Source organism: Tachysurus vachellii, chromosome 6 (genome assembly GCF_030014155.1).
Source record: "Tachysurus vachellii isolate PV-2020 chromosome 6, HZAU_Pvac_v1, whole genome shotgun sequence".
Classification (NCBI taxonomy): domain Eukaryota; kingdom Metazoa; phylum Chordata; class Actinopteri; order Siluriformes; family Bagridae; genus Tachysurus; species Tachysurus vachellii.
The window spans coordinates 19,909,560-19,981,648 of NC_083465.1; the positions used below are offsets into that span (position 1 = coordinate 19,909,560).

The 72,089-nt window shown below is 37.5% G+C and overlaps 1 protein-coding gene across 2 annotated transcripts; it reads right to left on the reverse strand.

Moving 5' to 3' along the window:
* Window positions 1–924: 924 nt before the first annotated feature.
* Window positions 925–39,565, reverse strand: hs3st1l1 (heparan sulfate (glucosamine) 3-O-sulfotransferase 1-like1). 2 transcript variants are annotated; one of them, XM_060872765.1, is made up of 3 exons: window positions 39,196–39,565; window positions 22,689–22,737; window positions 925–2,430 (listed from the first exon to the last, which is right to left on the reverse strand). In XM_060872765.1, the coding sequence occupies exon 3, from the start codon at window positions 2,223–2,225 to the stop codon at window positions 1,296–1,298; it is 930 nt and encodes a 309-aa protein (XP_060728748.1). In that variant the 5' UTR covers window positions 2,226–2,430; window positions 22,689–22,737; window positions 39,196–39,565; the 3' UTR covers window positions 925–1,295. The 2 variants fall into 2 exon arrangements, with proteins under 2 accessions (XP_060728748.1, XP_060728747.1); XM_060872764.1 differs by lacking the exon at window positions 22,689–22,737.
* Between the last annotated feature and the right edge of the window lie 32,524 nt (window positions 39,566–72,089).

A 72,089-nucleotide genomic window follows, 5' to 3' on the forward strand; every position in this document is an offset into this window, starting at 1 on the left:
GAGCCAACACAAACCCTCTGCATCGGTGCTCTTAATGTGTGTTCTTGTCTAGGTGAGTGCTGACCACTGCAGAGGTCAAGAGCTCATCATCACAGTGTACTTAGCCACCAGTGAACAAAGGCCTCTATAAAAAGCAACACATGGTGAAATACACAATATGGTAGCACATTGCACTCAGTCAAAAATTTGTACACTATATTAGAACATTTAAGCGTCATATAGCATAACTGTGGTATATACATAGTGAGAAAATCTTCCTGGGATCCAAGATGTGAAAAACAAGGTGTTGTAGCAAATGCCTTTCATGTGACAGCCTGCTCACAAGCCCACAGAGCTCGAAATAGCTTGCACCATTTGCCATACTTTTATTCATACACTTTAATCATGATAGGTACATTTTATTAAAATCGTTTTCCCATTTATGACAGCAAGATTTTTTTTAAACCATCAGCATGACTAAAGAGTTGAAACGCAATCATAAATCCTCACATATTGAAGTTTCTCTGCTTTTGAGACAAAAATGACAGTCATGTTAGGACAAATCTGGTGTTGCTAATATAGCATTTTTACTTTAATGGTGCTCAGAAAGAGCTGTTTGATATCATATAGCAACAAGATTGCTTTGTTGCTTATCACATGTGCAGCAAGCACAGCTGTGCTGACTCTCATGATTCATATTTTGAGGCTGCAGGCACTGACTTTCACGTCTCAGACTATTAAAGGTTTCTTTTCCTCCAAAGCATTGCTCCAGGCTACCTGCTTTGCAAAATAATTTTCATCTCCTATCCCTGGTACTTCTCAAAGAATACCATAACTGTGACTCTTTCTGTCTTACACCCTTTGTCCCCCCCACCCCCACACATACAAATAACTGCAGGTAAAATAGGCAACTAAAGAACAAAATTAAAGAACACTGGATATCGGTTTTCCAGTTATGGAAACAGAACCATTTATTATCAAGTACAAGAATATCAAATGAAGGAAAAAAAGAGGCCCATGAGATCACAAATTTTTTTGTTTCAGTCCTCCTTCAGTAACTTGCTTATAGTATAGAGGATCAATGCTCTGGGGTGATCCCACAATATATATTTATTTATAAATTAATTGTTCAATAATTTTCTTAATGATTACAATTTTCTCATTGCAGAGTTAGTCTGCAGTCACAATATGAGTTCAAAGGCATCCATCTGCACCCTGGCTCAACATTACTGATAATAATCCAATAACTTTATAAGTTGGCAAGGAAACTTTACTACTGGCAACGAACCTAAAACAGGCCCAGTTATTCCCCTGAACTAGCCCCAGTTAAAAGAGCGTCCAACCAGCTGGTAGAAATTGTGATTGTGCTGGCGGAAGTAGGAGCGGAGCTGCTCCAGAACGGTGCTGTTCACGGGAGGGTGAGGTCGCCCTTTGGACTCGTGCAGGCATCTTTCTCTCCCATCGCTGCGGATGCAGTAGAAGCCCTTGGTCTGGTTGAAGTAGAAGTTGGAGGCCACTATCCGTGGTGGCAGCTCGAGGAAATGCTCCACCTTCTGCAGCTCTGACAAAGGGTTATGAATCAGCGTGTCCCCATCCACAATGTGGATCTGTTCCAGAGGGAAGTGAAGGAGCCAGTTCCTCATATACGTGTCGTAGAGACTGCGCTGAATGGCCTTGTAGCGTGTGTTAAGAGCCCCGTTTCTGACCAGCATGTCCTCTATGGCATGAACAGGCTTATGGTTCTCCAGCCGATTGAAGTACACCTGCGTGTAATCTGAGATCACTCGCTCAACCGGGTCTCTCAAGATGAGCAGGAGTTTCATTGAGGAGTTCATGGCATGGATACGGGGTGGAGCTGAAGGTGAGGTGAAGTAGCCTGGAGTCTTTTCAATCGTTATCTGGTTAGGATATGAATACGGCATAAGCTCACGGTACCACTCTAGGCCCTTGGCATAATTTTCATCCCAGTCAAAGAAGTGAACTTCAGTAGCTGCTGCTGCTACTTCAGGGTGAATGTCCAGCATCTCCAGAAGAGCACGCGTGCCACCTTTACGGACACCAATGATAATGCTGTGAGGGAGGTGCTTGCTGGTGCCAGGTGGGGGCACCAAGGATGGGGTGACTGTCTCATTATCCAGATATCCAGGGCCTGAGGTTGGTGCACTGGGCCACATCTGGATAAAATCTGGAGGTGCAGCATATGTCTGTAGGACCAGAAGGAACACAGATCCCAGCAGGGCAGCCATGGACAGAGAGAGCAGCAGGGAGAAGGGCAGCCAACAGATGGGAATGGTAATTGGCGGCGTTGTAGCAGTACACTGGGGAAAAGTCTCAGGGAGATCACAGAGCCAGGGCACAGTCAGGCTGGCAGTTGTGAGTGGCACTCATGGCAAGCCATCTTGGGTGGGCAGGAGAAAGTGGAGGATGAGTAACCTCTGGTCTGCAAGAAATCTGCCAAAGAAAAAAAAAAAAAAAAAAAATGAAAGAAGACATTAGAGATACATTTCAATCTAGTAGACAAGGACATCAGACCAGTGTTTTTTTTTTTTAAGAGTTATCAGCCAAATAACAGAAGCACAGGTTCCATGGGAAGCATACAAAAGCCTTCCTTCATGCTTTTACTGAAAGAAAATATTTGGCTCAAATTTCCTGGAGCAGTTACAATCAGTTCCTGATACAAAATGCCAGTGACAAAACATGGCATACTTCCAGAGTAACAAGGCCAAAACACCCCCATGACATTACAATATTGTGATTTTCTCTCAGATCGATAACCTTTTTTTCTTATTTTTATTTGTTCTGAACTACATCTTTACGCACAGTTTTCAATGAGAACTAAAACATGCAAGCCTCCAACTGGAGCAAGCCAGTATTTTTTCTTGTTCAGTTAAAAGAGGGTTTTTATACAAAAAACAGTTCAAAACAGGGCAGGATCAAAGCCTGAGCTGTGGCCAAGAGAAAAAAAAAGAAAGACAGAAGAATAAAAAAGGATGCAAGCTCAAACAAAATGCCTACTCACTGCTTTAACAATCTAGCATTTGCATGCAAATATATGGATTTACCACATCTGTTTTTAATGCTTCATCAATTCCTGGCCCGTGAAAAATGCAACAGTTATTCTGTTAGTCTAAACAGTCAGCACCTCCAAGTCAAAATATTCCCCTAGTTAAAGGTCACTTTCATGGTATTTTTACTCCACACTAAAAGCTGATTAAACCTCACAGCTCCAGTGCACACTAATAGTGAGCAGCTTTGTTTTCCCAGAGAAATGCCTTGATTTCAACTTTGAGTAAGAGCAGCAGGCTGCGTCAGTCATAGACGTACCAGATGTTCTGTCCTGACTTTCATCAGTTACTGCACGCTGGATCATTACACCCTGATTCAAATAAACCAACAATTAAGTTAATTATCTGTTCAATGGCACACACGGTTCTTTTGAAGAGGTTAAACTCTTGACTGCTTAACGCATGTCGTTCATGATCCACTATCGACACCTGCCCCCGCCTAGGTTACACTCTGCTGTGTCTGACTGGGAGGAAGAGGACTGAGAGAGATGTGCAAGGAGAAAAAGGCTGTGATGCTGGGGTGATGCACAGTGACATGACTGCTTGCCTGTCAGTGATACAATGGCAAAGGAGCCATCAGTGCCAATACTAACAGCCAGAAGTTGCTATGCATTTGTTGTCAAATTTTAAACAGTTCACCATGGATCTGCACACGTATCTGTGTCCAGATACTTATTTCAGGCTGTACAATTTGTCTCTCTAGAAATTATATGGTAAGAGTGCTTGAATAGGCACAGGAGCGAGAATCACGAGATTAATTGTATGGTTAGTCTTGCAGATATCAATGTGAACTACAGCAAACCACCGGTTAATATTCTCTCTTTTAAATCTATATTTATAATCACATCTGCTCCCATAGAACATAATTAGCTAATCATTCGCTCCATAAAGGGACCAGGCCAGCAAATTAAAAATATTAAGCTTAATAAATCCTGGTATCTGCTACTACAGATGGTCTAAGTGGTGTGTAATAGTGAGTAATGAATTAGCAAAGGTGTGTGTGTGTTAGATGAAAGTCCCTACACTGAGAAAAGGGGGAAAATCTAGCAGATTTTAATATTCACTGGTGCCAGTGGGGGGAAGGGGAAAAAAAAAAAGAAATGTCTCATATGTGGAGGCCCTTAGGTTGATACAGAAAGTCGTTTTTTTATTATTTTTCAACAATGCACAAAAGATCATAATTAGTCTATTATTTTTTATACTTTATTTTGATTAATGCATGTACCTTTATTTTAATATAAATTGTATAAAAAAATTTGTATTTAATCACGTAATCTAGAAATTTAAAAAAATATATTCTAAATTTTATGATACAAGAATGCCATATCAATTCTTTTTTATTTCTTTATCCAGTGCAATGCTTTCTTGTCATTGATATTTACCCACATTTTATATTTCTTTGGTGAACTAATGCACAGGACTAATTCAGTTGTTTAAAATTCCAAATAGCTTCCAAGTCACTATATGTGCTCTCTACATGGAGTATAACATAATGGTGTTGTACAGCCAATACAATAAAGGAATAGTCAGTATAAGTGCCTGTTGGATATGAATAATTGATTAAATGGAATAACACTTTAATCTTACACACTTTTATATTTACTCAAACCCATGATGCATGATAAAAAAAATACAGCTTTCTCTGAAAGTGTGGGAACAGCCATTAAGGCCAAATTATTTTGGCTATAGACTGACGACACACTGGTTGGAGGGAAAAAAAATGAATATGAGACGAAATATAATTGCAAAGCTTTCATTTTCCTGATATTTATATCTACTTCAATCTTTGTGACCCTGTGTAGGATATGGAGCCCATTCCCAAAGCCTAAACCATCACCCTACCACCAACACGCATGGCCGAGTTTATATGTTTATATGAGTTTATATGTGTTGATTCTTTCTTTCTCCACACTTTGCCCTTTCTGTCACTTTGTTAGAGGTTAATCTTGCTGTTGCTGCTGTTGTTCATACTGGTGAATGAAGTGAATTTCATCTTGTGATATGGCCTCTATATTTCTGCTATCAGTGCTGGATTATGAGATCTTCACCCCTGTGAAGGTCAAATATTACTGCTTTTTTTCTCCCACAGCCCTCACAGTGTTTGTCATCATCATTTTCCTTGGCTGACCTGTTCTATGTCTGGTTGTTAGTAACCAGTGTTTTCATTCTTTTTCAGGATATTTCACACTGTTGTTTTGGCTATATCCAATGCTTGTGCAATAGCTCTGATTGATTTTCTCCCATTTCACAGCTTCCAAATGGCTTGCTTTTCTGCCATAGACAGCTCTGTGATCTTCATGTTTAACAACAAATGCAGTCTTCACAGGTGAAACTCTGGGCTCAAAACAAAGGGCAGACATGCATGTTATTAATAGCTTAAACAATCGATCTACCAGGGAACAACACCTGTCAATCACATGTTTCAATAGTTTCGATCACTTGAAAAATGGGAGAGATCAAACAAAAGGTGTCATGTTCTTTAAAAGTTTTTTAAAACCTCTAGATATAAATATCAGTAAAAAGATATAACTGAAAGCTGGTATTCTGTCTTATATTCGTCTTTTGCTCTCTAACACAAATGTCATGCTATTGACCTTGCTTTTTCAATACCTTTGAGGCGAATTCTATATAAACAAATAATCAGCCAAAAAAAAAATATATACATTTTTCAGACTTACTTTTGGCAATTTAGGTATAACCTAAGACCTTTTGATGTATTCAAAGACAAAGAAAAGCCAGAGTAAATACATACATTTAATATACATTGTGCTCATTTTTTCTTTTTTTGAAATGAAAGATACAACAAAATTGTACAGAAATCAAACTGTCATATTGTAAATTCTAACATAGCTGTAAAAATAAATAAATAAATAAATAAATTCTTTAAAAAAAATCTTTTTGATTCTTAAAATTAAATTGTGAGACACAAAGATTTCTACCTCCAGTACAGAAGAGTCAAATTAGGCCTCATCTAGATGCTGTTGGCGTTAAACATTAACTGAGTGAGTATTACAGTGAACTTGCTCTAACCGTCAACTTTACAACAGAAGGCTTTATCAGAATATTAATGTCGGCACTACAGATTAGGGAACTAAATTTTAAGATTTAAGGAACTAAGATTAGTACTCGAAAAAAAAACATACAGGAAACGGAACGATTCACTGCTGAACAACGTACAGAAAAGTAAACAAGACATCATAAATAGCCCAGACTATGGAAAACATTATCCCAAGCAGAGCCATGTTCTTTTGTTTCTGTTGAGAACTCCAGTAATGACGAACTACAACAGGCCTCTGGGAGTTCACACCTCCCTGAACTTTCCTTGCCTCTCATCGCTAATGCTCATAACAATACGCTCTCTCTGCCCTCTTTGCTTTCTGTTGTTTTCCCTTCTTCAGTTTTCTTTAAATGATGGTTGTAGTTTATCCAAAAAACTAAACAGGGAGACAGCCACTTCCCACTTACTGAGGCTGCTGTAAAGAGTGTTCTCATAGAGCCATGACCGCAGATGGCTGAAAATCGCCTGAACTTATCTCTGAAGTCCACTCAGTGCCAACGTTCTACATTGCATACGTAATCTAGGCAGCACATATCATTTTTAATCCCTTCTTCAACCTTTCTTCCTCCATCTTAACACTTTATCTTTGTCCTTTCTGACATTTTCTGACACAGTCTCTCCCTGCCTCCCTCCACTCATCTCTGTTGTCTTGTTGTAGTCTGTCTCTCTCTCGCTCTCTCTCTTGACATGTGCCCTTCACTCCAGAGGCATCTCATGCACATTCAACTTCACTGCTGAGTTCGCTTTTTAAGTTGACTTTACCAGGGCACTCGCATGCTTAATACCATATTTTTTTCAAAATAACCCCACTACTTAAATCCTTAGCAGTCCTTATTCCGTAAGCTCTCGGTATCGAAACTTTTTTTATTTCTAGCTTTCAAACGCATCATGGAAAACACCCGAATCGCAACAGCATGCTATAACTGATTAAAGATAGACATGGGTACATTGTGCACATGCTGGTGTCAAACACAGAACGAAGAGCTGAGCCAAGGTCAGTCATTATCACAGGACTAATTTAAATGAAACAAATTATCACCACAGAAAAATAGCCCTATCCAGTCAGGATTATAGTCTCTGTGAGAAAGCTATAATAAAATTTTTACATGTCTCCTACATGATGAAAATGATTTGGCCCATTTTAACGAGGAGAGGAAGAAAAACTGGTGGCTGGTGAGGATGAGAATAAAATAAAAATTACAGCCTGTTAAAATCTAATCACAACTCAACAGGGCTCCAAAAACTTTTCTTTTATAGCAGTAAAAAAAAAAAAAAAAAAAAAAAAAAAAAAAAAAAAAAAATGCACTTTCGTGTCAAGTACATAGGTTTACTTCAGAGTACTGACTGGCTCGCACAGGGCACGAGTTTTACTGTTATGTCAAATTATAATTTTTTTTTTATACATGTAAATGAACTCACTGCATACACACACACACACACACACCTTTATGATGCAGTGCACACATGTATGCCTCACTCCATATCGCTTCACTGCTCCCTCTTGCTGGTCACATGAAGTTCAAGCCCTTGACAAAAGTTTACAATGGAACCAATGAAGCTTCACCGCCTACTCATGAGTGATAACACTCTTCCTTTCCCTCTTTCTCCCTTCCTCTCCTTGTTGTTTGCTCCACAACCGCTGGCATACGCCTGAAAATAAAGCTCTTCCTAAAGCACTTGAATATTAATGCAGAGACACCCTTAACACTTGTCCTCAATGTGTGTCTGTACTGTATCTAGATGAATTCTCTCTTTTTTTTATTACTTGTTTTCATCACAGTTCCTCATTTTAGCTCCATATTATTATTGCGTCATTACGTATCATTTGCATATTATTGGTAGCTTGGGTAGCCGCTTATGCCTGTGGCTCTACCAGTTTCTGTAATATCATCAGCTCACTGAACAGCTTTAAGCTCATGATTTACCATTATAGAAAATCAGGATGAACAGTTTAATCAGAAAGCATTCCGCTGTTTTCAGTACAGCCGGTTGTAATATTATTACTCTGTAATCTGTGTAGTCTATAAGAATAACAGAGTCCGATGATAGATTTTTTGAGGGGATTCTGCAGTAATACGCAGTACATTTTTAAATAATCCGTTTATAATCCATTTAAAAATCTTTTTTCCTCTTCATCATTTTGGTATGAAAGTCAAACGTAGACAGATAGATTTTATTTCACAATAATTTCCTAAAATCATTCTTCATTAATCTGAACAATAAGCTAGTCTAGCTGTGAACATTAGAGCATTCACCTGGAAAGTTAAAAACATTTGCACATTATCAATATTATCGGGGGTGTGGGAGCCCAACGGTGAAGACACTGAACATCTGATTAGAAAGTCATGATTTCAAAGCCACCGCTTCCAAGCTGCCACTGCTGGGCCCTTGAGCAAGGCACATAACTCTTAATTTATTAGTTATATCTAAAATAAGATAAATGTACAGATAAGAGCATCCTCCTACTGCCAAAAATATAAATCCAGACTCAGATCAATCGGCTGAGTTACACACTTAATATGCTTAGTTTGTATTGCAAGTTGCCAAGTAATGTAAATTAAATTAACTTTCATTCATTCATTCATTCATTCATATATATATATATATATATATATATATATATATATATATATATATATATATATATATATATATATATATATATATATCCAGCTTTCTCAGGGACATTCTACAGCTGCAGGGATCCAGAAAGTAAGGTTCTCATGTAGCAGGCTGAGATCCAAACCTTAGATGATTTATGTTTGATGAGCGTACGGAAAGAGGAAAAATATTTCTGGGAGTCATAAACAAAGAACACAAAAGAACCACTGTTCCCAAACAAATCTGCATTTCTGATTACGCTTTGCATGCAACTTCTTTACCTCAGGTAATTACTTTTTCCTACTTTAGGGAAAAAAGTAGCAAGTGCAAGCAGGGCTATAAAACACCACTCGAATTACACTCATCAACTCCGCCAGACAAAAGAAGCGCATGAGTGTGTTTGATTATGTATAAGGGCCTATGAGGCAGGTGTGAAAACATTCTGTATTTAAACACTACTTTTAATCACAGCTTTTTCTCTTGGGAGGAAGTTTATCGCAGTAGCACCACCTGGTGGGTGTTGTCTTAACCTTTCCCCATCCTAAACAGTTCTACAGTCCCTCTGCTTGCTGTGCTAGCAAAAATCAGCAGCTCATCCATGCTCATATAATCCTCTTCAAGCAATAATTCAGGTCTTTAAAGTTCATGTCAGTACTGGGTAATCCTAATGGAGGCAGTGATGGGTTTCTTCCAGGAAAAAACCCACCAGAGCACTGTAGGTGTGTAGAGCGTAGACTATTATAAGGATAATTACTGTCTGCTTCTAGTCCTGTGTTTGCACAGTAATCATTGTTAGCCTTGACAAAGACTGTTAAAAACTTTAAAATTGACGCTGAGGGCTGTTTAATGGCTTCTGAACAAAACACTATAGCTTTAGAAAGAAATGTTGAGCCATGCAGAAAAAAAAAACAAAAAGTCTACAAAAAGCATGGAACAGTTGGTTGCAATGAGAAGATGATTGAAATTAAGCTATTTCTGGAGTACGTGAATAAAAGGATATCCCACACAATACCAAAAATGAAGAGAGATAAAAGAGAAAGACACAAAATTCTAATACAAATATTATAATGACTAAAGGTCCCTTAAAAGCCTAGTAGAATCTGCAATTCTCACCTTTGCGTGTACAACATATGATCTTCATTATAATCACAACCATGGAAGCTAGCCTAGAGCAGTGCTAGGTGCTTCAAATGAATCATTTTAACATTCAAAATAATATTAAAGTTACAGGCACACAACAAAGGAAAATACAGGAAATTCGCCAGTCCTGGCTGTGGTTGCCATGGACACCATCTGAAATGACTTCAGTAATTTGGCCGATTCCAAAAACAAAGAGGTTCTGGAAGAAGATCTTGACACTAAATGTTACTCTGCATCTGTGGGAGTAAGAAAGCAAGGGAAAAAGTGTCTGGACACCTGTGATTTTATCTGCCCTGATTCACACCCGCTCTGCACGACATGTTCATGCCCCCTATTGTTCTCAGCAATGTTCAGAATCCAGTGACCCAGATATCAGAGAAAAAAAAAAGCAAGACTAGAAATTTCTATTAGTTATTTAGAGAATGTGATAAATAAAAAATGCTTGTGTGTGTTTGTCTGTGTGTACGCTGGGGGGAGGGGGTGTTTATTGGTTGGGTTTGGTGGCTATTTAGCATCAATGTAAAAACATCAGCGAACACACCTAGCGGATATGAAGTGACTGCTCGCAATTCATCACTGTCAGTACCAATGCTAACATAGCTAACAGCACCAGTGAGTCTTTTGAGGTGCTATTGATGCCAGGGACGTGTGTGTCGTAGATAATGAAGGTTTCCAATATAGAACGTGTCCTCTTATAAAACCTGGCTCAAAGATTTAGCGGAGTTAAACTTTATGCAAATGAATCTTTCCACTGCATCATTTGACTAAGAACATTTGCATGGTGATCGAAAAGACTTGCTTTTATAAATACATACACACAAAGTTAAACATTGTTGTCCACTGCATTATTTGACTTGATTACTTCCAACGTGTTCTTAAAAACAGAAAGTCATTATTAAAACGCTCGGATACTTTATGTGGCTTTAAGGAGACTGAGTCAACCGTTGAGTCACATTATGAATAACAGACTTAGACATGTCTACAGTGTATTCTGTATTGTTAATGCAAGCTTTGATAGAACATTAAATATAAATGCTAAATAGCAAACACCACAGTAAATTATTTACCTCCTTACTTGTTTTCCACAACAAAGCCCATAATGACGCAGGGAGATTCTGCATCTAAACTTGTACTAATAGCACACATTACTTCTTCATAGCAGTTGTTTTTTTTTCCATTTTCCAGAACACTTAAATGCATGCTGCACACAATCTTTGCCTTTTTATTTTTGTTATTATTTCAAAATTTTGGTATTGAAATATGCATTGGTTGGGTTTATTTAACAGTGAAATGATGGAAGCTTTGTGATGTTACCTTTATTTTAAATTATATTAAATTAAAATGACACCATGGAATGGACTTACCCTAGATGGTCAGTCGCTGGCTGTGTTCAAACAACATTTAAAGACTTGCATCTTCCTGCAATACTTACACTAGCACTTTAAAAATGCATAAATAAATAAATTTTTACCTCCCAACAGTTTTTAGACTGATGGTATTTTTAGTCCATGACCTAGTGAACCATCACAGATGTTTTCATTGATAAAGACTTCAAAGCTATTCTGTAGGTCTCTCTGAAAAAGAGCATCTGACAAATTCCATGAATGTAAATGTAAAAATAAACTCATATTAACGGATGTAACGCTAAGGCAGAAATATAGCATATACGCAACCCTCCATTCCAACTCACACAACGTGGCTCTTAAAGAACGCACACAATTAGTCAGGAAGTGTTTTTAATTGAGATAAACAACAGGCCTTTTCCACACCTGGCACAGAAATGTGCGTAGCATATGAAATTTTCAAGATTCCTGTGGGATCAGGCTGAAAAAAAAAAAATGGACGTGAACGGGAACATCTGTGTTTGCTTAGCTTTTAGCATCCTTTCACTTGGTGGACAAGCTGGCAATAGAATTCGATCTCTCTGTAGAATAAACACAGCCCTAATGTATGCAGAAGATATATCATCCTTCAGAAAGAAATCTCAAAAGAGAATTCTGATGTTGTAGCTGCATTAAAATGAGCACACAAATATCTTTGATTAGATGGTGTGCCGAGCACGGTAATCAGATCAAAGGGATCAAGCGCTAACCGCGATCACGCGTTCAACTGCATCAGAAGCTGTAGAACTGACAGCAACATATAAAGAGCTCTACTGTACATGAAGAAGATAATAAGAGTAGGGAAATACATATATACATACATATATAGTGCTATAGTATACTAGTCCAATGATAAGAGTGTTAATAGTCAGTGAGCTCCCTTTGAACAAGTGTTATACTGCAAATACTACAAAGTCTACTAGTAGTGTAAACCGCAGCAGAGAGATGTTTCAATTCCAATACTGAAAACATGCAAAATCTGGAAGAGAGAAAAAAGAAATAAATAAATGGTTCACTTCAACCAGATATTTTGCTTAAGCTGTTGTGGCTTCATTTGGAACAAACATGGAAGTTTTAATCCCCCAATGAAAATACCTTCATTTGTAATGCTGAACTCCTCACAGGTAAGTAATGAGATTTTTTTGTGCACATCAATAGGCAATTACAGCAGACGATGGTATTCATCCCTCTATCTATAATTAAAATAGACCCGATACATTGCACCCTCTACCCATCCGCCGTCTTTCTCCTCTTCGGCACACGTACATTCATTATAAATGAATTCTTCCTTGACTAATAAACAGTGCTTTTTGTGCTGTATGGATAGGGAGACATTAAATGTTTGATGGGATCTGCCTGATCGTTTAGTGAGGTACTATAACAATGCCTCTTTATTGCTTACTCAAGAATTCTCAGTGCAGCATAAACCACACAAGAAGGCTCGATTTGAGGTCTCGGACTATAAGAGAATGAACTGACCATGAATTGTGGATATCTATAGTGTACAATGGATTATGATTCGAGGATCACAAATTAAATCGGAGCTTAATTAACATCAATTTATGGGTTTGTCATTTGAATAGGATGTGTGTACAGGTATCTAAAAGAAAAATAAAAGAGTAAAAAAAACAAGCCCAACAAATTATTAGTTGTGGTTCAGTGAGACTTCAAGCTATGCCAGTAAAATGTGCTGGAGAATGGAGACAAACAGGCTGCATTTGCATGGAACCATCTGTTAGGGATTCTGACTGTCAAGCAGTGCAAATGCTCCATTACTGCAGCTGGAGACGAATCCCGTACAATGCAGAGAAACATACTGGACTCTAGCAGCTGTGAGCAGCTGAAAGTTTCTTAGAACTAGAGTTGTCAAGTAGCTCACAACACAAATATGAAAAAAAAAATATAGTCTATGTATAACAGAGTGTCTGTCTGCACCAGGGTGAAACACAGTACAGTACAGCCATAAAAATAAAATAAATAAATACAAAAGGTAAAACATACATTATCACATTGTAATCAGCTACGCTAGCCGGCTATGTAGACACAGCACTTGCTAAGTAGTTAATTGTTTGACTTCACCAGCAGTAATTAAGTAAATTAGCTAATGAAGTTCACTAACTAGCTAGCTAGAGCTTGCTGTTGATATATGATTAATTCTTGGTTGCTAATGTGTAATAAGGAGTTCTTTCAGTCCAATACCTTTTTGTCCAGGTCACATACTGTAGTATGTTAGTCAAGCCAGAACATATGACTAAGCTAAACCAGTTTACATAGACGGGTCTCAAACAGTCACGCAGACGTCCTGACTAATGTCACCTGGTGCAAAAATCATTAACAGAAGCAACCTTCTGCCAAAGGTTCTTCATTCATTCATCCATCTTCAGTAACTGATTCATCATGGCCATGTTGTCATTAGTCAGGAAAACTAGACAAGACAGAGGAATGTATTATGTTTAGAGCATTAGTCCATTACACATTTTGCGATAAAAGTGTGCTTGTACATTTTACTCATACCTACAGGCAATTTATCTTAGCCAGTCCAATAACCAGCATGGGTTTAAGAGGTGACCCAGAAAAATGGCATGGACGATGTGAACCTCCATACGCATGGTCAAACCAGAGACATTTCTGGTAGATTTAATGTTATTTTAGTTTAAGCAGTTTAAATGTTTCAGATTTACTTTATTCTATAACCACATAACTCTTTTCTTATCACCAAGCTGATCTTTCTTTTCTTCCTAGTTAAATGCCATCTTCCAGGGTAAATCCCACATGGCTTCCTATTCACCAAGTTTGTGTCCTTCATAGGACAGAGGTTATAACATAATGGAGCTGAATGCCATCTAGTGCCTTTGTGTATAGTGTAGAAAGACATTTGATATTTAGCCAGTTTTGCCTTGCCTAGTAAGGTCTGGACATAAACATTGCTGTATTTTCATTAGAGTACTGGTATAAATGGATGGGTTTGAGTGTGTGGGGATAACATGAAGTTGGTTTATTTTTTTTATTTTTTTTTGAAAATTGGCGATCTTGTGCTTACAAGTTCTCAGAGAAGAGAAATTTGAGAGTACATATACTACCTGATATACCATGTGAGACTCCTGCATTCAGAGATTCTGCCAGGAAAAGGACAGCCCCGGGTTCAGATTTGTTCAGAACAGACCTCTCAGTATACGAACAAATCTTTACCCGAGTGCAAACAGTTTCCTCCTTCACACAACCGATTCTAAAGTTTTAATTAAAAAGCAAAATAAGACGGTACTAATCTCACTCAACCTGTCTGTCATTCTTAACACATCTGCCTTAACTACAGTGAGCTGTAATCTTCTAAAGCATGCCATGCGCATCTCTCTGTGTGGAGGACAGAAATATTCAGTGAGAGGTCAGATGGCAGCAGCACCTGTGTGATATTCAAGGCTATTTACTTTGAAACATCACATGCCAAGCAGAGAGAGCAATCAGGGCTAAACTTCCTGCACCAGGACTGTAATCTCACTCCTGAGAAGGAAGATCACACCCACAGACTTTATCTATAATGACGATCTACAATGTTATATTTCTCCATCCTGTCCTAGCTGGAGCGAAAGAGAGAGGAAGAATCAAAGAAGAGAGACAGATAAAGGGATGCATAAGAGAGAGAAAGAAGAGTCAGAGCGTGTGTATATATGTGTGTGTGTGTGTGTGTGTGTGTGTGTGTGTGAGTGTGAGTGTGAGAGAGAGAGAGAGAGAGAGAGAGAGAGAGAGAGAGAGCGAGAGTAAGCATCAGAGAAAGAGAGAGTGAAGAATGAGTGGTTGCGTCTGCTTAACAGTCTGTTAGTGCTTGTTGCTGCTGTTGCACATTTACATAAATGTCTGGAACGGAGCATTCATGCCAAAGTCACTCAAGACAGCAGCTTTTGCACTCCAGACTTTGCCGCCTGCAGTAAAACCATCTCACTGCCCAGTTTAATACAATGTAAAAGTTGAAAGTCGTCAAGGCTAAGAATTATATACACTGCTTACATCTTATCAGACAGAAAATTATCATTCTTAGTCTTAGAGTCTGGTTGCTATTACACAGCAGTGCTAAAATTAACTGGGAATTTTGTCATATCAACGCAGCAGCCATTTTACTAGGAACAGCTTACCAATACAGGGCAGGACCCATCAGGCTCTCTGAACCACCTTGTGGATTTGTATGAGATTGCGTTTAATATCAAGATGATCATCACAAAAGTGCAACAGATTTGTCAGATGTAGACTCATGTTGTGGATCTTATTCTACCACACCCCACAGGTGACCTGTTGGACTCAGATTCAGTAACTGAGGAAGGTCACTGAAGACCGAACTCGTGGTCATGTCGAAGAAACCTGCACGAGACGACTCTGTGACATAGTGCATTATCATGCTAGAAGTAGCGGTTATAAAAAGATGGGAAAATTGCCATAAAGAGATGCACATAGTCAGAAACAATACAAAGAAAGGCTGGTATTAAGGGACCAAATATGTGCCAAGTAAACGTTCCCCACATCATGACACCACTAGCAGAAGCAGCATTCAGAAATGAAAGCAGGCAGTGTGTGTGGAATCATGTTGCTGACCGTACCCTACAATCTGTCTGTTGCAAAAGAACCAGGAGGCATTTTTCCAACCTTCAAGTGTCCAGTTTAAGTGAGCCTGTGCTCATTGTAGACTCAGATTACTGTTCTCAGATGGCTGACAGGAGCGGAACCTGATGTGATCTTCTACTGTTGTAAACCATCCGCCTCAAGGCTCGACGTGTTGTGCATTCTGAAATTCTTTTCTGCTCATCAGTGTTGTAAAGATTGTTTTCTTGAGTTACTGTTACTTTCCTGTCAGCCTGTACACCAAACTGAACATTTTCCTTTGACCTCTCTCTTCAGCTAGGTGATTCCTTGTCAGCAAAACTGGAGAAAACTGGTGGTCATTGGGTTTGTATGTGTGTGTGTGTGTGTGTGTGTGTGTGTGTGTGTGTTCCGCACCATTCTGTGTAAACTGTAGACTGCTGTGTGAGAAAATGCCAGAAGATTGATAGTATCTTAAATATTTAAACCAGGACATCTGACACCAACAGCCATGTCATGAGTGAAAGTCAAAGACGAGCCATAGATCACATTTTCCACCATTCTCGTGTTTGAACAAGCGAAAAGTCTTGTATCTTGTCTTGTATCATATTATATACTGTGCAGCTGCCACATAATTGGCTAATTAGAAATTGCGTGAAAGTTCCTGATAAAGTGTTCAGCAAATCAAACTTTCATTAAACTTGAATAGCTACATTTGACTGATTTGAATTACACTTCCAGATGTGCAGCACAGTTCTAGACAGTTCTCATCCACAATCTATACGATATGTGATCTGGGGGATGAGATTACGTTAATGCCGTGTGACAGTTCATTGCTTTCTGTGTGTTTGTTGCAAGAAGCATGTACTAAATCATTTGAAGCATTCTATTAAATTAATAATGTAGCAACAATATACCGTATAAATAATGGGTGAATGAGATGAATTCAACTTCATTTTTTCACCAGAGGAAAAAAGATCCAAGCAACACTGTGCAAGAATTGTAAATCCTGTCACAGATTCTAAAATCAAATCTTGTAGACACAACAAGAGCTTATCAGACAAACATGGCTCCTTTTATATATATATCTCTCACAATCCTTTCAGTATCTGCATGAATAAGTCATGTTGTCTTCATCCTTTTTTCCAGCAGTGCAAAACACCTTCATGGCCCTGTAAAAGTGACTGAAGTCTTTATGGGAGATAAGAGCAAAAGAGGTTACCTTCCGAATGGCACATTTTATTACCTATTGTTCTTTTGTGATCACTTAATGATGAACTCACACTGCAGTCAAATAACTAATTAGAGACACGAAAGCAGCCTGCATTGTTTGACAGGCGAGTGTAAAACAAAGATATATACAAACTTCCTGTTTAGCTTGTTTTTTTTCTTCTTTTTTTTTTTAATGACGGTGTGTCTAGCGGTCAGTTCAGGACATGTTAGGATTTAATATGCCTCTCCAAATGTTGCAGCTGCATTAAAAATGCTTCAGTCACAAAGCCAAAGAGTATATATACTGTGTATTTGATTTCGACTCTGGAACCGAAAATGTGTTCGACAAAGCTGCGGGAGGAGGACAAGGAGACGAAGCGGAAACCTGAGACGCGGTATTGATCTGTGAGGGCTTTACCAATCATTTCCTGTCAGTCCAGCAATCGATCCTCTTAGTGTTGGGTTCAATCTTGACCGCTGAACCTCAAACAAAAGATACATAAATCAAATACCACAACCCGTACTTAGTGCTCGGAACACATCCAGATCAACGGTAAAAGGGCAGAAGAGATATTATAAAAATAGAAATTTGTCTATTCTCCATGATCACTTCTGTTTCCTAGACTGTTTCTATAGTTGTTTTAGAACCCGAAGGACCTCAGTTTTTTTTTTTTTTTTTTTTTTTTAAATGGTAGGCTTTAATCTAGGTTATGCTGACAGATAATGTCAAATTACATTGTGAAAACCAGACATTATTGCTATTTATACTGTATACACCCACCCCTGCTTTTATTCTCCGTCCCTCTCACTGCGCTCTTCTTTTCCTAACAACCATATCATTATTTTGCATCTTTCCCTGCTCTGTCGTTCCTGTTTCCTAAAAGACGATGCAAATATAATTAAGCTTTCCTACTGCTCAGACGGCATAATGTAGCTAAGAAATGTCGCTTTTAGATTAACTATTCTCAAAGTGTTACATCAGTGGAGTTCAAATTCCTTTTGAAAGAAATTGTATAACAATTGTGTTTCCCTTAATTTGTTCTTTTCTTATCTTGCTAGAGAGGCCCAATCTTATTTCTCGGGAATAAGGCATCACTGCATTACAGCTCCGGCATCTGCCACAGTTAGTGGCAAGCAAGTGCAGGCCAGAACGTTTGCACCTCTGTGAAGAGAGATGAACCACGGCAGAAGATGACTTTCTACAATCGTATTATTCTGCCTAGATTTTATTTTTGCAAGTCAATTCTTCATTCCAGACTTTCTGGAGGTCCTCCACTCATCTCTACTCCTGCCTTTTGCCTGAAAGGTGAGTGTGAAGATGTTTCCTCAGAGATCCATGAAATAGTTACTGCTTCTGGACAGTTAATTGGCTCCAATGTAGGAAGCCAAACTGGTTCAACTGTTAATTAACTCTGCTGTTTTTAAAAGCCTCAATGATAATGGGATTCCACCTCTAGCCTGTGTGTGTGTTTGTGTGTGTGAGTGTGAGAGAGTGAGAGAGAGAGAGTGAGAGAGAGAGTGAGAGAGAGCGCGAGAGAGAGAGCGAGAGAGAGAGCGAGAGAGAGAGAGAGAGAGAGAGAGAGAGAGCGCGAGAGAGAGAGCGAGAGAGAGAGCGAGAGAGAGAGAGAGCGAGAGAGAGAGCGAGAGAGCGTGAGAGAGAGAGAGAGAGAGAGAGGGGAAGAGATTGAATAATAATTTCGTCTTAGAAATTAATTTAAATCCAAATACTGCAATCTTACTAACTCTACTTTGGTAAATAGCTGTGGCACTTACAGTAAGAGGCCAGACATCCTTGTTTGATTGTCAAAGACAAATGTGGGGAGTGGGGGATTTGAAGCAGGCGTGTACACATTTTTTATACTAAATAATACTTACACTCTAATCCATACTGTACATCTCATTTCCATTTTTTCTACATCAGTCTCTTAGAAAGCTATTCTGCCACTTTAAGAACTGTCTTAAACGCAAAATCCTGCCTTGTGCCCCTGAAGTTTCGCTTCTAAAAAAATCCCACCATGCACCGCAAAATACAGGGAGCATCAATGCTCAATATTTTTGCCTTATTTGTAAATTATGTCATATTTTTTGAATCCTTACAGCTCAGAGAATGTAGACAAACACTCAACCAACTCTATTTACAAATCTAAGTTATTGTGGTACAATTCATGTGTGAGATTCTTATTTCCCATGTTTCTATGGATAGCACAGTACAGTCTCAAGATTTCAGGGTCCCAGGCTTGACTGGCTGAGCGCAGATGACCATCTGTATGGAGGACTGTATGCTCTCTCTTCTCTCATGGGTTTCCTGAGAACTCTAATGGGGATGAAAAACCCCTATGCACTGCAGCTTTAAAATGCCTAAGATTCTAGAAACATGCACTTTGCGTCAGCTGATTTTCTATCACCCTCATTCACAGAATGCAGCACTTTTAAACAACTAGTTTAAGGTTCCACTGTCAAACTCCTGAACAACAAGTGTAGGGTGCTGTGCTCAGTACATGAGTGGTTGACAGGCCTACTATAAAATATTTTCTGTGACAGAGTTAAGATAAAATGCTCTGAGGTCCTCTTTGTTTACACCGGAAATGGAATTATATTCTGAATGTAATAGTGTATGAAAAAAAGACAGGCGATTTGGCTTGTGTCCAAGGGTCAAATCAAGAAGCTTTGATTGTCACATAACAATATAGAGATGGTACAGTAAGCAGCAAAATGAAGAGACACAGAACTACACACTACTACATAAAGTGCATGTGTGCAAATGTGTGTAATGACACAGGAGCTGCTGATTTACAATCAGTAGCACAAGGGCAGATCATACAAATAACCTGAAACAGACAGCTGAAGATCTCTCTGTACTCATGAGTTTACCATAAAAACATTTGGGAAAGGGAATATGGATGGATGGATGGATAGAGGGATTGATGGATAGAGAGATGGATGGATGGATAGATTCTTTATCGAAATTAAGTGTTAGTCCTTATGGTGTATAAAATGGTAAAAAGAAAATAATATTTACACAAATAAAATAGTATAAAGAGAGAGAGAGAGAGAGAGAGAGAGAGAGAGAGAGAGAGAGAGAGAGAGAGAGGGAAAAAGAAAGAATGTATACACAAATGTAAGAGTATTAACAAACATGAGCATGAGAGAGAGAGAGAGAGAGAGAGAGAGAGAGAGAGAGAGAGAGAGAGAGAGAAAGAGAGAGAGGAAAAAGAAAGAATGTATACACAAATATAAGAGTATTAACATAAACATGAGAGAGAGAGAGAGAGAGAGAGAGAGAGAAATGAATGAATGAATGAATGAATGAATGAATGAAAGAAAGAAAGAAAGAAAGAGGTCAAGTCAAGTAGCTTTTACTGTCATTTATCCATATATAGCTGACGCAGTATAAGAAAGCATTCTTGTAAGCAATACTACTACAATACCCTATAGGAGTACCACCAGCATTACTAGGCAACTCTGTGAAACAGTACTTCAACCTTTATTAAATGCACGCGTTACTGTGTTTAGAGACAACACACTGCTGTCTAGTTTACCTGTATCAAATATCTCCTCTGTGAAGCATAGTGGAGGAAATAGAATTCTGAGAGACAGTTTGACTGCCTCAGGGTCTGGGCAGCCTGCGATAATTAAGGGACCAAGAAATTTCAAGCTGTATCAAAGCACATCCAAAACTCTGAATGCAATAACAAAGCAGCTCAAGCAGAAAAAAGTTTTTAAGCAAAAAAAAAAAAAAAAAGAAAAAGAAAAGAAAAAGAAATGGGCAATGGTGAATTCTGACTATTCTCAATTAAACCTGAACGGTTTCAACTAAATCAAGCAATTTAATCATGACCTCCAAAAGAAATAAGTGTAAAAGGAAAGCACAAGAGTGATCTGTAGTGACATTTAAATGCAATAAGGGTGAGAACACTAATAAAATTTGAGTCCACATATTGGAATTACTTTGATAGATTAATTCACTCTTTAATAACGTGCGTATTTTTAAAACTGCCCTCATTTATTACATCTTAGGCCCAATCGCATTGTAATTATTTATATAGCTAATAAAATAGAAATACAAATAATACCTAATGCTTTCCATCACAAATCCTTAATCCCATCATGATTATAGATATTTACCCTAATATTATATTCAAGTATGGAGCGCAACTCATAATGCTATAACCATTTCATTTGCATACTTTCAAATAGTGACATTTATGCCATTTACTTTTTATCTTCTGCAAAATAGCCTTCTTATGCTCTTACTCTTCCTTCCTTGCTATTCATAGCCATGACCTTTTCATTATACAGCTATTAAATTCAAGCTTTTTTCCTAATCTTGTTTGTCAGTGTGGATGAGTGATTCTATCTAAGGTGAGAATCGAGTGCACTTTTGAGACACATCAGTATTTAAAAGACCACAACCACAGTGTGATGAATCACATGCACTGGCTTACTTCTCATTTACTATTGATTCATTTCTTTACTGTCAAGCTCAGCTTCTTAGGAAAACCTTCATCCGGATTCATATAATTAACTGCAACTTAAATTGAAACTACGTCTAGTATTCTCCTGCATCAAGAAAAGGTGTAGAAGGCAATGCTAAAGGCGAGGCAGGAGACTAGAAATAGCAAGGCCTAAAACAACCTGAAACGGGTGTTAGTCATATACACATGAACAGCTCATAATGCTGCTTTCTCAACAGCTATGAGCTCCTGGTACATTATTCATTTCTGGGAATTATAGGGTTTTTTTTGGATCAAGAATCCAAAACATCAGCAGGTTTTATTTTTCTTCATTTCTCAAATACCATATGCACCAGTGTGAATTCTGAAACACAAAATCAATTGCGATGTGAGGAATTCAAGGTTAAAGGTGTTAATAAAAAAAATAAAAAAATAAACAGATTCCCCTCACTATTCATCATGACTTCCTGTAATCCAACTTACATTATTTATTTCTTCCTTTAGTAGAGATGATGTGGGCTGCTGCTGAAGCATGAAATGCATTTAAAATTACAAAAACATTCCGGCAGTCAAACTCTCATCAGCCAACGCTTTTATTTCCCAAAGTATAAATCCAAACCGACAAACCTATTTTTAAATTCTTGACAAGCCTTGATAAATCTGGTAATGATAGTAGATTAGTCTTACTCGGTCATGTGCAGGCTTGAAGCAGAAAAACACAGTAACAGGGATTCAGGCTTGACTCAGATGACTCATGCAGGTCTGCCAGGAGCAGCCTAGCCGTCTACAGCTCTGACCACAAAAAACACACAGAGCCGGGGATTGCCTCAGTCTTACCTCGTGCTCAGGCTGTTCTCATGGTAAGAGTAAATTGATTAGAGCACTGGTTTCTGCACAAAGTCAAAAGTCATTTTATATTAATGGGAATAGGAGAAGTTGAAATTCACATTGGCTCACTTCCACTAATAGATCTGTGAGCAGCTACCAGCACTGAGAGCATCAACATTAGCATTAATAATACCAGTAATAGAATTAATACTATTCATCAATCCATTTTCTTTAACGCTTATCCCACACAGTGTCACAGGGGGCCTGGAAACTGTCCCAGGGAGCTTGGGGCACAATGTGGGGGACACCCTGGACATAGTGCCAGCACATCACATGATAGGGAACAATCACACACACATTCACACACTCGTTCACACAATATTAGAGATGCTAATCAACCTACCATGCATGCCTTTGGACTGTGGGAGGAAACTGAAGTATCCATGGGAAACCTACAAAGCACAGGAAGAACATGTAAACTCCACACACACAGGACAGTGGCAGGAATTAAAACCTCAGAGGTGCGAGGTGAACGTTCTCACCTCCGAGCTACCAAGTCTTCCAGGATTAATATTATTACTACTAATAATAACGCTTACACACACACACACACACACACACACACACACACACAAATTCGTATAAATCAGATATAAATAAGGGGTTTTAGAAATTAAAAACAAAGGGTAGTCAAAAATAAAAGAAAACAGAAAGTGATATTAAATAAAATATAAGTAATATACAAGAAAAAAAAAGTACAAAGATTTAAATAATGTAGAAATGTAAAATAATGTGCTAATACATCTAAGGCAAATAACATCAACATCTAATTCTAAGCCCCTCCATTTTTTTCTTCAGTTCTGTCACCCACCAATTATCATAGGACATTAACAAACCAGGGAGCAAACCAAATGCATCCTCTGAATTCTTTCAAGCTGCTGCTCATGCTTTGTCCCATAGTGGTGTACCACACTCAAACTGAGGAAAGCACTCTCTATTCGATTGCACATACATGAGCTCAGGACTGCCTAGGGTCTCTGTGATTAACACTGAAGACAGAATACCTTCCCTTTCACCCTGAGAGCTCGACCAATCTTATTCCTCAGATGGCCTGTGTAAGTGTCAGGACTCTGCCCGGACTTGGCCACGTGCATTTGTTTATGTTCTTCGCCACGTGTCTGCCCCGCCCCTTGTCTCTTCCTGCCCGCTTCCACACACCTGTTTCCCATTGTAATTACCTTGTCTATTTAACTGTGCTGCGTTGCCTTGTGCAGCGCGGCATCTACTGTGGTTTTGTCCTGTCTCTAGTCCGCGTCATGTTTCGTGTTTTATGTTATTAAACCCTGTTTATTTTTGCTATCCTGCGTTTGGGTCCGCTCTGTCCCGTGTTCATTACAGTAAGGTCTCAGGCTCTCAATCCCCTGACCACAAGACAAATGACAATTTATTTATTAGTTTGTTTGTTTTTGACTGGTTTTATTGACTGATCATGCGTCTCCGTCTAAGTGATCTCTACGAGTATGCATTTTATGCTACAGATTTATACAACTGGATATACAGATAGTCATAAGACTGAATTATAACATAAGAATAAGATATTTTTCAAGTAGCTCCTTATCTGCTTTATCAGAATTTATCCAATATCAACCCACATCGGCAAGAAAACCGATGTGTCCACGATGTCCAGACTCTCATGACTGCAGATCAAAGCACATTTTCATTAAATTGCATTTTCAGAAGAACCGTTCTGAAATCACAAGCATGAGATTGGAAGTGAAACTGAACAGCTGTGTGAAGGACTTCAGTAAGCTACAGAAAGAGCCATCTGTAGTCGTGGGTCACAGTGTACTTATGTGAGATAAGGTCAAGCAGTGCGGCAGCCAACCTGTACATCATCGAAGCCACACAGCTAAGCAGCAATGCTGTGCTAAACTTTTCACTTTTTCAGTCTCAATGCAGTAGCTATATGGCTCAATCACTGGAGGAGGAGAAGAAGGGGAAAAAATAGGACTTGGGTTTGCACAACTGCAAAGCTTAACTTCATTAAAACTCAAGGCAGCTGCCGAACTTCACGTTAAAATCACACATACTTATAAAAGAGGCTTCTCATTGGATGTTTGCATGGTTAGTGTTATATTGTAGCTTTCTAAAGGGGTTCTGTATGGATCGATTTTTTTTAGAGCAGATGCTGAGGTCTTAAACTTGACCTCTTACGGCGTGTGGAAATAGAAAAATGTGACCTGCTTAAAGAGCAGTGACATATTCGGTATATTGGGAAAATTACAGCAAACGTATGAAAAGATTTTTGGTGCATGGTTGCCTTGCTTCATTTCAAATGTTGTACATGTTATAACAGTGCATGCATGTTGAAATCCAGGACTGTGCAATATGGGGTAGCAAAAGTAAAACAACGAATACTTTTATCTAGCTTTCTTTTTCCAAACACTTGAGGAAATTCTGATACCTAATTCCAATAACTATAAATCTAAATGCTGATAATTAATAAATATAACATTTATTAATTTTAATCATAATTCTTCTTCTTCTTATTATTATTATTATTATTATTATTACTACTAATACAACGATATTGGCTCTAACAATATGTATCTCCCAAAATGCTGATTTTCTAGGTGTTTTAACAAATAATTCAATTTGTGTAGTAAAAAAAAAATGTTACTCATTTTGCTCCAATTACTTCAGGTTAATCTTAACCAAGATCTCAGAGAAGCTTAAATATATTTGTGCTATATTAAAGTAGATGTGCCACAAAAAAGGATTTTTGTTCTTTTTATCCCCACAATAAATCCCTATATAAAATAAATTAACACCTTTATGAGTATTTAAGAGAAAGTGTATTGATGAAACTTTAGAATATTACACAGTCACAGAGTTCATAAAATATTAAAGCTGAAACATTGATTATGCTTACTGTCTGAAAATACAGTCTATAATTTATGAGATATTGCAGCCTCAGATGAGTACTTGAAGCACATACAGCATTCAAACACCCATGAAAAGCAAGACGTACTCCTGAGAACTTGTCACAGTGAGGCTTTTTCTCAATGTAGAACCACCTCACTGAATGAGACCAGCTGGCAAACATCTGCAACCACTCTTCCTGTATCTCTACAGAACTGGCAGCAGCTCTTATACCATGAAAATAAGGCTACATCAGTCAAAGAGCTCCGGTTCAGCTGTCGGCTCTCAACACGCTACTCTAATGCATAGGCTTACTGCTAAACATGGCTCTGGCTGCTATTAGCAGGCTGCAATCTATCAGATTACACTAATCAACACTCAAAACAGCACACGTCAATGCTTGGTCACACATTATAGAGACAGATGTGAAAGTGCTGGACTTGGCATTATAACAAGCTCAGCTATGATTTGGCCCATAGAATGTGACAACCTGTGAAACAAAGTGCTAAGATGTTAGTGCCAAGACATCTCCCAGCATAAATAAGGCCATTTTTCATTGCCGTTAATGACTGTCACATGAACTACAGCTGAAGTAAAACACCGGATTCAAGAATCGTTTGATTATGAGGGCTGCATTCAGCCTATTGCTTAAAGCATGGGGGCATTGTGTTGAGCAAAATCATTTGTTTGTCGCTTGAGAAAAGGGTCACATTTGCATCATGAAACTGAATTTGCTTATTGGATACATTTATGAAGGTGTAAATATCTTTTAGAAATACTAAAACAATTGATTCATCCATCCATCTTCTACCGCTTATCCGAACTACCTCGGGTCACGGGGAGCCTGTGCCTATCTCAGGCGTCATTGGGCATCAAGGCAGGATACACCCTGGACGGAGTGCCAACCCATCGCAGGGCACACACACACTCTGATTCACACACTAGGGACAATTTTCCAGAGATGCCAATCAACCTACCATGCATGTCTTTGGACCGGGGGAGGAAACCGGAGTACCCGGAGGAAACCCCCGAGGCACGGGGAGAACATGCAAACTCCACACACACAAGGTGGAGGCGGGAGTCGAACCCCGACCCTGGAGGTGTGAGGCGAACGTGCTAACCACTAAGCCACCGTGCCCCCCCAATTGATTCATTATAAATAAAAATGAATAAAAGTTCCACATTCACAAAACAGCCGCACGAGCGTTATTTATTCCATCTGCATAAGGCCAGATGGAAATTAAGACTGGTGTGTACACAAACTCAAAATCTAGCTAGAGAAATATTGCTACAGTGTGAAACCATCTCTTGAGAGTTTTGTGCATTTTCAGCAATTCTTAGCATAGGGGGAAAGTTGCAAACATGAAACACCTGGCAACACAAATCCAATCCACAGCCAGGCAGATTCTATGCTTATACCCGGCAAGAGCAATCAATGTAGGTCCTTAACTATTTAACAACAATAAGCTTTAAATTAGTGATTAACCTTTGTAGACCTGCGAGCATTCGGAGAATAGTGCACTTGCAATCCATGCCTCTGCCAAAGATACAGCGCATTATTGTTGCAGGGAAATTGAGGGACTTGCCGGCAAATGAGGAAGCATTATCGGTGCTAAGCAGCTGCTATCATAATGAAGTTGCATCTCTAGAATTGAGAGAGCTTTTAAATAACGGTTCGGAGTGCAGGACTTTTGGAATTGCGGGTCTTAATCAAATCCGCCTGCGTCGGAGTACATACGTGTCGCAAACCACCTTCTGCCCATGACTGAACCTGTTATCTCACAAAACGGAGCAACATCTGGTGATAAGCATGAACCATTGTTTATGATGTGGCATTATAGGATAATCGGACATTAAACGAGTCATTTCTGTGCATTTAGTTCCAACTAGGGAGCTGATGGTTTAATTTGCTGGGCAATGAATTTTAAGTGTGTTGCTTAAAATTCTTCCAGTTGAAGTCACCACGAATTAAACAGATAGGAAAGGATAGGATTATTAACACACCAACAGTCATAGCCCATCCCCAACCCATTACGAAAGCTTAAACCCAGGCTTGCTTGAATACAACGTTACGTATATACTAGTTATACATACTTGCACGTACTAGGAAGTGCTGGGGAAAATAAAAAAATTAAAAATCTAGATAAGTGTCATAAATGTCAAATGCTTGATTTTTCATTAATTAAACATTTGAAGTTCAGCTTCTATGAATAAAAGTTTAATGTCTCAGACATATCCAAAATATGACTGCAGGTAAAAATACAATTTAAAATGGAATTAATGGAAAATATTATCCTAATTTACTTCATTTGTCTTCAGTAACCAAATGAAATATATTTGCATTTGATACACTAAGGTATTTACAATCTTAAGACTTACTTGCTTGCTCCTCTAAAGGAACCAATTTAAAGAAGCTAAGAACTCTAAGCTAATCAGTCAAAAACAAAATAATTACTCTTTCACACCCTAAAGAGCATAGACATAGCATTTTCCACCCAACAGTTTAACAAAAAATTAGAATAAAACAATGTACAAACATGATTAATTCATCTTCGCTAACCACTATAGCCTAACCAGGATCACAGAAGAACCAGAGTCTATCATGGAAACTCAGAGCTTGAGGTGGGAATACACCCTGGATGTTCCACCAGTCCATCTCAGCACACAATTTACACTACCTACCTACCTGGCATCAATTCTCACTCCCACAAAGCACAGGCAATTCTCCTATTCTTAATGTTTTTAGAGGTTGAAGGAAACCAGAGAAAATGCAAAAAATTCCACACAGACAGTAACGCAAGCTCGAGATCAAACCAGGAACCCTGGAGCTGTGAAGGGCCAAGGCTACCTGCTGCGCCACGTTGCAGTCTCTCTATACAAAAGGATTTCGCTTCATTTTTTTTCTGTGTCTTGCTTGAGCAGTTTACTTCAGATCCACCAGGGATCAGAAAGCATTGACTTGCTAAAATGACTAAAACGCATGACTCCAATTAACCTCTATTCAGGAGATCATTATCCTAGAGGTTCACATCCTCTCTTCCTCAATGACCTTGACTATTCAAAAAACAACACGCCACACTTTTATAAAAGAATGCAAAAAAGGCATATGCTATGTACAACAATACGGTTATATGACATTCATTAAGCTGAAATTATAGAAGATATACAAGCAACACATATTATGCCACAACTTGGCTGTTCACAATCACTAAAGCTGCTTCCGTTTATAAAAGTAAAAATTGCTTTGTGTGGACTGAGAATCAGTTCTGCGGGTGAAGAACAGAGAGATGGCAACTCTTTCAGTGGCTGTAACATATAGAGGTTCACCCAGAGCGTCTCCTCTTCTCCCTCTCGCATGATAAAATTACAGAAGGTGGCACATCTCGCCGAGGGCATGTTTAAATGCGATAAGAATCCCTGACATAAACAACCTGGACTAGCAACAGCACAGATGCAGTTCCTTCCATTTCAGAAAAATAATAACCTTTTTTTTTATTTGGTTGTTGTTTTTATGTGTACATTAATGCATAATGTACTCAACAAACTGTAATGTTCATCAATATTACTCAGAGAGATAAATTAATAATGCACAAGGGATATAATAAGGAAGCGTTCTCCTTTTACTCTCTTCCTCATATCATCTTGGAGTTTTTTTTTTACTCTTGCCTCTGTGTCCTCTACCTTGCTCATTAGGGATAAAGATAAATTAAGAAAAATCATTCATTCATTCATTCATTCATTCATTCATCTTCTACCGCTTATCCGAACTACCTCGGGTCACGGGGAGCCTGTGCCTATCTCAGGCGTCATCGGGCATCAAGGCAGGATACACCCTGGACGGAGTGCCAACCCATCGCAGGGCACACACACACTCTCATTCACTCACGCAATCACACACTACGGACAATTTTCCCAGAGATGCCAATCAACCTACCATGCATGTCTTTGGACCGGGGGAGGAAACCGGAGTACCCGGAGGAAACCCACGAGGCACGGGGAGAACATGCAAACTCCACACACACAAGGTGGACGCGGGAATCGAATCCCCGACCCTGGAGGTGTGAGGTGAATGTGCTAAAATGTGAGGCGAATGTGCTAAAATTAAGAAAATATAACTAGTTATTTACTCAACAGCCTATATTTTTCCTCTCTTATGGAAAAAAAAAGCGTAAAGAAACAGCGTTACATCTGTCTGTAATGTGTTACACTTGTACACTCCTTTTAAACAGGTCTTTGAAGAAAACGACATCATATGCTTCTTCACATGCGAAGCCTATACGCTAAAAGTCCTTATGTAGGAATAGGATAACTATATAACTATATAACTATAGAAAAGATAACATGAGCAAATAAATGTCAAAGCTGCTGTTCTAGAAAATAAATCAATACCTTCCGACCAATCAGATTTAAAAACACAACAACTATTTTCCTTTTAATTAACTAGCTGCAGGAGGCAACGTGTAAAGGTGAAGAATCTACAGGGGATATTGTAGTTATTTTTAGTGATGCTATTGCACTGTTATCTAGAACAACTGTATATCTAGCAAAAGCCAACATGGCATTCCTCCGCGGTTTTCAGATTTTCAGCTGACGAACAGTGCATGCGAATGTCTCAGATTTGGCAGTGATGCTTGTGCCGAGCATTGTAATCTGTGTGAAGAGAACAAAAACTGTATGAAAGACACAATAGAGCTCTGTTGTGTAACTAGAAAAAGAAAAAAAAGTGTCCCTATTCAATGCGATCTCAGTTTTAAATAATAAAGACAGGAAACAAAGACACAGACCTGCTCTGCAGCACTCATGCTTTAGATTATATTTGGTATCAAACCTCAGTACCGTGCCGCAGAACACCATCTGAATGCTTCTCAGAAAAGACTGATCTCAGTCTCATGGTTCGACTAATTTGTAAATTGTTCCAATTTTTGTTTTAAGCTTGTGAAGTCAGAGCTACTAATCAGCATTTCAGACAGGTTGGTCTTTGCTTTTGTTTCTTTATTAGTGTACAAAAGGCTTGATCGGCATTTAATGAAGGCTTTCACTAGTTGCTATGACACCATTTGATATGCATAATGTGTGCGTATAAAAGCAGTCCAGGGCCACTTCCTCATCACCTCGTCAAGGTGCCAGGCAAATGACTGCCCTCATTATCTTAATATCTCCTTAGAGTAAAAAGAAAAAGTGTTTGTGAATAGTCTCATTGAAATGGAATACATTTGAATTAAAATAAGTTCATGAATTATTTCACACAAAAAAAAAATGATTCTGAGGCACAGAATATGGCATATTACCATAAACATGAAACTAGACATCAATGATGTTTCAGTGGGGGAAAAAAAACCATCGAACAGCCTTCAGATGAAAAGCTGGTATAAAATGAATGACAGAAAGAAGAATGCATACACCCAGAATGCTGCCCCAGAGGAACATAAGACAAAAGAGACACACACTGAAAGGACTGCAAGGAGACACAGAGTGTGAAATAAGACAGCAATCATCCTTAGATAGGTTCTTTGGCTGAAACTTACAGGAAACAAAACTCGAATAAATAACTTGCCATTTATTAAGCAGAATGATAAATTCTTCTCATAATTTTCAGAAACGGTGGCACGTGCTACCTCAGGATCCGTAATTGAAGGGTGAAAATGCTGCTTTGAAATCCCTCAAATTAAGTGTCAGAAGGCTCCTCGTCACCACCCTTCTGTCCTGTTTCTTCCAAACTTCTCAGCCATCCCATTATTGCAAAATGACAGCGAACTGAACAGAACAGCCTGTCGTCCTGATGCATGCACACACTAAACCTGAGCAGAATTTATGGCTTTGTAATGAGCCTTCTTCCTCCTGCCGAGGCAAAGGTGGGTGCATTTGATGCTACAGCATTATCACAGGCATTGCAAGACACGAAAACCAAAAGGAACTTCTTTAGTTCTTCAGTTAACTGCATATGGTGATCTTTACTCAAGGATTAGGGAGAAAATGTTTGAATAATGTAGTCGAGCACAAATATGTCAAATGTCTGCCCCAGCACTGTAAGTTACAGTGACTTGTCTATTAGCTTTAGTACAGAGGTGTCCAGTTTTATCCGGAAAGGGCTGGTGTGAGTGCAGATTTTCATTCCAAGCAAACAGAAATCACACCTGATTCTACTGAAAGCCAAGATAAACTGATTAGACAGGTCGAATCGGGTGCTGCTCTTGCTTGAATGAAAAATCTGCACCCACACCGGCCCATTGCGGATAAGATTGGACACCCCGGTCTAGTAGTCTGGCTCGTGTGACAAAAATGAGGCTTAAGATCTAACTTTATACACTTCACAGCACTAAAAAGGTTGGGGAAGGGGGAGTAGCTTCAAAATGCTTATGATGGTGATGCTAATATATGAGATCTCAGGAGACTTAGCGAATTAGGTATGGGGTTCTCAGTTTGAGCTCTGAGCTATTAAGGACGCCTGACGTCGAAGTTTGGGTGGTTTGTGAGATTGACAGAATAGAGGCAAAGCACTGCAGCTAATCTACTTACTCTCCTTAAAGGGCTAATCAGAAATTTGGTCAGTTTGATCCCATCAATCCAAATCTGAATTAATTTGATAGAAAGAGCTCATCACAAATCTCTACAGGCATGAAAAGATCCAAATCTAGGGCAGTCTAAGGGGGGAAAAAAAGCACACACCATCTCCTTAACTTGTATATAGGCATATTCATGCATTTTCAGTAGATTCTGGGCTTGTCCGGAGAAGACTGGGTCTGAGGAGGAAACACCCCTTGGATGTAACATCGGTGTATGTAGGTCGAGTATATTCAGTGATAGCTAGTCACAACAGTGAATGAGAAGAAAAATGCTACTACCCATCAGTAACTTGCCACGAACTTCTATAAAACCATTAGGCTTAGAACAATCATACACACAGGAACTGAAAGTGTGTGACAAAAAGTCATTCATGATTGTTCCCCCCCCCTCCTTAAAAAAAATTTTCTTTAAACCCGTATTCATGCCATGTCCGTTCTGACTAGTAAGCACGATAAACAGAACAAGATGTGCTTGCTGTTAGTCAGCACTTTTAGTCAAACCACACCATTTTCACCTCTGAAATGTTCACTATTAGTCAATCCACACCATTTACACTTCTGCATTTTCACTTCTGCCATCCCTTTCTGACAATGTGTACCTAGTCTATTCAATTCTAGTTTTCTCTCTAAAGGAACTTCAGTCACTAATTGACAAAACAACGTACTTTATTCATGATTACTATTGCTGTGCATGTTCTCTGTCACTGCTGACGTCATGTTACGGATTCTAAGGCAAAGCAGGTTTAATTATTATTATTATTATTATTACACTCAATGCAGCATGCTTGTCAGTGAGGTCAATGGAAATATAGCCTGGGCTAGAAAAAAAAAAATATCTGCCCTGGTTTCTATTCCATTCCTTTCTGTGCATTTTTACTTAGAACCATTGGTGGTGCTATTGTTCTTTGTTATTTTTCCTCCACTGAAAAAGAGAGGCTGTCTAAAACAAATGCAGTAGCCAGTGTTAGGTGCTGTACAACGTAGAAGGCTATACCCCTTATTCTGCACATTCCACTATAGTCATCTCACTCTTCCACAATTCTGAAGTTAAAGTGCAAAGATCAAATGAGGGCAACGTGATAATTGTAGCCTCAGGTGTTCTGAGTCACTCACTGAGGGGAAAAATTACTTCAGCTGGCGGAAACGCCTATGACATATGACCACTTTAATCAAAGATTCAACACACAGCAGGGCACCTAACCAGAGGGTGGGTTCTATACATATATACACCCTTTTACAGATACACTATATATGAGATATTTTCTGTATTTTATTAGACCATGCTTTCTATACACATGAAACCACCCACACGTGTGTGTGTGTGTGTGGGTGTGTGTGTGTGTGGAAAGCACATAGACACACACTTTACTACTACAGTTAATTCCAGTTAATATCCAAACCTAATGCTAAATCCAAAATATTGTGCATAGTGCACTACACTGACACATGACATTTCCCTCAAAGCATTACTAGGATAAGTATTAACCCAAAAAACCAACACCTACGCAAGTATGGTCCAGTAACACACGTCAACTTCCCTACCGGATGTACCATAAATGGCGGCAAAATATAGTTAAAGTTCACCGAATCCACATTACACACACAGTACCTGTCAAATCTGCCTCAGATCAGTGTCTCTCTCAACCTGTCCTGCTGACACATCAATGACATAAGACTTTAAGATCACTCAGCACATTCACTGCTATTTAAGGCCTATTGCCTAAAGAGATCCAGTGTTTCAAGTAAGCATTTGTCCAATAACCCTGACTTTTTTGTTTTCTTTTTCAAAAGCATCGATAAGGCTACATAGGACAAAACAAGATTTGCCATTTTCAACCAAATTATTTTTTCAGTTTTTGAGCTAGTATACTCTTGCTAATTTTAGAACATTACAATTACAATACTAATGTGACTTTAACGCATTTACATTTGAAAACGCTTCATTTTCGGCTCATGCAGAGTTTCAGTTCTTATCGTTGTTCTTGCTGCAGATGACCCCTAATTCGCGTCACCAGCAGGAGAATATTAATTAACTGTAGATATTACGGGCTGGAGATTGAATCTGGCACACATTAGAGCTGAATGTGTCAGAGCTTTCATGATAGTTTCCCCAACAGCTGTAGGGGGAAATCATCTACTACCCCACCAATAAAACATGGATTAAAAATAAATAAATAAATATTTACTTTTTTAAAAAAGTGCCAATCATGTATGTTTTTTTTTTTCTTTTAATAATATAAAGTGTAAATTTAATAGCTTCCCCATGTTTTCTCTAATTGAAGTTACTTGACAAAAGATTATATAATGATGCATTATGAATGTAAATGGTTGTCTTCTTCAGTGCAAATCACCAAACATCCTTCATACATAACGCTGCTTAACGCTAATGAGCCTACCTATGACTATATGACAAGTTTGTAACGGATTCATCTGAAAATAATGGACATTAATTTGCAGAGGCATTGTAAAGACACAAAAGGCTATTCTCTAAGGCTTAAAGGTGAACAAAATTAGTTCCTTTCTATTTGAATTCCTATATTACACCAAATGAACCATCATTGGAATAGTGCGGTAAATGTGTAACATTTAGGCTGCGTATCCTAATCCACACATGAATTATGAATGCTGTATTTCCCAGTTCTGTAAATTAGTCTCCACACCCTGGATTTGTGAAAAATATTACACACTACATTTAAAAATGACTTCCTTGTATGTAGAGTACAAGATGCTCTGTTTAGAAGAAAAAAAAAAAACAAGTGACCTCATGGATGCTTAGGAGCATTTGTCAAAAAGAAAATAATCTGTTGTGGGATTCTACATGGAACATTTATGGGTTTCCTTGAGGGACAATCTCTAGAATTCGATCGTTGTTTTCTGCCTCATTTGTCTAAAATGAACAGGCAGTGAAACATTTTGAAGGGCTCGATTGGCTATAATGACATCATCACTTTCGATTTGAAGCCAAAATCCTACCACCCGTGGACCAAATCATCTAGTGACAAAGCCAAGGATGCAAAAATGACATTGGGTTTCACATAAACTCCCTCAGATAACTGAATATTTTTAAATTGGAACAGAATTTAAATTTTGGGTCAAAACTGTCTAATCAAGACCGAGTTCTGGACGGCACACTCACACGAGTCCATCACAAGCATTCCGTGAGCCGTTCGTTTTCCTTCCTGAGCCCAAGCCTAATCACAGGTTAATAAACTAAAATGTGTCTTTCTGCTACAGTACAGTTAGCAGCTGTCTTGTGGGCTCAAGATAATTCCATTTCTTATTCATCCAAATAATTTACTTCCACAAGGCTAAACTGTCTCTCTGTTTGAATCAATTAAACCCTGCATCGACCAGTGATGTGTGTTTTCACTGCGAATAAACAATGACCAAACAGAGACGACTAAATTAACACGAACTTGTCAGCTAGTATCAGTAAAAGATAAACATAGTCATCAGTAGTGCATTACTGCAAGACATCAAGAGCTGGGATTTCATTTATTAATAATGTTTGAACACAAATATGCGCAAAATTTAAGACAAAATTAATTGAAAGGAACTGCTTAGATTTGTGTGTACATTTATGTACAGCTCACAGATTTCAGGCATAGCTAAAGCACGTAGCGGTTAAAAATTAAAGCACGAGTAAAATATGTTGGCTCAAGACCTCTTGTTTAATCATTAAAGACCAAGTCTTGAATTAATTATTAAATATATTGCTACTTTTCAATAAAATGCAATTAGTGTAAAATCCTAACACATTTTAAGTTGCACTCAAACAGACAGAGTTGTAATGTAAACAGATGCAACTTATTTTGCTTTAATGAAGGATGCTGTGTTCAGACAGATCCTCGGAATAAGAAGGATAATTCCCAATCATCATCGTTTCCTTGAGGGACAGTCTCAACCTATCTAATACTCTGTTGCAATGAGAATTCAAGGATCAGTTGCTAGTTTTCATACTTTTACCAAGAATATATTCAGTCTTGCTATTAAAGAAATCAGAAAATGTATTCCCGCTTTATTCATTAAAAGTACAGCAGATGTGTGGCATTTAACATCAAAAACATTTTTAAATTAACACAGTACAGATTAATACCTCACTTTACTGAGCATAAATCTAAATCAATGCTTTAATACAGTTTTCTTGTCTGTGCCTTAGCACTTACAAAAATGCACAGTGGCACAGAGTAGCTCCAGGGTCCCAGGTTGGATCCTGAGATTCTGAGGTCGGGTTACTGTCTGTGTGGAGTTTAAAATGTTTCTCCTTGTGTCTGTGTGGGTTCTTCTGGGTTCTCTGGTTTCCGACAATGTCCTAAATCTTTCCATTAGGTGAACTGGCTGCGATAAATTGCTCCTAGATGTAAAGGACTGTGTGAATGTGTGTGTGTGTGTGTGTACTAGGTTTCAGATAACATTTATGGCATTTGGCAGAAGCACTTCCAAAGTGAAGTAAAAACATACACATTTCAGATCCACTGTGATGCAAGATAAAGCACTGAAGCTCAATTTGAACCAAATGAAATATTACAGTCCTTTTTTAGGCACCATTGGAAACTATGTCTGAACCAATGGTTTGTAAGATTGTGTGTATTACAATGTACAGTGACCTGCAGACACAGCAGATACAAATTATTAGTATTTATAGGTGTGTTTAACTTTAACCAGAAAAAGCAATTTAAGTCCATACAATAGGGAATTTCCTAAGAAAAAAAAAACCCTGATCTTTTTAACCTTTTTGATTAATAAATATCACATGTAGCATTGATGAGAATTTCAGACAAACACATCTCTCCATCCTTTACTCCCCATGACAAGCTAAACCAAAGAAGGAAAATACTGCATTACATAGCCAGCATTTCATATAACGGTTTAGTTTAATACCATTTTTGTTGAGACCGCAAAGAACTGAAAATTCATTTCTGGCCATAAAGAAGCGTCTGTACGATTTAAACATTTATAGCATAAAATAATTTTTTTATTTCATTGTGAAACCACCAAAAACGGTTAAACAGTCATGCATCAAAATGCTCTTTAAGGAGCCGAAAAATAATTCTTCTATCCAATCGCTCTAAAGAACCATTTCTGCCACCTTTATTTTTAAGAGTATAGGAACAAACTCCCCAGCAGTGTTATGGCTATAGTCAGGAAGATTTATTAAAACCAGTTTTATTGTGCCTGGTAGTAAAAGCTTTATATTGTGCTAAACACGTGGATTCTGTGGCAAGCGATATGTGCTTTCACCAAGCAATAAGAAATTAATTCAAACAAATGATATAAACAAAATATTCCTGTTTGCAAAACAGCCATTAATGTTTTCTTTGACTCATATCAAAATGTGCAAGTAAAAAATAAACACCACCTACACACATTTTTCTAATCAAATGTGAATCACTAAGTCTATATGGCAAAAAAATTAATAAAAAAAACAACGCGGAAAAGATCAGCTGCTCTGAAGCAGGCAGCTTAACTCGGCGTGACATCAAGTCCTAAACAACTGCTGCAGCTCTGCACTGATAAGCCACACTGATAAAATGAAAATACTTCTTATTGCTCAGAAAAATTATTGTGAAATCTTTGTCCATGTTCATTTCTACAGCAGGCTAATCTACTTAACTACAACAAAAAGCTCTGACCTCACTAAAAAGAAGCTCCAAATGGATATTGGCGCAGTGACGATTGGCTTGTCACCGTAATGAATTGGCATATGCTAAAGGACTGGATCAGTACAGGCGTGTGCTTCCTTCAAGCTTCATATAACCTGGTCTGCCTGGGTCTATTCACCTATAATGCTAATAAACTTAAGACAACATTGGCACGCTGTGATGTTGGAATCCAGGGTTGTTTGCTGATTTTGTTCCCTGCCATACCTGATTTAACCATTGAGTTAGTGTCCAGACTGGGATGTGTGTTTATGGGGAAATCACAGACTCACTGGACTCACACTGAACCTTCAACACTTAAGTAGCTTAGATTCACCCAAGCATTAGCCTGGATCCTTTGGTATCACCCACAGCACACAGCGCTGTTTCAATTACACGCTCATTAACTTGTGCACCGCTAATAAGGAGAACCAGGAAGGATGCCCCTCAAAGAGAGCTTAACAGGCACTTGAAACCCAGGAAAGTCAAGAGTGTGACATCAACAGGATGTTGGACCAAGTGCCCAATTTAAAATTATTGCTTTTTGGCACATGGACTAAAGAATTCATTCAATGATTAGAATTTTGTTCTAAGACATAGGTGTATTTCAACAGAGCGGACATAACAAGGCAAAAAAGGCAAAATAACAACACCAAAATTTACAATAGCTTATCTGTTTATTTCCATTATATCATAGATTGTTTCAAGTGGTCTGCGTGATTCACATCATAAGCAGGGGTTATTTTGTGCTCCTAGCTTTGGTTTGTGTAAATAATGAGTAGATCCGAGCTCCGGTCCTTTAGTATAATTGGAGAATAAGAGTCATCTAGATTTGCACCGTTTCATAGACAAGCATCTGTGTACATATAGTACATCTGATCATTAAAGCAATTTGTCTATTTTGCTAGTTCATATGTTTGGAAATTTTTCAAGAAATATCGATTATGATCAAAAACAAATAAGGACTATTAAAAACCTGAAGACTGTCTAACTATATGTCACCTTAATAATAATATTAGTGTGGATTAGGAATAACACAATAAATGAAGGCATATATGAAACAGTAATGTTCTCTGTACATTGTACTTTGTTGACTCCAAAGGAAGGAAGTAGTTCTTCTCCCACCTCCTATCCCTATGTTAGTCCTGATAGTAAGTATTGCAGCCTCTCGCCCATAAACCTATTAATACCAGACTTAGTGATAGTGGAAATCCCACGCAACGCACTTGAACTGAAAGAATTTCGATAGTGGCTGGAGCACAGGTTTACTGACTACAAATCCCTTCGGGTAATCCGTGCAATATGGGAAAGTTTCCAATTCTATTACACGTTTGTCAATTCTAATCCGGTGTGAAACCACGTTTCTATTTAAACACAACCGACACAAGTTATTTCTCACCAAACACAAAATAAATAGTATGTATAAACAAAACAATGCGCTGTAACGTGAGGGTGTGATTTATTACACCGTTGCCGGTTACGAACACACAAAAAAGACAAACGCGAAGTGCTGCCATTGCACAAATACGCACTTATATACACTCACACCTCGTCTTTCTCTCGCGCGCGCACACACACACACACACACACACACACACTCACTCTCACACATTAACACACTCTCTCACACACACTCACTCACTCACAACACACACTCACTCACACACACACAACACACACTCACACACAACACACACACACACACATTAACACACTCTCTCACACTCTCTCTCTCTCTCTCACACACACACTCACTCTCTCACACACTCACACACACACACTGTACCTTCCATGCAGTCGGCGTTGTAAGCCGGAATCATTGCTGCACCTTCAGCAGAGAGGTTTAGCAGGAGCGCCGTGAGTCACACTTGGAGAACCGCAGGAAAACACCACGCGCGCTCTCAGCTCTGCTTCCACCGGAATATGAAGGAGAAGTGCGGCGGCGTCGGCATCTGTTTCTCTCAGTCTCATCACTTTTTTAGTCTGTGCACATGCCTGATCGGGAGGAAACTGAGCTCCGTGGGGTTTCTCTCCCCTCCCTCTCAAAGTGCTCACTATGCCGTGCGCGGAAGTGTTTGCGTTGCTGTGCGCACTGAACTGCGCGTCTGGCAGAGAGGGCGCGCGGAAACGGTGCGAGAGGAGGAGGAGGAAGAGGAGGAGGAGGCGCGTCAGGTGATCAGATAAAGAGGGAATCGTTATAGAGGTAGGAGTGTCACTGGGGTCCAAATGAAATAAAAGAAAGGAAATCTCTTTTGCAGGGTCATTACACATACAGCGATGTGAAAAGCAATAAAAAAAAATAAACAAGAGCTTATTAAACTGATTATTAATCGCACCAAGTGATGGTCAGAATGCTCGGAATGGAAATAAGAATAATAAAAAAGCTTAAGAGACAGCTTTAATTGATGTGTTGTGTGGGTTAAATGATATTATTAGCCTAATGTATGGTTAAAAAAAAATGCGGAAAAAAACATTTGAATAATTTGAGGAGTCACGACCTAATGGCGTATTTGCATTCTGTGCTGTGACGCATTTCAGTGTTCAAAGTGTGAGTCTCAGGGCAGCAAAGTTTCCACTTGTCATTACAGTGAAACTGCAACTTGTCTTTAGGCTTTCACTAACTACTATATCTATATTTATGTAACGTGTTTATATGAGTTATTTACAAAATTGGAAAGCCATGTTAAAGACTAAATTACTGCCATTGCAAGTGTAGTAAATGAACTGGAAGCACAGGGGCAATATTAAAAAGATTGCTAGGTCAGGGACTTAGAATACCATAAAGCTAAAACTCTATTGGCAGACTTTCTTACAACTTAGATGAACAGGGTTTTTTCCTGTTGTCGTTGCTGTTTATACAAGTGTTAATTTATGTGCTTTGTGAAAAGGTTGGACTGTAGTCTTCCTATGAAGCCTGCCAGTGACTCAGCTGTTTGGACAGCCAGTGGAAGTTCATCCAACCGCCTGTATGCCTTAAGGACAGGTTTCATGCTTGATGCCTCCCTTGTACCCCGAGAGATGGTGGGTCCAGTCGAGTGTTTCAAAGGTTCGAAGGGAATGTGATGTCTTATTCAGACAACTTCCTAACACCTTAGATGAAAATTCACAAGTAAAAAAATATCCAAAAGAAAAATTGCAACAATAAAACAGACGTGAACATGACCAGCAGAAACCATATAATCAGATGCTGAGTTTCTTTCAGACCTCCAGAAAGCAAAGGACAAATCTGACATTGTACCATTTGTAATATCTTGGCTGAGAGAGACATTATCCTTCCTACTTACAGGAAGATGGGAAGATCGTAACAGTAGACAGAGGAGAGAATTATGTTTAATAATTTCTTAAAGGGTAAGACAGTCTCACTCACTCACTTTCTACTGCTTATCCGAACTATTCAGGTCACGGGGAGCCTGTGCCTATCTCAGGCATCAAGGCAGGATACACCCTGGACGGAGTGCCAACCCATCACAGGGCACAAACACACACACTCATTCACTCATGCAATCACACACTACGGACAATTTTCTAGAGATGCCAATCAACCTACCATGCATGTCTTGGACCGGGGGAGGAAACCGGAGTACCCAGAGGAAACCCCCGAGGCACTGGGAGAACATCCAAACTCCACACACACAAGGCGGAGGTGGGAATCAAACCCCCACCCCTGGAGGTGTGAACGTGCTAACCACTGAGCCACCGTGCCCCCCTAAGACAGTCTTTAATTTTCACAAATGGCAGCACGTGAGGTTTAGACTACCTTACTATTATTATTCTTTTAAAAATTCTAGTAGTGAAATGAACAAAAAAAGTGACATGACCTATACAAATGTAACTATAGAAATTATAAAATAGAAATAAAGTATTGTATGCAATCAACAATTATTCACTCATTCATCTTCACTATATGCTTTTATGACCAGGTATATAGGTACACACTTTATATGGCACCTTTACAGGGTAAAGTTCAAATTCAAATTTATTTGTATAGGACTTTTAACAATTGACATTGTCTCCAAGCAGCTTTACAGAACATAAACATAAAACAAAATGTTAATATAAAGATTAATATAATACGAAAGCTCACGATTAATATTAGATATATTTCCATGTTTGTATTTATCCCCAATGAGCAAGTCTGAAGGAAAAACTCCCTTGGATTGTAAAGGAAGAAACCTTGAGATGAGCCAAAGTTACCCAAGTCATTTGGGTGACACTGGAGGATGTGATTATAATATACAGTCCGACAAATGTGTATTGATGACTGGGTTATTGTCCTCAAAGGCCACATGTAGTTTGCATCTCCTCTTAGTATGTGCAAATATTTCATGAAGTAGAGTCCAACTGTAGCAGGTACATCTTTAGATGTCTCAGGATCCTCACATGGTTGGCCTCATCTCAGTTAAGGTCCGAAATCTTCATGATACGGAAGACAACTGGAGCTGGTACAATTTCTGGATGCCTCGAGATGCAGAAGCAGTGGAGATTAATTAGTGAATCTGCTGTTCATAATATTAGCAAGCAGTAGATAATGTGCATGTACTAGAGCATAAGATTATGGGATGTGTTATGTGTATGCCAGACTAAAGAGGTAGGTTTTTAATCTACATTTAAACTGGGAAAGTGTGTCAGCCTCAGGAAGACATTTTTTTCAGGAAGACATTTTTTCAGGAAGACATTATATTACACTATTCCAAAGTTTGGGAGCTAAATACGAAAACGCCTTACCACCTTGGATCAAAAAGGATCAATTTAATGAGAGAATTCTTCAGGAGTATGTTTTTGGTGGGTGAGAGAAAAGCAGAGAAAAAGGACACAACCCTACCTCAGGTTCGACCCAATGGCCCCAATCTGGGAGGTAGCAACATTATCTATCTCCATGTACAAGCATGAAAACCTTTAGAAGTTTGAAATATAAACTTCTTATATATGTAAAATTGCTTTCTAGTGCAAAACGTTTACAGCATACGCCCTTATCCAGGGCAACTTACATTTTTCTACAACTGAGCAATTGAGAGTTAAGGGCCTTGCTCGGGGGCTCAGCAGTGGCAGCTTGGTGGACGTAGGAATCGAACTCACAACCTTCCGATTAGTATCCCAACACCTTAACCACTAGGCTATCACATCTCCTTTTATTTAAAGTTCCGCTTAGCATCGGAAAATGTTGAACATGGTCAGTTTGTTTTGCTAGAAAATGTTTTCACTCGAAGAAGATAACACAATTTCAGTATAAAATAGAAAACAGCACCTTTCTTCTTCGCTGCATCTGTGATAAAAATGGATTTGAAAGTGCAATCCAAGTCTATTTCATTTTCACAGCCTTTCACCTACTAGTGAAGGAATCAAGATGGTGCAATAGCATTAGAGGAAAAGGTGGTTCTATGTGAGACATGGACCATGTACTCTTGAAGGAACACATCTGTAAAGCCTGTTGTGTTAGTATAGTGTTAAAAAGATGAATATTTGAATGATTATGCCTACATGCCTTAAGTCTGTATCATCAGCTCCGCTTACGGCCAAACTCATCATCAAGACATCATTTTATATTTAAGAGCTGGATTGATGTAACCCACATGACTCAAGACCAGGGGTTAGAAGATGAATGGAGATATCCATGTATTGATATCATGTTAAAAATATCAGTAAATTTGAGAGATAAAATAGAAATATAACAAACATGGTCATGTTTTGGGTGTATTGATTTGGTGCTAAGTGGCAAGACATAATTAAAATATATATTTTCTCTCAAAATATTTGTACAAAGAAAGGGTTTACATGTACTAGAATCAGAATAATGTCCTGTTTAATATGTATTGCTTTTTCTTTGTAGCTCCACTTATGTGATACAAAGGAAAATAATTAGCATAATATCATATCGGCTAGCTAGTTAGCCATTCAACACAGAAGTCAATGCTAGTTGAAATAATAGTGTTTTTCAACTAAATGGAGTTACACTCTCATTGATCAGTAGGTCATAAGAAGAAGACCTGAAGATCAGACATCACGTTACACTGAAAATACACATGTACACAAACACCCACATAAAAAGATTTATCCATATATTTCAGGTTCTTTAAACTCTATTTTATGGCACTGCCACCGACTCCCTAATAAAAACATATTCATTCAATCAATAAATGTTTCCGAAACTGTGACTACAGCTCTATAAACCGTCTGCGATATATATTAAGAAGCCTATATTATTAAGAAAACCAATAGAGTTTGTCAGTTCTCTTTTATTTTCATATTAATATCCACAGTGTATTATTTGTTTTTCATTACTGTAGTATGTACTAAATCAAATATACTCTGTTCTTTCTTTCTTTCTTTCTTTCTTTCTTTCTTTCAGGTACTGTAATGTCACACAGTACTTAGAAACCATCATTCTGTTGCGTTGAGTATTTATGTATTTTATTTTTATGTATTTTGGCAATCAGTGCATTGTTTATATATAAAAAAAAATATAAATAGTGTATAAAAAAAACTCTTTGAACAGAGCTAATACTATTTAACTTTTTCCCTGATTTAAATCCTATAATGTATTTTAGAACACTTGGCTAGCTCAGCTGGGAATATATATTTTAGTGGTTGAAAATATGTGCATTTATTAAAGAATAAACCTGGCACTTCCAGCTTCTCCAAAAAGTAAAAATGGTGTAAATATATTTTTACGGTGTGGTTTAATCTGGTAAAATATGCTAGCACAAGGACTGTGATAGATTTTTAGTTCGAACAGAAAGAAAATCTAATTATAGAAATATGTCATCATTAAAGCCACTTACATATACTGTACTAGGGATCTGCATGGACAGCCCTTGACTCATGGGATTGCTGTGGATGGGGCCGACCTCTCTCAGCGATCATTTGAAGACTACAGCAGGAAGGAATTAGTGTTGGGTCTGTGGTGAACACAGAAATTGCACTGACCTATTAGTTCCTCAGAAGCTCATGGTTCCTTATTTCCACTCAATTACGTACTGTTGTAGAAACATTTCCATTATTTACTGTCCAGTGTCACCAAATGAGTCTGAGTTTCTTCTTCATATCATTTCAGAGACTTTTTCCTTTCCACCATCACCTCCGGCTTGCTCATTAGGGATGGCTGTTAGAGATGAACTAACTTAATTTAAACTTTAATCTTTAACATTTTTATTCTGTTTCTATACTTATGTAAAGCTGCTTTAAAATAATATCAATTGTAAAAGTGCTATTCAAATAAATTGAATTGAATTGAATTGAATATACTATCAAAGCCAAAATATACTGAAATAATTAAACCTGCTGTGGTCATGTTTGCTTTCTTTCATACTCACCTCATTTCTATGCAACAAACCTTTTTACAAATGTTTTTCAGCATCTAACCCACTGATTAGCCTAAAAGGTTTTTCATTATTAAACCATAGGTTTATGCCAAATCCCCAAGCCTTATATCCTATGTTTTAATGACCCAACACTTATTAAGCAAGCATTTGAAATTCACATTGCATGGCTTTGCACCTTTGATACAGAGTATGATGTTAGATAAATGCTTCTGTTTTGCCTCTCTTTCTGCTCTGTCACCCCTTTCTGTCTTCAGGTGAGTCTGTTTTCAAAAGATATCTGTACTGAAAAGAAAAACCCATTGTGTGTGAGCGAGATGCCAGTAGTGATTGTTAGGCATAATCTCCGCCTTGGCTGGTGGACCCAGCAGGAGTAACTGTCTAACCTGTATCATGCTTCCATGCTAGCAATGCTTCATCCAAACACTCTGTCCTTACTCTGAACCATAGAGATTTCTAGAAATTTCCTCTCATAAAACCCATTAGGTTTAAATTGACTTTATTTGTAAGCCATTATTTAGAGATTATATTAATATGTAAAGAAACCAATGATAAATACATTTATAAGCTATAACAGTAAAGCCATTGACAGGTAAAGTGATCATCATTGATGATCTTTTTAAGATGGCAATGTGTTAAAACACACATGGCCGCAGAATGGTTCGAGTGCCCATGCTGATCCTTGTCCACCTACTATTTAGATATTGCTGCAGACCAAATACACCCCCTTCATGCTGTATCTCTCTTTCAGACAAAATACTGCACCCTGCAAAAAGTATTCAGGAATGGTTTGAGGAACATGACATGGAGTTAAAGATGTTGACTTGGCCTCCAAATCCCCCAGATCTTAATCTGATTGAACATCTGCGGGATGTGCTGAACAAACAAATCTGATCCATGGAGACCCCGCCTCACAACTAACAGGATATTAAATAATCATGGACCACATGGTTTTGCTTCATGCCACTGAACATTGAGAATTGTAGGTTTACTATATCTTTGTTCTGTTGATGTATCAATAATGAATCTTTTTGTGAATTCAATAATGACTCAATGTATGAGCAGGAAAAAAAACTAAAACGTAACGTCTATTTTTGGACTGACCATTGTTTCATTATTAAATTAGTAGATTAACTCTTATAAGCACAGATTAATGCTTGCAAAGATTGTGCTCTCCAGATGTATATCTGGATCAATAAGAATGCCTCAGGTTCAGAAATGACATTTTAATCTGTAGATGATAATTGCTTTGTTGATCTGCCAGTAATTTTTTTTTTATTTGAATTTCATTATAATATGCAAATGGATACACTATAGAGGTACATATAAACTGGACATATCCACACCCTTTTCTTTTTTAAATGTAGGTGTTTCTAATGGAAAAATATGAAACCAAGATGAATCATGACAGGTAATTTCCCACCTTTAGTCTCATAATAACCAACAAAATGTGAGTGAAAAACTATTTAAAATGTTCTAATTGTGAGGGGATCTCCTGAGGACAGCCCTCTTCAAGTCCTTTTACATATTTTGATAGGATTTAGATCTGGACAAAGCATTTGCTTTGTTCACATTTATACTTGGATGCTGCCACCACCATGCTTCATTATGAGTATGTCTTGATTTTGCAATATATCTGTAGTTTTAAATGTTCCCCAAAATCTTCTACTTTGGCCTCATCAGACAATAACACATTCATCCACATGGTTTAAGGAGATTTAAGCAGGTTTGGATGTTTGTTTTCTGTTTGTTGTTGATGAAAGGGCTTACATGTACCTTACCTCAGAGATGACAATTAAAGATCATAAGAGATAGTGGGTACATGCAGAGTGACCAGGACTTCCTACAGCTTCTCTAATGTTGCTATAGGTCTCTTGGCATCTGCTGGTGTTTTTATTTAAAATGTAAAAAGTCCAAGAATCCCACAAAACAATTAAGTTAGCATCTATCATAGATCTTTTTTGGCACTAACTGCTCAGAGACTCCACTTCAGACGTGATGATGCATCATTAGCAGCAATATGAATAATGGTAGTGCAAGGCCTACTGCCGTTAAAGTGTAGAGGAGTGTATTTGCTAAAATGTCTCTCCGTTCTTGCAGTCAGTATACACACACACACACACACACACACACGCACACACACGCACACACACAAGCTCACTCTCCAGGTTTATAATAACTGCGGAACAGTCTGTTCAGCTACAGCTTATAAATATAAGTAGACAGCCTTACCCTCTTGGCTGCCATAAAATGTGATTAGAATTGAGGGAATGCTTGTAATTCCTAAAATTCCCATTCTTTATTAGTTTGTGAGCAGCAAATCTGCTTTAAAATATGTGTCCAATTAAAAGGCAATTAAAAATAGATGCAGCACATGACCATGCTGAACTTTTATCTCGAGGGTCTTCACAAATAACAGTTGGCGTTTAATGTTTATTTAATGGATTATATTTGGAGTTCAAAGTTCCACAGAGAGATCTGCTTGTGCTTCAGTTTCTCCCTGCTGCAGCAAGCAGAAATCACTCGATATTGAAGAAGAGCTACATTACCATTCCTTCAGGCTCACTGATAACAATGTGACTGTAATGGCCAAAAATTATGCAGCGTTTTTAGCAAAAACGTGTTGGTTACCCGTCACTATTTATGCAGCTGAGCTTCATTTACTTTTCATCATCTCAGGACTACTTACATTATACAAAATACAAGTTTTCATTACAATTTGCATTGTAAGAATCACAGAAAAACCTGTAACCATGACCTTTTCATATTAATTCAAGATTCATTCAATACAAAATTTCAAGAGTTTGTGTGATGTGTTTGAGTTCAGTGTGTGGGTGTTTTCTCTCTGAAAGCAAGCCTTGCTTCTATACTGCAAAAAGTCCAAATTGATTAGTAAGATTTCTCAGGTTCAGAGATCAGATGAATATATTTATACTCTTGACATCCAAGTGAGTCACCATGACAACAATGATGTCCAAGTTCTTCTATAAATGGTGGCAAGAGCTGAACATTTGTGATACCTTTCTCTGACTCTTTGGGTTGTAATATAATCCCTGGGTTTTCTTCTCTCTAGCTTCTCTCTTTCCATGGCTACCATTCCAGTGAACAATGGGCAATCATGTTGCTGTTCAGAGATGACATTAAGAATCCTACTATTATAAAAGCTTAGGTCATAGACCTATGTAGCACATGTATAGGGGAATACATTTATCATTTATTATTATCAGATAATAGGTGGAAAATGTATCCTGGTTATATTATTACTTAACAAAATCCTGCAACTGAAACAGAACAGTGTATATTTTTTTTTTTTCATAGCCACTGTATATGTAGTTATTATATACATTTGCCTTTTATAATAAAATTTTTCAAATTTTAAAAAATGACTAGCAGATTAGTGAGGCAATTATAATGTAGTCTGTAGTTTGACTCCTAAACCAGGGGCTTTCACGTTGTTTCAGATATAGGTGTGTAGAATATGTCATATTGGTGCACAGTTTTTAGTTAGACCCTTAGACTTGAAATAAACAAAAGATGAAAACACAGGAAGAGCGATCAAATGCAAATTGTTAAGGCTTAATCAACAACACAAAATAATCAAATAGTCTGGTGATGTTAAGAAGTATAATATCATATGTTATTTAATCAAATCACATTGAAATATATACTGTAACAGAACTAAGAAGTAAGGTTCAGTAGCGTTACAGATATGAGTGCTGGAGAAAGACTTCACAAACACTTTATATAGGAGAGCCTTTGACAGGTTTGATCTGTTTCAGTGGCTGTTTCATTATTTGATATATGATATGATGATATGACTATTATGAATAAAGTACAGATGTGTGCAATTGTGTGAAATTTTAGTTCAACATATGCCATACATAATATATATATGCAAAAATCAGGTTGAGGTGTTAATGGGTGTTAAAAAAAAGTCTGTGTTCTAACTAATATCATGGTTGAACCAAATACGAATACATTATTTAGAATAAACAGATAATGTCTTCTAAATAGATATTAATTTAGACTTCCTAGAAATATCCAGAGAGTGTGTTATGGAAACTAGAGGTGTACATCAGGACAGAGATCAACAAACTAAAATGAAATAAAAACAGTCCCATGTATATCCCTAGCACATGTAGCTGACCATGCTGAGAGTAAATGTTTCATTTCATTTTGATTTCAATTGGCTAGGTCATGACCAATTCTGGTTAACTCTATATCTGTAGCAGTAAACGTTACATTTGCTGGCATGGAGCTGATACGAGTTGTCAAAAATTTTGAATTAAAGAACAATTAACACAAACTGTATATGGGAAAGAAAGAAAAAAGAAAGAAAGAAAGAAAGAAAGAAAGAAAGAAAGAAAGAAAGAAAGAAAGAAAGAAAGAAACGCTCTAAACACTCTTTAGTTAGATCTTCAGTGTTCTTGAAATAAACAAAAGATGAAAAACAGGAAGAGCTATCAAATGCAAATTGTTAAGGCTTAATCAACAACACAAAATAGTCAAAGAGAAACGCTCAAGATCTTACTAAAATTCTAACTGAACATCTGAAAAAAGTGTCTAATAAAGTGGTCAGTACTGTATGTTCAAAACCCAGCAACACTACAGACCTAATACTCTCATGGACACACTGGTCAGTGGTCAGCTATGATCCCGTAGTGTTTCCGTTCCATGTCAATGTGGATGAAATAGTTATAATTGCATAAATCTACAGTATGCAATACTGTGCGTCTACTGTACAAGGAAGGTCTAAGCAAGTATCCATTGATGATACTATACATAGTGGCAACCAGATTCAATTCAGATCCATATGAACTTGACAGTGTCTATGTCCATGACAATTCAGTGACAGAGTAGAGGACACCTAAGACACACTTCTCCTTATATATTTGTGCAGCCTCCTGAAGAATAAGAGAATAAGACAAATTGGCCTCCAGCTCACAATGTATGAATTCTTTTCATCTTTAAAATTTTAGACTAGTATTCCAGAGAAAGGCACCTCTGAAAGTACATTTTCCCCTCCAGCGAAAGATTTCTTCAGCCCCCAACGTGTTACTTCATTTAAGCGTGAGGCAAGCTGCCATAATGAAAAGCACATTTCATTTACATGTCTTGTCATTTCCAGTCATGTTTTTTACTTTGGCATTATGGTATTATGAGAAACACTGTATACAATACATGAAAATTATTTATTTATACTTTGGCACTATAAAGTGTTATAATATGCAACTTTCAAAAGCTTAACTATCAGATGAATTGTCAATTTTTCATTCTTTTATCATTTTTGTTTGTCTATTAATAACCTACTCTAATCAGTGACACGTTAAAACATTTTTTCTCTTCTTAAAATTTAAAAATGAGAGAGCGATCGAGAGAGAGAGAAAGAGAGAGAGGGAGAGAGAGTGAAAGAGAGAGAGAGAGAGAGAGAGAGAGAGATGGGAAAAGGAAGAAGTAATACTACAACCTGCAGCAAGCCCTTACAGTCTGAGCATGGAGGCAATTTTTGCAGGTATTCGTCACACACCATCACAGATCCGTTATGCATCATCATGCTCCAACTTAGGAAAAAATGAGTTGTGGCTGCAGTGCCAACAGCAGCAACTTAGCATTTGCTAGCTAGTTAAGAGGGAGTGGAATGTGCAAATAGAATAGGATTTGAAATTGCACAGATCTCACAACAAAATACACAAAAAAAATAAAAACATCCAAAAAGGTGCTTTAGCTCGCTCGATAATGTTAGCTGCCTAGTTATTTGGTGTATTTGCGCTGCACAAACACTGCAGAGAGCAGGAAGAGTCACATCAGAAGCTAAGGGATAAGACTAGAGTGATGCTTTTTTGCCCAAAAAACTATGTTTTAGCTATCTAGATAACATTACCTGACTAGCTCACTTTGATCCCTCTAGGCAACAGACAGATCAGGTTTAGTTTGATCCTGTGTGAACAGAGTGCTGTGGGGTCAGAACATAGCTCTCAGCTCTTGCTAAAGGCGTGACAGTTTGCTCTTTCAACTGCTACTGACTTGCAGCTATATGCTCATTAATGTTTTTCATCCTCATAGGGGAAGAAATCATCTGTAGATACTGAGGGGGTGATGATAACGATAGCTGATAATTATATCTTCAGAGTTTGAGAATATAATTATATTCTCAAGAATACTTCTTTGGCATCACAAACTACATGTAACAAATTTGTAACCTAGTGCCTTAACCGCAGAGCCAGCACTGCCACAGATTAGAAGTTTACTTACCAAGTCCAAGTCTTCGAAACTCTAAGTCCTCAAAATCCACAGCCTGTGTGATGAATGACCAAAAAAATGAGGGAATGATCTAGCAAACACTGTGTAAAACCTTTTCCAAATGAAGCTTGTGTGACCTCTGGCTGTCGCTCACTTGTTTTTAGAGCCATTATGTTCTGGATGGGGTTCATTTTGTTCAAAATGTCTTCTCTCTAGAGACTCATTTACTGCCTTCTACCCCAGCTCAGCCTCAGAGAATTGTCCTCTTGAATGAAAGAAAGGGAATGCCCCCACTCATTCTTTCAGTAGTGCCCACCACTTTCTGCCTCTCAGAAATAATTTGCTTCATTATTCTTTCCATTTCTTTCTCTTGCGGTTGCTGCAGAAGCAAAGGTGCATTCAAACTAGAGTTGGATGGTATTTATGAACGCAACAATTTTATTATTCTCTAAGTTTTTACAATTGTTGAAGAAAATGTGAGGGAGGTAGAAAATCTAATGAATCAAGCATTTTTCTAACCTTGCTATAATCTGACTTATCAAAAGTAGTAAGTAGTCTTACATCCTTCAAGCGGTTTGTAGCACTTCTTGCTAACTTCCGCCATTTACTGAAGGTCCCCACCTTCTCCTTTAAATCTCTTAACTCCTAGAGAATCTACTGACCAAGTATCACTCTGCATTATCTTCATCTTAGATGTCCAAACATTACTACATTCATTCATTCATTCATTTTCTACTGCTTATCCGAACTACCTCAGGTCACGGGGTCACGGGGAGCCTGTGCCTATCTCAGGCGTCATTGGGCATCAAGGCAGGATACACCCTGGACGGACTGCCAACCCATCGCAGGGCACACACACTCTCATTCACTCACACACACACACTACGCGCAATTTTCCAGAGATGCCAGTCAACCAACCATGCATGTCTTTGGACCCGGGGAGGAAACCGGAGTAAACCCAGAGGAAATCCCCAAGGCACGGGGAGAACATGCAAACTCCACACACACAAGGGGGAGGCGGGAATCGAACCCCCAACCCTGGAGGTGTGAGGCGAACGTGCTAACCACTAAGCCACCGTGCCCAACATCACTACAGCTACCATTAAAAAATAACGATTGTAAAGGTTGTAGAATTCACACGAGCAACTGGTTAGTTCAAAAGTCTGCACCCACAATTGCGTCATGGTTAGTTAATCACAGAAAGTTATCTAGTTAGACTGCTAACATACACTAGTAGACCTTTGAATAGTGTGCTGCTGGAATGAGTCCTACTGTATAACCTTTCATTCTTTTTTCATTCTTCTGAATTCTTTTTTTTATGTTTTTTTTTGCTAAATGCCTGAAATAAAGTCTGTGGATAAGCTAAAGATATGTTCACATTCTATTCAAAAGACATAAAAATACATCAGTAATAACCAACTCTTTTTTCTATAGGTTGACGATAGCCTCACGTAGCCAAACCTTCAGAATGACAGCAGTGACCATCGACTGCCTAAGAAGGTGTCTAACTGACATGTAAAGCAACCAATCACAGTTTATTTTGTTCAGCATCAATTGTTCATTGAAAATATAAAGTCAATATCCCTACAAAAACAGACCTCTGTGCAACCATAAATTGTTCATTTAAGAAAGTCATACAAATACCATGAAGTTCACTTAATTTGGAACCATTTAGCTGTAGTCATTGTCACATTCTTCGATGAGAGAAGTGGTGTCACTATGGCTTTGTTTCCAGACAGACACACATCTCTCCCAGAAATCCTGTAGAATCCAACCAATCAGATGACATTTTCAAAACTCCGGAAGTGTTTAGATTTGTATGTACCATATGCATCAAAAGTTCCGCCAATGGTTAGTGGGCATGGCTGAGACTGAGATTAGTCTGATGCTGACTTCCAGCTTGGCCTTCAAATATGTGTCATACCTACTGTACAGCACTCTATATAACAGATTTTGCTAAAAAACACAAAAGCAATATATCTCCACAAGCTCTATGTTAAGGCCTTGAACCTTAAATGGCAGACGAACTATACTCACAGAAACAGCCAGAGAGGAGAGAATTTGATTCCATGTGCTCCCTTTACTCCCTTTACCAGACTTAAATAAAATATCCTTGCAGTTTTCACACTTCTAAGGAAAATGTTTGACTGTGGTATGACCTACCAGCAAAAAATGTTCTAAAGCTTACTTGTCACTGCATACTTTTATAAAAAAATAAAAAAGAAAGATGAAAGAGAGAAACTGCTCTATTTGCAAAAAATAGAGAAATCAATGAACTGTATATTCTACAAATTTATAGTACTTTATAATGACAGAAATTAATAAATAACTGACATACTCAGTATGTTACCTCACAAATTACCTCTGTATCACTAACCCAAAACTGCATCTCTCTGCATCTCTCAATCTATTAAAACAGTGGAGATTTCCTGATGTCAGGATTGCTGGGTGATGAGGATAATTACCTGTCAAGCACAAGCAAAGCTAGCTTAGCCTCATTTTCAAGTCCTTCTAATCTGTCAGGTCTCTGCAACACTGGAAAGTAGCACCAGTGCCTACCTAAGCTACAAATGTATGCCAAATGTGTGTGAAATTTCAAGTTGCATGCACTTCAGATCCACTCAAGTGTATTTATGCAAACTGGCCGTATACCTAAACTGATCCGTTTATACAGATGTGATTTATAATGGGAACAGGTTAACAAAGAATCTTTTTCCATCTGGTCCTAAGCTGAAGCAAATCCAAAAGTTAGTTTAATTAATATCAGTCCTAAAGGAGACTAAGAACTGCTTCAGCAGCAGTTCAAACTCTATTTGCTACTGGCTCCAAGCCACATGCTGAATGAATATGTAAAAGTAATCCACAAGTAATTTTCTAAAGCTAAACATAAATCCACATATACATTTAACAATATACATTTTGAATGTTAAATTATGCTTTTAGTTCAGCCTTTATGAACAGACCACTCCTCCTACTCCTCATTACTGTGTCCATTAGCTGCTGGCATAAGCTCTACAGTAATGCTCATGAGCTCTGTGATCCTAGGGCTAATTTTAGTTTAAATCATCTAATGACATGTCTTCACTGGTGTGGCTTCAGCGATGCAGTTGGTTGAATTTCCAACTCATCACTCCAGAGGCCTTGGATCAATCCTGAGCTCAGGTTACTGTCCGAGTGGAGTGGATGATCTATCCTCATCTGCTTAGGATTTTTCTGGGTTGTCCAGTTTCCTCCTGCCTCTTAAAAATATGCTGGTAGGACAACTGGATATGCTAAATTACCCTTAGGTATGAATGTGTGTTGGAGCTGAGTATGTGTTTGCCAAGAGCTCTGTTTTGTGCCAAGTGGTCGTGGGATTGGTTCCAGATCCACCTTGACAGGACCAGGATTAACCAGTTACAAAAAATGAATGAATAAACGAATGAATTTTTCTATAACGTTGTATTAATAGATGCTGCTTATATAAATATTAGTTATTTATAGCTGCATGGCTTAAATCTCTGCATTGTGGATGTAACTGCTACTTAACTCTTGTTACCAGAGGCCTAAAAATGGAATTTGTGCCATTTGAGATATCCATGTTTTGCACTGAATTTCATTGTCATTTACCACTCCCAAATGGTTTTACAGAATTTACAGCTTTTTTACAGAATTACTGTATTGTATTTTTGTTTTTAATCTAACCTATTAGGGTCAATATACTCATAGAAAAGATCCAAATATAGTAATTTATTTTTCATACAAATTTTAAATTTCAACCCCTAAAATTCTGTGTAAGCTTATCCCAACAGTGTAAACATTTCTCACACTGAAAGCCAATATTGTCTTGTCTAATTTTCTATCAGACTTGCAGCGATAAATTAATTTGTTTATACTGATTGAAAACATCTGATAAGACAAAAGCTCGTTTAGTGGTTAAAAGGGTTAATTCCTGACTGTCATGAACATCTGGCCAGGCTCATGTGTCAGTAAGGTTCCTAATACCTTTTCCCCATTCTTTTTTGGACATTTTTCTTGGGGATGTAAGTCACTGTTGGCAGCGGTGGAACCATTTTTTATTAACTTAGACATAATCCTAACGTTATTAACTGCTCCATTAAGCTAGCATCCTTCACCATGTACACTTAAGTCATGGTAAAAATGTGTCACAGGCTTTTTCCTGTAATGTGTTAGATTACAGAAACTGCATGAATCAATCAACCTGAGGTTTCAAACTTAGTAAACCACCCCTGCTTATGGCAGCTTTAAGTATTAGCATTTGAGAAAGTGGGTCAGGATCAAGAAATGTGGATAGTGTTAAGCTCCTTAAGTATGCTTCAAAATTGAAATTCATATGTGAAGAAGAGGCACAGCAGAAGAGAAAAGCATGCCAAATATGCAAATATATGTAAATGAGTTGAAGTTGAGTTCACCCACTTGCAGCAAAAAGAGTAAACAAGGCCTTATGGGACTTTGTGCATTTAACTTTGATTCTGAACTGCAGGGTATTATCATTATTTTACCCTCTGGTGGATAATTGCTTGATAGCCTAACAATCAAGTATAGAGAATCATGTATAATAACAGCATTATTAAAGTTTAGCTTGCTTTAATTAAGAATCCAGGACTCCTTTCTTTTACTATATTCTGCACTAATTGCTAATTAATTCTTGTACCGGTTTTCTACTTTCAGGTAACAGGCTAGTTAGTTAAGACTTACTGACAGCCTTGGTGTAATATCAAAACAAGGCCATATTTTCAAGCTGTAGTTGTTTATGCTTCAAAATATCCTTAATGTAACCTACAGAAAACATCATATACCATTTAAAGAAAATAAGATTTAAAGCAGAAATGCTTTGTGCAATAAACGTCGCAAGATATAATGCATTTTCAAACTTCTCCTTAAGACACACTAGGTATTCCAAGTATTTGTGAAATGTCACTATTAGCACATATGATTCAACATAATTAGACATCAAGTAGACAAATCAGGTGGGCTAGTAGTGGGAGTGTGATAATTAGGCACATCAAGGAGCCTGAAGAAGTTTACGATAATGCAATTACAAATGAACAGACGTGACATTCGAGTTTTGTAACAGCAACAAGATTGTAAGCAAACTGTCACCAATAACAATAGCCCCAAACGTGGACTTTTAATGTGTTGAGATTCGGCAATGACAGACCCATAAATCTCTCTCCATCTTAAACATCATCCATCTACTCAGAGGACAGAAGGAAATACAGCCAAATGCTTGCTCAGCATCAGATCTTGTCATCTGGCACTAAAGTCAAAGCTTCGACAATGAGAGTCAAGAAGTCTTATAACAAACAGTATTAAAAAGCAAAGCAGAAAAGTTCAGCCTGTTTTTTGGTAGTTAGCTATTATCATTTTTTTCCTTTTACAAGTTACTGATCCTAGACTATGGCCGCTTTCCAATTTCTAAAAGTTCGTCCACATAATAAAAGCCATTTGTTATAATAAGTAAGGAGCAGTCTACTGAGACAAGAAAAAAAAATCAGTGACATGCTGGGGATTTCTTCCCACTGTCTCTGATGTGCAACATTAACAGTAAATAACACTCCCACTCAGAACACAGATTAAAAATTATGACACTATTTTATAAAACCTGATCTGGCTTTTTGGTAATCCACATCCTCCATGATAAATGTCTAGATAACATTTTCAATGACAGCCCAGTTCAGCTGAGCAGCATCTCACTAAAAATAGCTCATCAAACTGGTATTCTTATGTCTATAATTTACCCACAGTTTCTCACATTCATGTCCAGTGTGAATTTCCTTTACTCCAAGGGAGATGGCTATCGCTCTTCTTTGTTCTAGACAGAAAGGTAAACAGCCCTGTGTTTCAGAACAAAGAATCAGAGGACAGGAGACAGAAAAGCGTAATGTGTAATGATAGGTTTGGAGAGGTATTTAAGCAGTAAGATTCTAAGTAAGTATTTAAGTCTGTACGTATTGGAATATAGTGGATGTTAAACATCCCAGTGTGGACTGAGTGGTCAATGTTATTGGTTGAAACCATTCTCAAAAATCAATGTGCTGCATATAGTATAAAATGTGCTGCATACTATATAAAAACAACGTGGAAGCCTAAACGTCTGATCCATTTTCCCACTATGGTGAGACTGGAACCCCTTAATACCTGCCATGGTTGGTCTCCATCATTAAACTTTTGATTCTTTTTGTCAGGAAAGAATTTGTTAAATCTGCACTGGTAAAAATTATGTGTTGGATTTACTTAAAATATGTATGCACCATTTTTTCATCACACTTTTTAAGTAAACCCAAAAATTACTTAAACTTAACAAGAAAACTGTTGTTACTGTGTATGTACTTAAATTTTTGAGTACACTCAACATTGTTTACTTAAAAATATATGTAACATGATAGAATCTACTAAGTAATTGCAAGTTAAGTTAACTTAAAATTTAAGCTCATTTATGTTTAAAAAAGATAATTAATTGAGTTGAACCAATGTAAAATTTTAAAACTTATTTTAGATCATCAGCTATTGGTCTGCATACTGCACTGCTGCTTGAATGGGTTAAACGCAGAGCACAAACTCCTAGTATGGGTCACCATGTCACTTCACTAAAATAAATTACACATGCAAATCACACAAAATAAAGCATTTCACTTTATTTTTTGAAACAGGCTGCAATACAATGGTGAAGCCTAAAACCACACATCATGAATGTACAACAAATGTGTCAAATTAACAAATGAAAGTTCACTTCCAACAGGACACTTCCTTGATGCTGCCCCCTTTGCAACACTTTCTTGCTCTGAGCTAGAAGGAGAAAAAAACAGTTTTATATTTAGTATGAATAGGCAAGACATTGCAGCGTCTTACTAGCATAGACCTTTTCAGTAAAAGATTGTATATACTAAAATGACCTAAAATGACGCATCACCTTTTTTTGGCAAAATACTCATATACTGGTATTACGTTTTTGCATAATGTGCTATGCTGAGACCAGCGGATGTCACTAGCGTGTCACGCCCTTCTGCTCCGCATTTATGCATGCGTTAAGTTTCTCATTATTATAAGAAAATATGTTACGAGAAACAAAGTCATTATTACGAGAAACTTTTTCATTATTATGAGAAAATACTACTGGTGGTATGATCCACCCGTGAGCTCTAATTATATAAATGGAAAATCAGAATAATGTCATTTTTAATTTCATTTTGTTCAAAAATCAAGATTTAAATGCAACAAACCAAACTTGCAGAATCGAAAATTAACCTGATTGGCAATTATCTGTTTGTGAATTATTCTAAAAAATGAAAAAATTTAAGTTTGAAGCCAACTTTTCATTTGGTTCATTTTGATGGTGGGAATTGAACAAAGAACTGCAAAGGGTTACACAGAGCAGGGCGGGAACAGATTCGTCCGAATTCGCCCTTATCTTAATGCAAATGTGCCAACGCGATGCATGGTCATATACCTCTGAAATAAAAAAATTAACCACTAGAACATTCATTCGATGGAGGCACACTGCTTTTAGGCCGACAATCGCGTGCACACTCGTTCCTCATTTCATACAATAACTTACTTGTAAAAACTGGACTTTCATAAGTATTCATGTAACACGTTTCTAATTGTTGAAGCTAAATTCGTAGCAATTCAGAAATTCAATTTTAAAAAGTTTCTTTCTTGACCACAAACGCATTAACACAAATAAACGAATGTACGTTCGTCTCTTTGCGTTTCAGAAAATATCTTCACCTAACACTACAAACAAGTGTTTATTAGTGTCAAAACCTCAAAATCGAATATTTTGCTTAGTTTATAGAAAGTTAAGCTTACCTCTTTCCACCGTCTTCACATGTGTGTCACAAAATGGCTCCAGTTTTTTTTTCCAGATTTGCATATCACGTGGCTCACAGTCATATACTTAAAATATTATGTTATAATTACTTAGTTTTGATGCAATTTTAATACTAGTTGACGTGACTTAGGTTTTTTCATTATATTTATGCATACACTTAGGTTCACCTTGTAACTTATATATTTATGTTACAGACACTATATATGCTAAGTAGAGGTTGGAAAGTTAAAATTACTTTGTTATTTGTGTTTAGTTTATTTATTTTTATAAGTAATGGTTGTTCAGCCAACGAATCGTTTTTTACAGTGTGTGATGAATTCAGGAGTTATGATGATACTCGTGTTTAAGTTGCGCAAAAGCTCCTACTTACACAATTCTACTTGACTATATATAGTTTTAAATGATTTAATCACACAATCCACTGTCACCCTTTTGAGTCTGTGTCGTATCAAAGTTTCTTCCTCATAGTGTTTCAGAGAGATTTTTCTTGCCTAATCACCTCAGGTCATTGCTCATTAGGAATCAATATAAAATTTTAAAACAATTCTGAATTTTTATATTTCTGTAAATTTAAATATATATATATATATATATATATATATATATATATATATATATATATATATATATATATATATATATATATATATATATTATATATTATATATTATAATATATATATTATATATTATATATTATATATTTTAATTTTATTTAATATTATATTATTTTTTTTCTGTTTAAAATTAAGTTACATCCACAGACATTTTTCATAACCCATTGTCAACCATGCATGAATATTATAATACTTATCCCTAAATGTTTTATAAAGGTGGCCAAGATGTGCAAAACAAAATAACAAATCTGGAAACAAAACAACAATTTAGAAAACAAAATAACAAATCGGAAGAAAAAAACAAATCGGAAAACAAAACAACAAATAGTTTGCGAATGGAAGACTTATTGCTGATTGGATGACACATCTGTCACTCAAACTATACAGGCAGTAGGAAATACTGTGCATACTGTGCATTATTTCTTGTGCATGTGTGGAGTTCTGCATTCACATTAAATCTAAGAAAATAAGAATTTCCTTTGTCAAGCAAGAAAAGGAAAAACATTCATATGCCATGATTGTTGATATACTGATACCATGTCATCGCATAAAGATTAGTTTACGATCTCTAAAAACACGGCCCTGAAGGTTGTAGGTATGTTTTGTAATCAAAACCATCCCAGATTAAACGATGTAAGGAATGCTATAAAAGCAGATCTACGTGGACCAGGAGAGTTGTTCGGTTACCGAACAATGTGGTTAGTAATTCAGCAGAAACGCAAGTTGCATGTTAAACGTGATGACATTATGCGGTTGCTGCAAGAACTTAATCCATAAGGGACAGCGCAGAGGACACGTCGTAGATTTGTTCGACATTATAACTCCAAACTATCTGTGGCTTGTGGATGGTTTCGAAACACTAAAGCCATTTGGTTTCGCTATATCAAGATACATTGATGTTTTTCAAGACTCGTTCTGTGGTTTATTTGTAGAAAAACTAACAATAATCCTGCTGTTATTTCAGACCTACAGTACAAGAAGAAGAGGGTCAAATTATGCAATGCATTTAACTCTGGACTTGTCAGGCAGAACAAAGCATGTTGAATTATTATATTCTGAGTTGATGCCAAGTGAGACCTGATTGTTTCCTACATCTCTAAGCTGGGAGTAATTTTACTTTAGTATGTTTAATCAGTTTTTATTGTGAGCATATTTACCAATGTATAAAAATGCTGTGATTGCATTGTCTATAAATTTAATAAAAAATTACTTAAAAAATCCACAGTAAAATTGGATGATATTTATTATGAGCATTAAGTAGGTAACTATGAAATGATCTGAGATGGTTTGATTAACTAACATTTTAATCCATTTTATAGTGTATTAAATAGTGCCTTCTGGCACAATTATGTTGCCAGATATTGTGACTTTGAAGAGAAGTTCCACACTAAAACACTTGATCAATTATATTACAGACATGGTGACTTTGAAGAGAAATATCATAATTCTACAGTAAAATTAATTGATCTTTTTTTTTCTGGCTTAATACAATTTTGTGTCTTAAACTTTATTTTCCGTGGGGCACGGTGGCTTAGTGGTTAGCACGTTCGCCTCACAACGCCTCGCCTCACTGGAGTTTGCATGTTCTCCCCGTGCCTCAGGGGTTTCCTCCGGGTACTCCGGTTTCCTCCCCCGGTCCAAAGACATGCATGGTAGGTTGATTGGCATCTCTGGTAAATTGTCCGTAGTGTGTGATTGCGTGAGTGAATGAGAGTGTGTGTGTGCCCTGCGATGGGTTGGCACTCCGTCCAGGGTGTATCCTGCCTTTATCCCCGATGACGCCTGAGATAGGCACAGGCTCCCCGTGACCCGAGGTATTTTGGATAAGCAGTAGAAAATGAGTGAGTGAGAACTTTATTTTCCCCTAATATTAAAATGATAAGGGTTATAAAAAGGTTTAGCCTTTATATTGTGTGATTCATTTTGTTATTTATTAATTGTATACAATCTTTCTGTAATACTTTTGCTGTGGTGAAGGAGCTCACAGACGCTTGCTTTCCACTTTTAGCTCTATTCCTGTTAGTTTATCTAAAAGCCGCTCTCCTACAATATAAGTGCTGCTAGTTTAATTTTCTGCCATGTCTCTTTTAAATCCTCCAGATTTTTTCCAAATGAACCGCAGAAATTTGACATATTTTAATCCACAGTAAGGATAATACATTTTTAAACATTCATAAACACACAAGTTGACTTTCTACTGTTGCAGCCTGCTGGACAGATGTAACGTTCAATCAGCAGTAAGACTTCTATTCGCAAAATATACCTAAATTTTGTCTGAAATATTGTTGTGTTTTCTGAATTGTCGTTGTGTTTTATAATTTGTTATTTTGCTTTCTGAATTGGTGTTGTGTTTTCTAATTTGTTGTTGCATTTTTTAATTTATTGTTTTGTTTTCTGATTTGTTATTTTGTTTTGCACTTCTCAGCCATGGTAGTTTTAAGCAAAATTCTTGAATATGTTTTAAATTTGGCAGGCAAGAAACTTTTTTCAATCTGGTTACTATATCTTGCTCTTGAAACCTCATCTGTCACAATATGTAAATTAGTTTTCTCACTTGTAAGTGTATGCAGTAGTGCATTTATACTAAACTGTGGCTAATCAGATTGCAACCTTATGATCCTGAAGCTTGTGGCCAGAAAATATATAAGATATCAGATGCTCTGTGGTCTGTGGTCAGTGCAATCTAGAGCAGGCAGGCTGAGATTACGCACCAACTGGCCTCATATTTCTGAGAAGAGACAGTGGAAAGGCTTTTAATTTGTCTTTGCTAAACTTTCTGTTACCAATATATTGGTATTTGATAAAGATCTCAACTGATTGCAAGAAAAATCAGTACAGACTTATGACAAAAATCTATTCTTCCTGATTGTTTTACAATCGTATGCACACTTGCAAAGACATACAGATATACAGAGCAGCCGGCATCTAAAAATTCCACAATGTCCTGGTCTTCAGATATCAGCTTTCATTCTTCATATATTTTTGAGATATTCTTGCCAATGGGCATTCTTGGGGACAAGAAAGGACTTACAAATACAATTTTTAAAACCCCTTGATACACTTTGCCCATGGCAAGGCTCTTCCAGCTCGCTACTACACTTCCTCCTTCATTCCTTTCACTATCGTGCAGTTTTGCAATGGTCTCTGACTTACCAAAATGTGATTTTTACCCCGATCCTTTCTCGCATTTTTTTGCAGGGATGTCCAAAAATTTGCAAGTCAACACGGCCAACTCCATCATCTACTCTAATGATTCATCTTTGGCAACAAGAGAACAGACTACAAAAGCATGCTTCCATTTCACTTTGGCCTTTGATAACTTGGTGACCCTCAAATCAGTTGCTTCAAATGGACTTGGCTTGGAAAAGTGCTTTCCAACATCTATTCCAATTATATTACATTCATTCTCTATTTTTATTGCCCCAGGAATCCATCTTCTACTATCACTACCCCATACCTCAGACATGCATCCCTGCCACAGAGAAGTTCAGAATAGCATAATCATTATAAGAGAACCTTAGGCAGTTAAGTGCCTAAAGAGACAGTCAATTCAAAAGTTGAACTCTTTTGTGTGGAAGGTGACTCAGCAATTTCAGCTCTGGAGCCCTATTCTTATAAACCAGGCTTGTTCCTCTAGGTTGTCTTATCCAGTGCTAAGCCTGAGGGCACCTACTTTCTTCACCTACTTCCCCTCTTTTAATGCATCCAGAGCACACCATATCACATATCTTTCACATATTTTTACTAGTTTTATTTCTTGAGCTCAAATATAGCCTTTCATGTGTGTGAGTGTGTTAATAGGTAATATATTTTCCCTTCCAGTTGTGTTTTGTGTAATCCAACTTCAATATTTGATATAGCTTCTCATTTCAAATATCTAGTCCTGGTTCTGACTAAGAAGATAATTATCAAATCCTATAAGTGCACATGAAGTACTTTTTCTCTCTGTATAAATAATGACCTGGAAATGTGCAAGTATATGTCTACATTTTAAAACCTTTGCAAGGTTACTGAATAGCAATTTCAGAGCTCAGATTTTGGCTGTCACTGTTTTTCTAGTCAGTATTTGCTTTTGTTTAGAAAGTAATTCATATTTAAAACTTTGAGGAGACGCTTCTACATCTCATATATCTTCAATATAGCAAACCCCTAATATGTCGCTGTCATTATTTTGCCTTTAGCAAGTCAGTTGTATATATAGATCAGTTATTAAATACTGAAGTTGCCAGAGTTACCTGCCAGACTTTGAGTAACAACATGTAAAAATCAGGACATTAGTCTGGCTATGTAAATAGGAAATCTAATGTTTGGATCCACCACAATGACCCTACCTTTCGAACATAGGAGCATTCAGTGCATTGAGCTATTAAGATATGTTTAAAAAATTAAGGTGTCGGTCTTATTATGTATGTCTTTGCTCCTTATGTAAATACATGAAGATTACATTAACACCCAGTATTACCATTAGTATCATAGCTGTGCTGATTGTAACAAGCCAGACATCTGTATAAAAGCAGACTGCTGCCACAAAGATGCAAAACTGTTATACTAGTATATTGAATTAGAGTAAAAACCAATTTCATGTCTACTTGTTTAATACATAACAGAAAATTGAGTTGACGGCTTCCTCTGAAGTGTGGTTTTGCATCAGAGCTTTTTATTGCAGTACTTCACAAAGAGGCACCTGGGCTCCTGAACGGCATCATGGCGGCTCTGAATGGGTGGAGAAGAATAGTTCCACTCTTGTTCTTATTCAGAGTAACGCCAGCCAGTCTCAGACTAGCTCTCAGACCTGGGCATTACTGCTCTCATTCAGCACTACTATAAAAAAAACTATAAAAAAAAGAATTAATTTCACTTTTAAATGAGTATTAGCCTTGATATGCTTCTCTATGTATATGCTGGTTCGTTTAAGAAGACAAAGTGCACAAAAGGCTTTGGGTACACACAGCTACTGTTCATATCCAAGTCTACTTTTTTATTCTGTACATTTTGTACATGTCAGTCTGCCTACAGGATACCTCTGGTAATGTGATTACTGCTTCCTGTTTTTGAGAACATTCACTCTAAGGCCAGGGTGAACTACCTGAACTTTGTCACTCTATAGATAGGGTTTATTTAGACCTTGCCTTATTTAGACCATGTTACTTACCATCATGGGCAGCTCAGTTTTTACTTTGTCTTGGGGTAGTAATAGGATGCAGAAAATAATTTGCTTTTTATTGTTTAACAACTACCTGAACTAAAGCTCTCAGCAGTTTTTGGGAAACATCCCAGACCCCAAAGTGTACTTCAGTTTTTCACTCAAGAGAACTATGTAGAACAGAACCCTGTTTCTTTTTACAGAGTCTAAGAACTATCTAACAAACTTTATTTTCATATTGTGAGGATGGAGCCTCCCATTCTTCCTTCTTTCCTTTCACTTTTTATATCCACCCTTTGTACTGATTTACACACACTAATAAAAATTGTCCCTTTTTTCCTTCCCTTTCCCACACTCTCTCTGACTGATCACAAAATCCATGAAGAAGTTTCCCTCATCTCCTGCAGCATTCTGCCTGCCTGATTTTGTATGCTGTGTGTATTTTCTAAGCACACACTTGTGGTTTATTTGATGCTATCTTCTGTTTGGCCAGTTTCAGTATCGACATTGTATCTGTATTTGTTTTCTTTGTTTCAACATTTTCAGGTCTTATCAGTGTTGTTGTTTCGGTACACTTCGTCTGACCTGGGTTAGCCTTTTTTTTTTTGCTGGTGTCAGGTCTGGGTCTAGCTGTATCTTATATGAGCTCCTCTTATCTCTAAAATGTAATACTACACGATCTCTTATCATCTCTACCAGGGGGATGCTATATTTGTATTGTTTGTGAAGAAGAGTAGTATAACTGCAAATTCTGTAGATCTCCCTGGTTATTGTGCAATACGCCACATGTAGATAGAGGATTGGTAATAAACTAAAAATAAACTTCTCAAAAGCCATGAAGATAGCAAAAAACCTGAAAGTGATTAGAATTACAAGTTACCTTTAATCAAAATTTGGTTAAATGCCAAACAGCAGCAATTTATTTTGTTTATGTGCATTTGTCAGCACATTAATAGATACAGTAGCTAAAAACCTGGAGGTCATCATACTTGTAATAAACCTCTTATTTGTTTTCATAATATATTAAAGCATTACTTGTTCAAAGCATTGATCTTTTGATTCAAATATATTTTTTTTTTTGGAATGCCACAACCAGGGTTTATGTTGAATGCCTATTAACTGCATACTCATTAAGTGAAAATGGCACAAATATGCCACTATTCTACTTTCTATTTCACTCATTAGCCATTTGAATCATCAAAAATTACGAGTTCACCATGGTATATTCTGGTGTTAGACAGGAAATGTATCTGTGTTTAATTAAATTTGGAAAAGCCAATGGTTATATAATTTCAGTTCTTTGGCTGTATAAAGATGTGTAACTCTGTAAATGTTCTGCTTTGTTTGTTCACAATGTTTAAGAACAGCAACATATATTAAATGAAAATGAACTCAAATGACTTCAGCCTACAAATTTGCCTACGTTTAGTTATTGCTGTCCTTTTTGTAGATGAGGGTTTTGCTGCGGTGAGATGGACATCTAGCATTCCACGATCAGAGACAAAAGATCATCCCAAATTCACAGTGTAACTACACAAACATACACAAATAAAGATGTGCTTTCTTTCAGACAAATTATTATCTTGTCAAAGCTTGAGCTCAACCAGATGGGCTTTGATCAGTGCTTAATTGTCCTGGATATTCTGCTAAACTGATGTATCCCTGAAGAAAACAGAAGGTCTTTTTTATACTATCTTTTTTTTTCCTCCTACCTTCCTTCTTGCTTGAGGAAACTTTGATGTTTACTATGCCCTAGAAAAAGTGCTGTCTTACAGTGGCAATCTATACACAGAGTATGTACTGTACAGTAGCTGATCCTGGTGGAGAAAGAAGGAGATTTGAACAGAATCACTCAGCTGTTGAAATAGAATGTGATCAATGAGAAAATAGAAGTAAAATCTCTTTTGTTTTCTGTTTCCTGTAAACTCTGAATAAGGACTGGTATTGTTATTGCTTTTGTGTACATCCCTCATCATGTACATCTGGTACACCCACATCAATATTGTGTACTTCTATATCTCTCTGAAATGCAGAATTTTGTGCTTTTATGATATAAGAATGACAATAAGTTGTGAAATTGCCTTGATATTATATTATATAAAAGAATGCCTTTCAAGGACTTATAGCAATACACAATGTAAAAATTTGCATGTGTGTGTGTTTGTGTGTGTGTTGTGTACAGCACAGGCCAAAGACTGAGGCTACATTTACAATCTGGGATTTTTAATTGTTTACTTTAATGCTGGAAATAAACAGAAAGTTTTAGAATTTTGGAAATTTTAAATAAAAAAAAAAGATGTTGTATACTGTAATTACTAGGTCACTATTTAAATGTAAGCAAGTTTGTGATATTGACCATCATAACTGCTTTGTTCCAAAGTTCAGATTTTCCCTTAGCTTCCACTGAATCACGTCTTCAGACGACGCCTATGCATTGGATCTAACGAGGATCATCAGCAGAGTATTTTATTTAAAATGATACACACATGAACAACAAACAGGAGTGCAAAACACAAATAACTAGACAAGCATGAAATTCACCAAAGCCTGGTAGCTGGTCCTAAATTCATTCTTGTACAGTAACTCAGTCGAAAACATGCGTTGTGTTTGTTATTGATAAGGACTACTGCAGTTCTGCTATCCAGAAGGAGAAATGTATTTTTCTTAGCAGGGCTGTGCAGAATAAAATAAAATCAGTACAGCAACTTTGTTTGACAAGGCTTCTACATGCACACCTTTAAAGAAGACAGCGAACTACATGAGAAACCACCCGCATGCTCTAGAAGCCAAGTGTGAGAACGGCAACTTAGCAACTTAATGCTGTACTGCACAACAGATACACGTACATTTCACGATAGATGTTGAAACTGGTAAAACACAGTCTGTTATTTACGAAAAAAAATCTGAACTGAAATCTACCAAACTTAACAGCCTATTTATGGGAGCATACATATGCATTCACACCGCTCACCGAGGCCTACCACTGACTGAGGAAAGTGGCACGGATCTACAGGTAGTGACATTGCGACAGGTCAGAGGTCATGCAGACAAAAGAAAATAAACTTAACAAAATAAGAACTCCTGCAATAAAAAAATAAATAATAAATACACAGGAACAATTATGTACATGAAAAGTAATTCAATTTGCACAAAAGACGTTCTTTGTCTATCATCATGTATGTATGTATATATATATATATATATATATATATATATATATATATATATATATATATATATATATATATATATGAGATGCTGTAGATAACGTGCATAAAGTTGCTAATGCTCTTTAAGTCAAATGTCAGACAATGTCAAATGTCAATCAAATGTCAGAAATCCATGTATTTTCTGTGCTGCTTATTCTACACAGAGTTACAGAGAGGCTGGGGTCCTATCTCTCACAAGGTGCGGTGAGACCCTGGACAGAGTGTCAGTCCATCACAGGGCACAATCACACACTGACAATCCCATTCACACACAATTTAGAGATGCCAATCAGCCTACAATGCTTGTCACTGGACTGGAGAAGGAAACTGGAGTACCTAGCTGAAAAAAAATAAAACCCCAAAGCACATGGAGAAAATGTAAACTCCACACATGGGGCAGAGACAGGAATTAAACCCCCAACCCCGAGGTGTGAGGCCAGCGCAACCATGCTATTACCCTTGAGAACTCACTGTCATTAAAAATGCAAACATAGCAAATACTAAGAAATTCCAAAATTCATGTAAATATTTTAAAGACTTAATTTTTCATTCAAGTTGTTGCTGATATCATTAATAAAATAATGCAGTATGGGTCTAGCAGAAGCCTCTACACTTTTGCTGAGTTTATTAACTGTATAAGCCATTGGGAGAGTCTCTCTCTGCAACTGGCCTGCTTTGAATTATTCAAATAATGTTATAGAACAAGTGCTGAAAAAAACAAATTTACTTACACAGACTATGAATTTGTCTTTCTTTAGGTGCTGCAATGGTGCAGTGGGTGAAGGAAACCTAACAGCTTGAGGGTCCCAGTAATAATCCAGAGCTTGAGTTTCACATGTTCTCTCTGTGTCCATGTGGCTTTCCAATAAGTTCTTTGGTATTCTCTCAAACACATGCTAATACACGCTGACCACTATGCTACATGCAATCCGTGTGTAAATGTGTGTGCATGGTGCTCTGAGATGAACTAGTGTGCCATCGGAGGATCCTGCTTTGTATGTAGTGTTCCTTAATTCATTATGCCCATGATCAGAATAAAGCCCTATGTAGAAAAGAATAAATATTTTTTTTTTATCTTTATGAGCAAGAACTTGGGGTAACTCAGAGAGCAGAATAGGGATTGATACACCAAGTACCTTATGGCTTACACACAACATTACTTTGACTATACCAACATATATAAATATATTGACTGACAATGACCAGGACTAAAAGACAGGCCTATATAGAGCACCTCATCAAGGGAAAACAAGGAACAAATGGAAAAATATTAAGACACATTAGGAAAGGGTGCGGCACCACCCGCATGGGAATAACACAGTGAATCATGAATCAGTGAATCAGTGAACAATGACCCACTTGCCAGGCCCCTGTCCCAGTATGTCCTGGTAAATGTCCACAGTAGGCTAAGTAGAAACTGAAAAAGAAAATCATGGACACCCCAAAAACAGGCACAGATTTGACTGTTTAGCTTCTGGTAAAAAAAAAAAAAGAAGAAGAAAAAAGTCTTTTTAAAAATGGTCTATTGCACAACAGCTTCTTCCAGATTTTGATCATTAATTTAGACATGCTGTTTTCAGCTAGCCTAACCATCGTCATCATACTCCCTCTTGCTTTAGGCCTAGGCCAAAAACATCCACAAAATGCCCTAGATTCTGAAAAGCTTCCTTTAGTTAGTATGTTCAAGCTTCCATTCATGCTGAACTATCAAAAAAAAAAAGAAATATTACACCACCCAAGGGCTTTACAGTAATTGGGAATGGATATGGCATGTGTGCAGACAGTCTAATCAATGCCCATAGGAAGCTGCATCAAATAGCAGTATTATCAGATAACCAAATCACATATCATCCCAGACAATAACTCAAGGCTCTCTCTTAAATGATATTCTGTGGTGGCCTTGAATTGATTTACGGGACAAAAAATTCTCAAGTAAACTCTAGACTAAACCCTTCTTCCTACAATATCGGATTTATCTATTATTCTGCATTTTTACTCAAATGCTTTAGTATGTTGCATGTGCAGTTACCAGGCTTATGTTGGAGCCGTTGGTGCATGTATGACAGAATGTGAGGCAAGGAGACACATCAATGAGGCCAGAAGGCATCTTCCACCTGTCTCCTTCTGCACCACCACCTCCCACTCGCTCTACATATGTAGCAATGAACACCACACTGCAATCGTCCTCCATAAATCGGGAAATGATCCACATCCCCAGAGGAAGGCTTCCTTCACAGTCCATTTAGCCCATAGCAAATATAAATTACAGACAGATAAACTCCGGCTGTCTAGGCATCGGCGCTCTGTCTTTTGCTTTTTCCGTCCTGTCCTTCACTTCTTCCTCCCCTTCTGTTCTTTCTCACAGGGCCTGATTGTTCTCGTCTGTAATTGACTGTTATCTTGTCTGCGGAACTATTTCTGTTCTGGCCTGCAATTTGGCTTGTGAATAGAATAGATGACGGTCGGAGAAACCTCCAGGCTGACTCCCTATGAACAGAACGCACTACTTATGTCTTGTCTGCAGGCTTAATCACCGTCTTTAGCTCTCCTCTGTCGTGACGTGACAATTAGCATGCCGTGCTTCCACAGTCTACCAGCAAAGGGAAAAGAAAGATGTCACAACTTTTTGTTATCACAGAGATCTGCAATGAAGGCACTACTCATTAACTTGATCGGCATTATAACTACTGGATAAACGGTTTATTGCTACTGTCTACTGCATTTAATAGATATGGCACTTCTAGGAGCAAAAGGGGACAAAAAATACAGATTGTTATTTTCAGACTATTGAGAATAAAAAAAAAAATCAAAATAACATATATAATCCATGAGTTTCTGATGTCTGAATGTTTAAATCTAGATTCCAAAGCCTGCACCTACCTTTTCATTCACTATTAGTGCATCCCAAGCGCTCGTGAACATACTAATTATAAACCTAAAGCCTGTTATCCAACCCGTTTAAAAGGAAGTTAAAAAGAGGCTGTCTGCTGGTAGAGAGCCTGGTTAAATAACGTGCGTTTTGTTCTCAATTAGACCATTTTACGTGGCTTATTCAAATCCATCCTTAGTCCTCACAGCATACCCATCATCCATCTTATTTATTTATCCTGACTCTCATGGGCCTGAATTGAACATGGTACAAAAAAGATGAAAACTAAAGCCTCTCAGCTTTGCCTCCTATTAAATATGAATAGACTGCATTTTTCTCCTTCAGGACAGGGCAAAATGGAACCCTTGTATCATATCAGGCTTTAATATGATCTATCATAATGTTGTGGGTTGTGGATGAAATGTATGTAGATTCACTCATCCAGTTTATTTATTTATTTATTTTTTAGCTCATCCTTCATAATTATAATCATTTCTTCAAGAAACACCACAAAAATAACCTCAAATCCTTTGAGTCGTTTATCCAACATTAGCAGTTTATAGGCTTCATGCTTTATTCCTGTCGTGACAATCTGCTATTGATTTTCAGCCGGACAGCTCTGATTGCTGCTATTAAACACGTCGTTGATTATGTCACGTGGGTGCTGCTAAGTCAGTTGGCATTTCTGAGCTGGGTGCTAAATGTAATTCATCACATGTTTATTTTTTTTCTAAAGAAAGCGAACATCACACTAGCTGTTCCAGTGGAAAAACAAGTTAGAGGGTACAAGGATTTATAGTGAGAACATGATGGCAGAAAATGTCACCCTGTCAGGAAAGCTGAAATGTGTAGCACTTAAAAGTTGCACAGCTTAATGAAACCAAGAAATTGTGAGCATGATGTTTTATCATTGTGAGAAGCTGGTTCAGCATTGTTATTACAGAGTGTCAAGTCTAAAACGTTCAGCTGCTCTTGACTGTAAAAACAATTTGTTTTGTTTTAGTTGTTTATTAATAAAAAAATATTAAATGTGTCATATATATGTAGGAAAGTAGCTAGTACTGATACCATTAAACTACATTTTAACTACATTTTTACTAGCTGGTCCAAAATAAAATGCCACACGACACTTTCCTTTTTGTACATGAAATTTTCTTAACTATCGAACATCCATGGAGACATTTATCAATGTTTCTAAGCATGAAGGATTCACATGGTACAGGATACACATTTGACTGTAACCTACACATACTGTGAAAATCCAAATGCACAACCATCATTTTATGGACATGTATAAAAATTACCAGCTATTTATCTGTTTAGTTGTTGATTAGCTGGTTGGAAAATAAGAAGGATGATCATGAATTATAGCATTATGTGCTGAGTGTTTTAAATGAATGTGATTATTATTATTAAAATAGCTAACTATTCTGACAGAGCATGATAACTGACA

Excerpts from the sequence above, each read along its gene's own strand:
- hs3st1l1 (XM_060872764.1), bottom strand. The coding sequence starts at position 2,225 with ATGGCTGCCCTGCTGGGATCTGTGTTCCTTCTGGTCCTACAGACATAT.